This window comes from Miscanthus floridulus, chromosome 18, assembly GCF_019320115.1.
Source record: "Miscanthus floridulus cultivar M001 chromosome 18, ASM1932011v1, whole genome shotgun sequence".
NCBI lineage: Eukaryota > Viridiplantae > Streptophyta > Magnoliopsida > Poales > Poaceae > Miscanthus > Miscanthus floridulus.
In genome coordinates this window covers 94,055,794-94,127,882 of record NC_089597.1, presented here as the reverse complement: position 1 = coordinate 94,127,882, position 72,089 = coordinate 94,055,794, and the positions used below count along the sequence as shown (strand labels likewise).

The 72,089-nt window shown below is 44.9% G+C and overlaps 2 protein-coding genes across 2 annotated transcripts; one reads left to right on the top strand and one right to left on the bottom strand.

Moving 5' to 3' along the window:
* The first annotated feature begins 32,107 nt into the window (after positions 1 to 32,107).
* On the top strand, positions 32,108 to 33,523 carry LOC136519963 (exopolygalacturonase-like). Its single transcript, XM_066513363.1, has 3 exons — positions 32,108 to 32,560; positions 32,687 to 33,205; positions 33,287 to 33,523. The coding sequence occupies exons 1-3, from the start codon at positions 32,108 to 32,110 to the stop codon at positions 33,521 to 33,523; spliced, it is 1,209 nt and encodes a 402-aa protein (XP_066369460.1).
* Positions 33,524 to 33,700: 177 nt separating this feature from the next.
* Positions 33,701 to 38,808, bottom strand: LOC136521763 (lipid phosphate phosphatase 2-like). Its single transcript, XM_066515538.1, has 6 exons — positions 38,540 to 38,808; positions 38,255 to 38,452; positions 38,031 to 38,124; positions 37,751 to 37,939; positions 37,349 to 37,408; positions 33,701 to 33,981 (listed from the first exon to the last, which is right to left on the bottom strand). Exons 1-6 carry the CDS (start codon positions 38,774 to 38,776, stop codon positions 33,779 to 33,781), a joined length of 981 nt encoding a protein of 326 aa, XP_066371635.1. The 5' UTR covers positions 38,777 to 38,808; the 3' UTR covers positions 33,701 to 33,778.
* Positions 38,809 to 72,089: the final 33,281 nt, after the last annotated feature.

Sequence of the window (72,089 nt, the reverse complement as noted above, 5' to 3'; positions counted from 1 at the left end):
ATTCATCAGTCAAATTCTACAACTAGCATACCTCACACAAGAATGCATATTGAATTTAAGAACTTGTGCAATACAAGCAAGCATATGAATATGCACATATCAAATGCAATCAATCAAAGTTCATGAGATTGCTTCCCCTACTTGTGTGCTTCTCTTGTCCAAGAATTTTGATCCATCTCTTTTCTTCAATGTTGCTCCCTCTTTGTCTATGTCCATGTCCAACCTCTACTTCTTTGTTTCAATCTCTCCCAAAGCTTTCATATCTTATCTCTCCCCCTTGTACAATCTCAATCTCAAAGCTTTCATATCTTCGTACAATCTCTCCCTCTTTGTCATCAATTTCCATAAAAGGCGTGCTTCTCATTGATGCAAAGGTATGCATTTGGGGTAGATGGTTGATGCTTTGAATCTTGCATTTTTTATGGACATCTTCATGATTGTTGGCCATCTTCAAGATTGTTGGAATGACACCACTTGTAGATACCACTTGTAACTTGTAGGTACCATTTGTAGGGCTTCTTGAGATACCACACATAGGATCTTTGATCTTGATACCAATTTGTGGAACATCTCTCCCTATGTCATAGCATGGGTCATCCATTTGCTCAACTTGAACTCTTGGAAGTGAGGGATGCATTCTTCATTTGATGATCACTTAAAGTTGAGGATCACTTGTAGAACCATCGTCTTGCATGATTGATACCACGTATAAATGTGATATCACTAGAAAGAATTTTCTAGTATGGAACCACTTGTTAGATTTGTCAATTTTGACCATTTTTTGAACATTTGCTATCTTCATGAGTACCACTTATAGGATATCACTTGTGAGTTGATCTAGACATCACTTGTGAATTTGATGAAATACTTGAGTCTAGATACTCCTTGAAGCAAACAAACTAGATATCCATTTGCATTGTTGTCTTGTGCTTGTACTCTTATCATTATCATGAGCTTCTAATGTCGACTTGAACTAAATCGATTTGCCTAAGCTTTCAAGTCCGGTTTGAACCAATGACAAGCTTCTTCACACCTCTTACAAGGGTTATCTTGCCAATATTGTACTTGTCACTTGTTGGCAATCCAAATTAAATCAAGTACTTGGGTTTACTTAGCTCATGAACATATTCATATACTAACCACTAGATCAATTAATCATTCAAGCAATTGTGGTAGGCTATGAAATTAAACATTTTATTTGTTATGCATGATCCTATGAAGTATGTACTATATGTACTAACCGCATACTAGTAAGGGATGAAATGATCTTGCAAATTACAATGATACCTTTACTATATTGGAGTAGAGGACAGTCACATAGATTCTAATTCATTACTCCAATAGCAATGTGAAGTCCAATTATAAGCTTGGTGAAGACCAATAGATACCATTTTGATTTCCATTCTCCACCCAAATGAAATGAATACCACTTATGATCAAGTGCAATTTTGTCACAAAACTAACCAATTTGTAAGAGCACAAGTACAAAGGCAGCCCGCACGCGGTCGCACTGTCATACTTGAGCTCATATAAACCCGGTAGTCTATCGAGTACCACGACGGGTCTCGATAAACGATCCACATACAACCAAGATTGTACATGATTCAACATACATGTCACATATTACATAAAGTTCACAGATACATTTCCATCATTAGAGTATGAAACAAAGTTATTACAAACCAAGTTTGATAGATAATAGCGGAAGCAAATTAAGTTTGAAAGTAGCATTTGCCAACATAGTTTAATACAATGTCAACATACAATCATAGTCCACAAAAGCATGTAGAGGGATTAATAAAGAAGCCTGCCCAAGGCTTACTCCTCATCCATAGTGGGATAGAAGCAACTCTTGCAATAACCATGATATACTGTGCCATTTGCAACAATGGGAAAATAAACCCTAAGTACGAGAAGGTACTCAGCTAGACTTACCTATCATACACCAGAAATAAAATGACTCTAAGGATTATGCAAGGCTGTATAAGTGGATATAGCTTGACAACATTTTGCGTAAAAAGCGATTAACTCAGTTATATAATTATAATTATGTTATCAAGTTAATTATGACTATCTATCTCTAAATTAGCAACTATCCTGTGCCAAACATGTGGTATATCATTTTAAGAGCATACAATAGTAACCATAGCAGGTATAGTAATTCCATGTTCATCCGAACCATCATATTCCATAATACAATTACTACGATATTGGTACTAGCCAAGTTTCTCACTATCTAGGAGAGACGGTGATTCGAATCGATTTCAACTAGCTAGGAATTTATTCCTAACACAAACTCAGACATACCTATACCAAGGTAGTCTTAGGTCACCTTTGGTACAACTCAGGTACACATTTCATGGGTTCGCACAGCGCCGCACAATCAGGGACACCAAATGCCAGGATGTTCAAGCCCAGACTGCCCTTAGGCTCAATCTGGCTCCCCACACATCTGTACTACCATTCAGAGTGCGCACTCTTACAGAGCAGGGCCTGGCCTGAGTCGAGCTACTCGGCTTCACGGTCGAAATGAGTTATCTAGCCAGCTAAGTGATAGGCATGCGTTCAATCTTGTCAAACAGCGCCAACAACGGTACGGTCCTTAATCGGCACAGACAGAATCGCTTGAGTCAACCTACACATAGACTCTATCCGGCCTCGATTTACATCACCCCATGGTTCTTTTCCATGATAGCAAATATAGCCAACCGTGCTTTGGTATCCACCTATATCTCGCAGGTGACAGGAAATCACCCGACTTCTACCGGTCTAAGCATGGCTAAGCATATATTCGATCCTGGACCTATATAGGGTTAAAGGTATATTTCTGGACAAGGAAATTATATGCATTGAGTGGTCCTAATCAACTCTTATGACCTAATGCATCAATTATAAAGGACTCGAATAATATTTTGTAAAACATTGGGAGACTTAGAATGCTCCGAGGCTTGCCTTTCAGAAAGGAAGTGGGGCGGTGGTCAGGACACTCCGGAAGCTCTTATGGGGTCTGCTCCTCACCTTTGGGAGCTGTGGCTTGAGGAATCTCCTGCTGGTCCCCTTCCTCTCCTTCGTTGAACTCCAGCAATGTTATCTCCTCTGTCGATCCTATATGCATGGATATGGCATAAGATATTGTGAATGCATACATGCTGACAAATATAGTATGATGATATATGATGAATGCATTCTTGTAAGTATTCTTAATAGCATGGTGTTAAAGAAATAACAAGTGCATCACATTTTACTGAGTATGTGCATATCTCTTCTTGATTACTTAATCAAACACTTCAACAATTTATTTACTATACCACACAACAGCAGCTACTTGTTTTACTCATAACTGAAGTTCTACTTATCCAAATGTTGTGATCTTGGACTTTCTAGAAAGCTTATAAAATTGTCTACAACTCTTATTTAATCACCAAAAGCTCATTCGCAATCTATCTTAACCAAAATAGACAATCAATCCAGTGCTGTCCAGAAATTCCAGAGAGTGAGCATTTCGGAATACTAACTTTAAACAGCTATGACTCCTAAACCCTTTGGCCTATTGTCCAGACATTTTGACACAAGATATATGAAGTTACCTACAACTTTGTTATTAACCATTTTTGCAGCAAACATCATTCTTACTATGCAACATACCAAACCACAGAATCTGTCCAAAAACCCTTCTCACCCGAATTATAAAGCAACGATATTTCTATTGCATATAAACATTCCAAATTTGACCTCACCAATCATACCAACAGTACAACAACATCAAATACACTCAAGAAAACATAATGGCCATGCCCAAACTATTTATTTAAATGCCTTTATCAATTTACTAAGATACATAGGTTAAATAATAAATATATACCAAATGTACATCATAAATTCTCAGAATTTTACAGTGGCTTACTAGTGCTACCAATAGACTACTGTAAAAGTTTCATGCCATTTTACCAAGTAAAACATCCTATGCAAAAATGACAAGGCATAAAGGCTTAAAATAACATAAATAGGAAACCCTAGTGAAAAGTGTCAAGAAACAGATTTTATATTATTCTTAGCATCCATAAGGTACTAGGATAACCTCCAATAAATTTCATGAGCATTGGATTCATAGGTAATTTATAACAATTCACATAAGGATCACCTAATTATAAAAGGAAAATCTATAACTCAAAAACTATTCATGCACTGACCCTCAAATTTTTACCAGAGCTTATACTTATCAAGAAAATCTCACCATATAAATTTCATAATTTTTGGAGAACAGGAACTCTAGATATAAATTAAACAAGTTTGCATACATTTAAAAACACACTTTAAGTTTCAATTTAATTCTTCTAGAAACTCTACTACAAGTGCTAATATTATATTTTTCCTAAATACTACACTTCAACAAGATCCTAACAAAATTTGAACCACCAAATTTGGATCTACCAAACTCCAGGTATAGATTTTACAAAACAGCATGAAATCTAGAAATAATTGAGCTATCCTACAACTCTACAGTCACTGATAGGCGAGACCCGCTGGTCAGTTGACCCCACATGTCAGCGAGACAAAATAGGGCAGCGGCGCTGGATCGACGCGGCTCGGCCAAAGTTCACTGACGGCGAGCTTCACTGGCGACGGCACCTAGACTACCATGACCCCCTCGACCTTGCGCACACACCAAGGTATCTAGGTAGATGGATTATCGACGCGAAGGACGATAGCGGTGGCCATGGTGGCGCGGTGGTGCGGGTCGACGGCGCTACGTCGACATTGGCCATGAAAGTTCGGTCTAGGGTTACGCCGAGCATCTACACACGATGGCGAATCCAACGCACCCACTAACACGGCTAGAGGCGGTCGGAGACATCTCGGCCACGGTGACATGGCACGGTGGCGAAGCTCCAGCGATGCCGTGTGCGGTGCTGAGGCCTTACCGGTGCGGCTAGCGAGCAATGCAGGCGCGGTGCGACAGTAGGAGTACGGTGAAGCTTCTACGGTGGCGAAGGAACAACGCAGGCGAGCTTGGTGCTAGCAATGGTGACGGCGGCACTCACAGAGATGTTGCGGCTGCTGCGCTGCTGTGGGTGAGCGAAGGAGGCAGCCAGAAGTGAAATGAGGGCGTGGGGATGGAGCGGCGAGTGCTGGGATGATGAAGGTGTGCCTTGGCTCAACGTGGCCTGGCTGCTCGGAGCAACGGCAACACGCGGCCTCCACCGGCTCCACACGGCGGTTGAAGCCTAAAGCCGGTCGGTCACTGTAGCCACCATTAGAGCCCGCCATTCATGCCTAACCGAGAGATTTGGAGGCGATCAGACTCTTAATCCTTAGTTCCTAAGCGCAATCAATCTGAACAAGAGTGGTAGACCTACATCCCAGCTACGCTTCTTATTTAAGGATCAAGGTCTAATTCTAAATGGTTAGTGAGTAAAATCATCTCAAAGGTGAGCTTGTCAGCACTGTCAGTGGCAAACACTTATAAAATTTTCCTAAGTGCTAAAAATAGTGAATTATTGAATCTTGTGAGCCTCTTTTAAGCATGTTAGGAGCTAAAGTAGTCTATGACCCAAAAATAAAAGTTGTTCCCCTTATCAAATACTACAACTTTGCTTTAGTGACCACATCCATGCAAGGTTTCTATCATATAGTTCAAACTTGGTCAAACCCATTACATTCAAATGATGACTTGTACTTAAGCTATGACTTAGTGACCAATTTAGCCCTAGCCATGAATACCAAAGTTGTTCATAATGACACTCTAAACATGTTTAAGCTATTTATAAGGTCACACAATCATTTCATACATTGGTTACACATAAAGCTTTCTAGGTCAACATGCATAGCATCACTTAAGTACTTGATCATGCAAAGTGATATTCATGAATATTGTTCCACTAGTCACCCTAACTATAGCTATGATGTTTTAGTGACTCACATCCACCATCTACATGTATTCACTCATGGTCATATGCATATATACAAGGAAACATAAAGTAACAAGCATGTTTCATATGTTTCAATCACATGTTTCAATTGTAAAAGCTTATCTATGAATGCTCGATGCTCATGCTCATGCAATGCGAGTCAAATTATGCAAGCATAACACCTAGGGTGTTACAAATTTTTTATTGTGGTTGGCTTGCTTTATCTTTTGATCAATGCTTGCATGAGAACATCTAAGTGAGAATACCACTTGAGATATCATGATTAGCTCTCTTTTAGGTGTTGCTTGCTTCTCTTGATCAATCCTTTTGATTTCTTCAACTAAGCATCTCAAATGTTCCTCGGATCACCACTTCCATGTTAGCCTTCCAAGTACCACACTTGGTTTACCTACATATAGGCGGCAAGCCCCTACACTAGGGAGAAGTGACCTCTCTCCAAAGAACCATTCTTGATACTCACTTAAAATAGCTTGATTGATCGATCCAAGTGATGGACTTAACTTGATGAGTAACCTTGATTCCTTCTTTAAGTTCTTTTCTTTCTACTTGTTTAAGTTCTTTTCTTTCTACCAAATAATCTCCAATCATATCTAGAACTTAAACTTCATCTTCAACTTGAGTTTGATCTTGATCTTCATCTTGAGTACCAAAAGTGTGCAAAGTACACTCCACAATCAAATGTCCTTGTACTCTTTGCTTGTCATGCTTCTAGATCATCTCAAAAACAAACTTAGATACCTCAACCACTTATAAACATGTTTCTAACTTGAGGACCTTTCAATCAAAGTGACTCTAGATCAATCCAACATTTATCACTTTTCTGGCATATTTTATACCCTTTATTGAAAAATTTATATCTCCCAAAGTATAAATCCAAATACCATGAAATTTGGTGAAGATGTTCTTAACTAAGTGATCTAGCATCTAGAAAAATTTGAGCTTCATTTGACTTCATATAAACTGCCAGGAATCAGATCTTACACCACTGCTACAAGCTGAAAACTGCTGCACTATAGCTGATAAGATCTACTCCAAAACCGAAGCATTTCTTATTCAATTTTCATGAAATTTGTACAAAATATTATACCATAAGTCTAGAGCATGTGCATCAATTTTTATGCCAATCCAATAAGTTTTGTTTTCTCAAACATGGCTAAGATCACGGCTAGCTTAGATTTTGCAATATAGGACATATTTCATTCACTTGAGCTATACTTCATCAAATGTGAATCAATTTTGAAACTCACTTGTTTGAATACTTTCACAAGACATAAATCCATTCAATCCACTTACTAAATGTCATCTTATAAACTTATCCAACACTAATCAATCCAAACTTGATTATTAAGCTATTTATCTATTCAAACATCTCATATCAAGCAACATTGCATATTTATCCAATTCGATCAACTCATATGCACCCAAATGAAATGATCAATAAGAGATATACCTTGGTTAGCTCATGATCATCCAACTAGCAAGCTTCAACTCAATTATTTGCAAGCCATGAAATGTATCCAATAAATCACCACAACTTGAATATGACACATGTATGTTGTAGCACATTTGGACTTCACTTAATTTATCATGGCATTGGGTTTGGATGTGCACTAGTCTTCATAACTTGACTCAACATATGATGATCAATATGAAATCAATTGAATCAAGTCTCCAATGCCGATGGTACCTATAATCAATCATCCACTTTTTGATGGTACCCAAATAATTTTGGGTCCTCTCAAGTTAGGAGCAACATACTTAAGCAATGCCTTAGTATGAGTAGCGGGATGTTTTGCAATACCAACCATAGAGGTACCATTATCATCCTTCCAAAGCATAGAATCATCATCAATTGAAATAGGCTTAGGAGTGTTACCTAGGGAACATGAATGTGCGATGTGTCCCCTTTCCCGGCATAAGTAGCACTTTCTCTTTGCTTGAGCCTTTTCTTTGTTGCTCATGTTGTGCTTCTCATTTCCTTGCTTCTCCTTATTTGCTTGAGCCTTCTTCTCAAGCTTGTTTGGACAACCTGAAGCTAGGTGGCCCAATGTGTCACAACTATAGCATCTCAGTGAGCAATCTTCTCCATTTTCTCTTCTTTATTCTTGCTCACTTGCTTTGCATCTTGATTCATCCTTGGACGCATTGCTCTTTCTCTTGCTTTTCTACACCTTCTACTTTTCTTCTTCTTTATCATCAAATCACCACCATCATCATGGTTGATCTTGATTTGCTCTTGGGGTGTCTTCTCTTGCTCAACTTGTGGCTATAGGGGACCGTGACGCCTAAGAGGGGGGGTGAATTAGGCAACTTAAAATTCTACTTCTAAACTATGGCCTCTTTTTCTAACCCTAGCAAAACCTATGCAAAAGATAAACTATCTAAATGTGCAACTATGATTTTGCTAGTGTATTGCTATCTCTACCACAAAAGGAGTAATGTAATCAATGTAAATGCGGAAGCTAAAGAGTAAGGTAGAGATATGCAAACTCCCATCGACGACTCCGGTAATCAATGTAAATGCAGAAGATAAAGACTAAGGTATCGAGAAGTGCGCAAGCTTCCTCCTAGTCCTCATTGGAGACCCTCACAAGGAATCCCTCACAAGGGCCAAGCTCCTAGTCAGGTAACTCCGTGGATAGCCTTGGGCCTTCCCACGTGCAAGTGGGTCTCCGACGTGCCTTCCGGCAAGCCTCTCTCGGATGCTCTCCGCCGTCTTCACTATCAAGCTTCCGACTAAAACACCGTGGGCCTTGTTCCCTCTGGTACACGGTGGCAGCCACACCACAAACATGGTTGGTGTGATCTCGCAAGACTACAAGCCCCTCTGATGTACAACAATGGTGCGCACAAGCATCAAGTGGTAAGAGGTATGCAAACCTCACTAAACACTAGGCCTAAACCTAGAGCAAGCGCATAAGCGGTGGTCTAATCAACCTAAGCATTTTGCAAAGCACCTACTCTAATCACCTAATGAATCACTAAGAACTATGCAAGTGGAGATCACTAAAATGGTGTACCAATACCCTTGATATGTTTCCTCAGCTCCACACTCTTCAAATGGCCGATTGGGGGGTCTATTTATAAGTCCCACTGAGAAAGTAGCCATTGGGGACGAAATCCTGCTTTTCTGCTACTGACTGGACACAGATCACGTCCTGACCGAACGTGTCTGGTTGTCCCGACTATTAGAGCCACGATCAACTGATCGGACGTTGCCAGCGTCTAGAAAACATGCCACCAGACGCGTCTAGTCACAATTTCGTCGCTCTAGAACCTTTTTGTACTCGATCGGATGCTGCGGTCCTACGTTCGGTCGATTTGCCGCTAGCATTCGGTTGCTGCTGCTGACACCTTCTATTGTTGAGCCTCTTGATCGGAGCGTCCGGTCACTTTTCTCCAGCGTTTGGTCCAGCGTCCGGTCACTTCTATGAGCTTGTTTCTTCGCAATCTTACGTACGGCTTGGTTCCTATCTTCGTGCTTGGACTTTGCTTGATATCTTGGGTCTTCTCTTGTGCTCCTAGGGTCTTGCTTACGGTGTTGATCGTCGGATCATCACATTGCCTTCGTCCAAGTCACATCTTGCACCCTATTGAACTACAAAACAATCTCTTGTAAATTCATTAGTCCAACTTGGTTGTGTTGATCATCAAACACTAAAATCCAAAGTAAATGGGCCTAGGGTCCATTTTCCTTACAATCTCCCCCTTTTTGGGGATTGATGACAACACGACCAAAGCAAGCAAATAATAGAATTTTGAAATTTGAAAAACTACCTACTTGCTAGGATGCAATGCAAGGGGAAAGGTTATATGATGCTAAAAGATACTACTTGTAAAACTAAAGGATACCACATAAAAACTTATCTTGCCCTTGCAAATGTCCCCATGTGGCATTATGGATTTAAGCCTTGCTTCCTACAAATTTTCCCATTACATAGACTAATCCATAATTCAATATCCTTCCTTTCTCGGACCATTACCACTTGTAGACCATTACCACTTGTAAATTATTATGATCTAGCTTTTGGTCCTACAAATTATGCATGCTTTTGGTTCTCTAAATTCTCCACCTTTGGAATCAAACACCGAAAAGGAAGACATTAGTAGCACAAGGGAGGGTCAAACTTTGTGATCCTTTGTGTGTAGAGTGGAATAGGTCACAAAATTTGACTCTCACATTATATAGATTAAGCTCCCCCTAAATATATGCATACATATGGTAGAAGGCAAGGCATATGCATAATTGGCAAATTATTGCTCAAGGAAATTTAATCTATATAATGCATGGAGTAAGCATATAAATATCAAAATGAAATCAACATGATGATATCGGTTTAGAAATACCATATGTGGAAACCAATTTGATTTCTACCACTTGCAATATGTGGTGGATATTTGAAGTATGATGCTTAACTCCGGGGACTCCATTTTCCTTGCAATGAGACTACTACACACATGATAGGCTTGAAAAGGTGTTAGTCTCAAAGCATCCAACTTGTAGAGTAACCTCTCCCTAAATTTGTGCACACGAGTATGGAATACTTGTAGAAAACATGCACATTGATTTTAGAATAAAAAATACCACTTGAAAGATGACATCACATGAATGTGAGAGTCATTTTCGAAGGCGATATTCGGGAGAAATTATCTACAATTTGGACTTTGGCACATATTAGATGAACAATCGAAAGACAAGCTATGTGCCGTGCTCGTAAACAATTTTAAACCATGTAGGTTTGTTCCAAGGGTTAAGAATGAAACCGAGCAAACCTACCATAAGATATACCTAGTGTATGCATGACAAAAAATATAAGCAAGCAAATGCAAACTTAGGCATGAAGAGTAACTAGATGCTTAAATATGCCATTTGTAGGAAATTAAATCTAGTGCTACTTGAAGTAAATTGAATCTAGTTACCTAACATGTGAAGGGGAATTTTGGTCCATAGTATTCACTAACCCACTTGGCAATGATTTTGTCCATCATGATGCACCCCATGAAATGCACCCATACTTTGCCAAGTCTCCAAATTCCATGAAGTCCATTGGACTTCTCACTTCCCTTTTGAGATCCAAACCTTCCTGGTGCTCTTCATGTTGTAAATGATTTCCTTTGGCACCCAAAAGCATTTGACCCCATTGTTGGCTTGCTTGTTCACCTTGATGGCCACCACCTTGTCATTTTTCTTCTTCTTCAAGAGATAAGGTGTGGAGGCCTTCTTGTCCACCTTGTTGGTGTAGATGTTGGAGAGCTTGCTTGTTTGCTTCTTCTCTTTCTTCTTTGCTCCCTCCCCATTCTTCACCTTGCACTCATAGGACGTGTGACCTTCCTTGTGGCATACGTAGCAAACCATGGTTTGTCCTTCATCAAGCTTCTTCACTCCCTTGACGGTGTTATCTTGAAGAAGTTGGCTTGCTTCACCTTGCCTTTCACTTGAGTCAAGTCCTTGGTGAGGCGAGCTACTTCTTGCTTGAGTTGCTCATTCTCCTTTACAACCTCTTGTGTGCATGTATCTACAACAACTTTCTCAACAAAAACTTGGTTGCACAAAGATGAGTCTAAACATAAATCATTACAAGAAGTAGAGGCATCCTTTTTAGACATGTTAAAGATAGAACTCTTCTTTTTAGATGCCTTGGTGCGGGTTGTATTAACGGCTTTAAGATTAGCAACTTTATTAGTTAGCTCATCATAATTTTTGCACATGGTTTCCATTTTAGCAAGCAAACTTTTATAAGCATCTTGTGAGCTAGCCAACTTTTCTTTTAGTTTTTCATTTTTCTTTACAAGTTGCTCATCATTGATAGTGCATTCATTTGTTGTTGCACTAGCCTTAAGTTGCTTAATTTTGGTAGATAGTTCAACATTGAGATTAGCAAAGTTCTCATATTGTTCAAGCATAGTTTTGTATGCTTCTTGTGAGCTATCTAGCTTTTCTTTTAATTTTTCAAGCTTCTTTTGTTGACTAGTGCAAACTTTAGCATAATTAAGATTTTGTTGCACAATTTCATCATAAGAAGGCATTTCATCATCACTATCACTCTCACTAGAGGTTGAGCTTTCATTACCTCATGCCTTAAGGCACATATGAGAAGAGCTTGATGATGAGTGCTTGCGCCCTCGCCTCTTGTGATGATGTTCTTCTTCACTTGAATCATCCCATGACCTTATTGATGTGAGGGATTGGTTCTTGCATGCCTTCTTTGTCTTGGGTGTGGGCTTGTTTGGATAAACTTCCACAAAGTGCCCCAACTCGCCGTATCCATAGCATCCTCTCTTTCTTTGCTTATTTCTTTGATTGGTGAAAATGAGATCCTGGATTTGGATGGGCACACCCTTGACATTGAACCTTTGGATCATATTCTCCACCTTGTTGATTAGTTTGATTGATTTTTCATCAAGGTCGGAGGTGGAGGAGGAAGATTGATCATCTTCACTTGAATCTTCATCATCATCGTCATCGTCCTCATCTTCTTCTTTATCTTCACTTAAGGAGCTTGAGCTTGAGCTTGTCTCAACTTGCTTGCCCTTCGTCTTCTTTTTCTCGCTACATGCGAGAGCTTTGCCTTTGCTCAATGAAGAGGCTTCGTCTTGACCCATCTTACGTGACATTTCAAATGCCACTATCTTGCCAATGACTATGCCCAGGGTCATGGTGCTCAAGTTCTCCATGTTGTGAAGGATGGTGATGATGCTTGCATATTTCTTTTGTGGTAGCACGGAGATGATCTTCCTCACGATGTCTGCATCATCTAGCTTTGTTAATCCTATTGAATAGAGCTCATTGATAAATAGATTCAAACGAGAATACATATCATGAACAAGCTCATCATCATTCATTGTAAAGGAATCATAATTTTGTTTAAATAGACAATGTTTTTGCTTACGGACATTAGATGTGCCATCATGGAGCTCTTGATGTTTTAACCAAATTTCATGTGCCGTATTTAAAGTGAACACTTGGTTAAACACATCCATGCTAAATGATTCAAACAAGCAATTCTTGGCTCTAACATTGAAATGCATTTCCTTTTCTTCACTCTTTGTGGGTTTATCAGGATTCTTAATGGGTTTCATCCTATCATGAGTGACTCTCCAAACACCCAAATCCACCGCCTCAAGGTGGCAAGCCATTCTAGCTTTATAATAGGGGACGTTAGTACCATCAAAGTGCGGAGGCCTAGAGGTATCCATTCCAACCACTCTAAATAGCATCGGCTCAACAACGATTAAGCCAAAGGTCCAAATAGAGCCAACCGGCTCTGATACCACTTGTAGAGGACCATGACGCCTAAGATGGGGGTGAATTAGGCAACTTAAAATTCTACTTTGAAACTATGTCCTCTTTTTCTAACCCTAGCAAAACCTATGCAAAAGATAAACTATCTAAATGTGCAACTATGGTTTTGCTAGTGTATTGCTATGTCTACCGCAAAAGGAGTAATGTAATCAATGTAAATGCAGAAGCTAAAGAGTAAGGTAGATATATGCAAACACCATCGACAACTCTGATATTTTTACCAAGGTATCGAGAAGTGAGCAAGCTTCCCCCTAGTCCTCGTTGGAGCCACTTGCAAGGATTCCCTTGCAAGGGCCAAGCTCCCAGTCAGGTAACTCCGTGGATAGCCTTGGGCCTTCCCCACGCGCAAGTGGGTCTCCGACGTGCCTTCCGGCAAGCCTCTCTTGGACGCTCCCCGCCGTCTTCACTATCAAGCTTCCGACCGAAACGCCACGGGCCTTGTTCCCTCTGATACATGGTGGCGGCCACACCACATACACGGTTGGTGTGATCTCATAAGACTACAAGCCCCTCTGATGTACAACAATAGTGCGTGCAAGCATCGAGTGGTAAGAGGTATGCAAACCTCACTAAACACTAGGCCTGAACCTAGAGCAAGCGCATAAGCGGTGGTCTAATCAACCTAAGCATGTCACAAAGCACATACGCTAATCACCTAATGAATCACTAAGCACTATGCAAGTGGAGATCACTAAAATGGTGTACCAACACCCTTGATATGTTTCCTCGGCTCCACACTCTTCAAATGGCCAGTTGGGGGTCTATTTATAAGCCCCACTGAGAAAGTAGCCGTTGGGGATGAAATCCCACTTTTCTGCTACTGACCAAACGCTGACCATGTCCTAACCAGATGCGTCCGGTCATCCCGACCGTTAGAGCCCCGATCAACTGATCGGACGCTGCCAGCATCTGGTCACATGCCACCGGACGTGTCTAGTCACAATTTTCGCTGCTCTGGAACCTTCCTATACTCGATCGAACGCTACGGTCCTATGTCTAGTTGATTTGCCGCCAACATCTAGTCACTGTTGTTGATGCCTTCTATTGTCGAGCCTCTTGATCAGAGCGTCCGATCACTTTTCTCTAGCGTCCGGTCCAGCATCCGATCACTTCTATGAGCTTGTTTCTTCACAATCTTGCATAGGGCTTGGTTCCTATCTTCGTGCTTGGACTTTGCTTGATATCTTGGGTCTTCTCTTGTGCTCCTAGGGTCTTGCTTACGGTGTTGATCATCGGATCATCACGTTGCCTTCGTCCAAGTCACATCTTGCACCCAATTGAACTACAAAACAATCTCTTGCAAATTCATTATTCCAACTTGGTTGTGTTGATCATCAAACCCCAAAATCCAAAGTAAATGATCCTAGGGTCCATTTTCCTTACAGTGGCTTTGGTTGAGGCTCTTTTAGTTACTTCACCAATTGCTTTGTTGGGCATATTGAGGTAAGGTGACCCCAAGTGTGGCACTTGAAGCACTTCACATGCTTGAGCCTCTCTTCTTCTTTTATCTTCTTGAGTTTCTCAATGTTAGGGCAACCATTTGCAAGGTGTCCTGCTTCATGACATCGGTTGCACATGGTATGAGAGAGCTTTCTTTGTTGTATCTTCTTCATCTTTCTTTCTCTCTTTATTTCACCCTTTGTCATCTTCTTCTTGAAGCCAAGGCCACACTTGTTACCATAGTTTCTTTGAGTCTTCAACATGTGCTCAAAGGTGACTTTTGAGTTGTAGCACCTCTCTAGCTTGTTGCTCAATTTCTTCACTTGTTCATTGAGCTCATTGTTCTCCTTCAAAAGGTTAGTCTCACAAGACATAGAAGTAGAACAAGCATCTAATTGTGAATAACATGGCATTTCTAATAAATCATCACTAGAGGTGGATACATGCTTCTTGCCTATATCACAAGGGTTAGCAACAATATGTGATTGATCAATTGACCCATGTGATGAGCTCTCACTAGTTTTAGTTTTTCTATTGGAAAGCTCCTTAGTGACAAAAAGCATGGTCTTGTACTAGGTTATCATGAGCAACACTAAGTTCCTCATGAGCCAATTTTTAGCTCCTCATGTGAACAAGTAGTAACATAAAGTAGATGCTTTTGTTGTTCACATGTGTTCTTTAGAAAAGAGTTTTTATTTTTCAATTTCTCGATTTTAGCTTTCTCATTTTCTAAAGACAGGGTCATGCTAGCAAGTCTACTCACAAGCTCATCATATGAATCAACATGATCAACCACACTATCATTTGATACCTTAGAGTCACCTTGTGACATGAAGCAATGTGGAGATGGGCTTGTAGTGGCATCACAATCATCATCAAAGCATGAGCCATCATCATCACCATCAAGTGTGCATGAAGTAGTATCATCATGTGCATCACTTGAGGCATCATCATCAATCTTGTCAAGTGATCTTGTGGTAGAAAGATCATCATCATCACTTGACCATGAGGTGGAGCAATCTTCCACAATCACCAAATTGTGGTAAGGCTCGACACACTAATGTACCTCCTTCTTGGGCTCATCATCATCATCATTGGAGACACTCCCATATATTAAGTTGAGGTACAACCAAATATCATGGGCGGTCTTTATGTACATAATCTCCCCAAATATGTTATCTTTTATGGATTGATAGAAAATGTTAGTAGCTTGGCAATCGAGATGTAGGCATTTCTTTTGCGCTTTAGTTGCATTCTTTTCATCCAACGCATGAGAAAAGCCCACATCTATGATCCACCACATTTGGGGGGAAATGAACTTAAAATTGCATGTCATCCATTTTTTCCACCATGCAAAGTGTGTGCCATCAAAAGTGTATGGACACTCAACATCTAGCCCATAAGTCACCATCCTCTTAAGTCGGTGAAGACCACAAATAAGAGACCTAGCTTTGATACCACTTGTAAGGTCAAGATGGCGGATTAGAGGGGGTGAATAGTCCTTTCTAAAATTAATCGCGTCAGCTAACCGAAACAAGTGCGGAATTAAAACTATCGGTCTAGCCAAGACTATACCCCTCTATTATGTTCTCTAGCACCTTCCAAAGATACTAATTAAGCAACAAAGGTGCTGGACTAGCTAGAGCTCACCTAACCAATTCTAGAAGCAAGGTCACACAAACCTATGCCACTAGTATTTTTAAGCAACAAGGGAGCTCCTACACATGCTAGTAAGCAAAAGCACAAAGCCACCTAAGCTCACAAGCAATGCTCAATAACAAGGCAACCAATGCCAAATTAGAGAGCGCAAATACTTAGCTACACAAACTAAGCAATATGACTAACAAGGTTACACAAACCAAATTAGCCACGCAAGAGAGCTACTTCTATGCTACACAAGCAAGAAGGTAACTAGTGAGCTACACAAGCTAACTAAATACAAGAGCAACTACACAAGCACAATGTATATGAAAGTAATTACAAGCTTGTGTAACGAGGATGTAAACCAACGGGAAGAACAAGGTTGACACAGTGATTTTTCTTCTGAGGTTCATGTGCTTGCCAACACGCTAGTCCCCATTGTGTCGACCACTCACTTGGTGGTTCGGCGACTAATTTGCATCACCCATCAAGCCCGCACATCGGGCACCATAAGAACCTACCCTAAAAGTGAGGGTAGCTCAATGACACGCTCAACTAGAGTTTCTCTTCGTGGCTCCCACAGGGCAAGCACAATACCCCTCACAAAGCTCTTCTCTGGAGCACCGCACAAGCTTCTTGCAGGCTTTGACAGAGACCACCACCAAGCCATCTAGGAGGTGGCAATCTCCAAGAGTAACAAGCACCACCGGCTTGCAACATGACTACCTAGTGCTAGTCGATGCAACCTCATGTTGCAATCGCACTAGAATCGCTCACTCACTCGATCGGATGAACACTATCAAGCTAGAGTGAGTTAGAGGGCTCCCAAGCACTACCACATAAGCCACCAATGCTCTAGTGTGCACAGCAGCCAGCCCAAGGCTGAGATCCCTTCAATTTATAGCCCCCACGAAAATAGAGCCGTTGTATCCCTTCACTAGGCGTAGCTCGGGGTGACCAGACGCTCCGGTCATATCGAGTGGACACACCCTGCCAGCATTCGGTCAATGGATGGCTACCACATCATCCTTGGCTTCAAATACTAAGCACCTGATCTCAATAGTTAAGTTGCAACCGGACACAGCACAGTGTATGACCGGACATAGGACCCCAGCGTCCGGTCACTTCCAGTAGGCTTCCACTTGTGACCGGACGTGTTCGGTCACCCTCGGCCTGACTCGCCCAACGTTCGATCACTCACAATCTCCTCTGTGCGCTGTAACACTAGTGTGACTAGACGCACCTAGCCAATGTTCAGTCACTTTCAACGCTAGTGTCTGGTCGAAGACCGACGCCTGCGCATTCTCTGTTGCCACTGATCGGACGCAGGACCCCAGCGTCCGATCCCTGCATGACCAGCGTTTGGTGCACATAGTGAAACCCTATCTTTTCTATATAGGGCGCCAGTGGCACCGTCGAACTATCCACTGGTGGAGTTTTGAACCTTTCTCGCCTCTGTTCCATTGTCGAGTTGATCCACATCAACTCCAACTTCATCTCCTTTGTAAATGTGCCAACCCCACCATTGATGTAGACTAGGCCCGATCTTCCGAAAGGTATGATAGCGTCAATTGGTGGAGACTCGACGTTCATGATATAGGCTTTGAACCAAGACTGATTCGGACCCCCGCAACCATTACACCACTACTCCGTTGGTTATCAACCATGCGAACGCGATTGACCTCACCGAGAAGGCTTTCCTGCAAGCAAATTGAGAACACAAGCAAGAACAAGATGAACGCAATCTAAAATTGCAAATAGATATGAGGCTTATGAAAACAAGAAAGAGTTCAAGTCTTTATTCGAAAGGACTAATCACAATAGACGAACAAGATCAAGAACTGGGGCCCTAGTTCACAGCAAGCAGCCTTGGTGGCACAGTTGCAGCAAAACAATGTATGTTTCACAAGGAAATCAAGAACTAAACAAAACCCCTAAATCCTAAGGAGAGCGACGGCTTCTATTTATAGAGTCTTGGGCGTCACCCCCTGGACGCACCCCCTAATGGGCCCAAACATGATACATGGTCCAACGGACCAAAAGACGGTGTCGCAGCACCTTGGCAGATTCTAGATGCTGACTTGTTTCGATGATTCCCATTTATTCCAAAGGGCATTTGGTGTGAGACCACTTGCATTGGCTTCCTTATCAAATTATCTTTCCAACCATATGTGGACTGTCAAAAACGGAGTCCGGATGCGTCCTAGGTGACTAGTTTAAGGAAGACTAGTCCTAGAATCCGAGATGGGCTCCAACTTCAGTTGGACTGGGCCTCCACCATGAGAAAGATGAATTGTACAACCATGCTGGACCTCCTCCTCTCCTGCTTGTATGTGACGAAGAAGTGATGTCCTCATCAACCATGTGTATGTGTGTTAGCATTTTCATAATCATTTTCCAAAGGATTAGGCACTCAACTTGCCACGCCACTCAATCCTAGCGATGATGCAAAGTTAGATCACTCAAGTGGCACTAGGTGACCAATATGCAAATAAGTTTGCCCCTTTTTATAGTATGTCCATCTATCCTAAACCCGGTTATAAACTTCTCAACACACCTATGACCGATGAAATGAAATACCCTAGGTTATACCTTTGTCTTGTGCATTCCATTCCATCTCCTCCAATGTTGATGCAACACATGCACCAACCAATCAACAATGATATGATCCACTTCATATCATCATGTGATCATATTGGTTCATCGATCTTGACTTCACTTGCTTTTCACCGTTGCCCTCATCCATCGACGCCAAGTCTTGCTTAAGCTTCACTGCCACGCGGTCCATCGCTCCAAAGCCTCCAACTTGCCCTTCACGCTTGGAACCGGTCCATCAAGCCAAGTCTTGTCTTGATCGTCTCCACCTTGATCACATGACTTAATGTCATATCTCATGTGCAATGAGCTCCTTCATCATCACATGTGTGAGCTTTGCAACATCTCCGTGTCATTTTCTCCTTCATGGCATATGTTGCTCACACACATGTACCTGTGGACTAATCACCTATGTATCTCACATAAACATAATTAGTCCACCTAGGTTGTCACTCAATTACTAAAACCACACAAGGACCTTTCACTGGGTTGTGGTAGTGGTGGGCCCAACCCAAGCCACGTCCTATTTTAACCGAGCGACGTTTTATTAGGCGGGGCGCGTCCCATCAGTCAGGACGCATCCCTTCGCTTGCCTATCCATATTAAATAGGGGAAGGGAGAGGGTTTTCATTCCATTCCTTTGCCTTTCTTCACCTATCGCCTCTCCTCCTTCTTCTTCTTCCTTGCCAAGCTCGTTCATGCGTCGCGACGGTATCTAGGAGAGAGAGGTAAAGCGAGGGAGAGGAGAACTCATAGTTTCATTCATGAATCCAGAGTGCAATGTTGAACTAGAGGCCATCCAACATAGATGAGGTGGTGCTGGCTATCTTCGCTAAGAAGGGGCTGCTCCCATTGAAGGAGGTGGCGCATTGGAGGGCTCCCGCGCTTGGGGAAGCTATTCCGCGACCTCGGGCCGACGAGGTTGTCTCCTTCCTTACCTTCCATGAGCGTCGGCTAGGATATCCTTCGCATTGGTTCTTGTGCAGGCTCCTCAACGAGTGGATCCTAGAGCTGCAACACCTCAATCCGACTAGGGTGCTGCACGTTGCCAATTTTGTCACCATCTACGAGGCCTTCCTTGGGATGGAGCCGCACGTGGACCTCTTTTGGCGGATCTTCACTAGGCGAGCCTTGTCAGATGGGAAGCCACCTAGAACCACGGCGGTTGGGGGCTTTGCCTTGTAGAAGAAGCCGAGGCCATCGGGCTCCTATCCCGCGTACTCCCCCTATGACTCCAATTGGGGGTGGCATGGGGAGCGGTTCTACATCAGGAACCCAGCGAAGGTGTCATTCCTGTCATTCTCCGAAAGAAGACTGGAGAGGTGGGAGAGCTGGTCGTGGGGTCCCTCTAGTTGGTAGAACAAGCTAGAGGTCATCAAGGCAGAGCTTTACAAGCTAGTGCAGCATGGCCTCAATGGGCTATGGGTGTTCCACACCTTCTTCCACTATCGAGTCGCCTTGCTGGCAGAGAGGAGGCGGCCAATGTGGGCCTACTCTGGCCTAATGGATCCCTATCACGCATCGCCAGTGGAGTTGGCAAAGGACGAAGTCTAGAGTTGACTCGACCAGGTGCTGCAACTAAGGGATAAAGAGTCCCTTAAAGGAAAGCCTAGACCTCTTCATGTTGCAAAGCTGTCCAATTTGGTATGCTCCCCTCTTCTTATTTCATGTCCTTTTCCCTCTTGCTCTCCTATATTTTGATTTCGAGTCATCTATTTTGTAGGGACTCGTAGGTTACAAGTCCTGGCCACATCTTCTGAGGGGCTAGAGGGCGCAGCTCAGCAAGCCGCTCTGAAAGAGGCAGCGGTTGCCAAAAAGAAGAAGAGAGCTAAGAAGGCCTAGAGAAGATTCAAGAAGGAGAAGGAGATCAGTCGGTGGGTCTAGACGGGTGAAAATAGGAGCGATGTGACAGCGGAGCTCGAGTCAGAGGAGCCCATGGAGATGGGTGGCGATGCGAGCACCTTCAAGGATGAAGGAGATAGGGGCGTCGTCGTGACCTTAGTGGAGAGTCATGAGCCTACGGCTATATCCATCGGTGGTGGGCAGGATACGAAGAGGCATGGCGATGTTCCTACATCAAGGAAGCACGTTGCGAGCTCGTACACCGCCATCGAGCGAGAGGCGAAGCGGGCGTGGTCACCGCGCCCTTTGGAGGAGTCATTGGCTTCGCACCCCCTGCTCTGAGCATGGCAGGGCACGTTAGCCAGTCGAAGGAGCATGCTCGTACCCTCGTATCTTTAGGGTCGGCACATGCACATGACCCACAATGGGGAGACACCATCAGTTGCTCCGGTGGGTGCACCATGAGCCGGCGGTCACGGCCATTCATGGGCCTATCGGGAACCGGCTGGGTCGACTCCTCCCTCGGTTGATATGAGGGGGCACGGGTCACAACCCATGAGCGGTCCTCATCCAGCGGGCTCATCGCCAGCGGGTCAGGGCTTCAGGGCCCTGCCGCTTTCGTCCAGGTATGCATCTTTGTTCCTTTTCGATCTCACAGTTGAGTTCTTTGAGCGCAACTGACCTATACTTGTTTGATAGTGGCTAGGGACTAACAGGGCTGGGCATCACCCCGCCTCCCATGCGGGACAAGTGGAGACCTAGCCTATAGCGAGTTGCGATGAGCAGCGGGGAAAGCAGACTGGCAGTGGTGCGACCTTCTCTTCTGGGGGTTGCATCCTCCTGGTCGGTCGTGAGTATGATGGTGGCGGCAGCAGCGGTGATGGCGGCAATCCTCATGGCGACGGCAGAGGTTGGGTTAGAGATGACCCTTGCGATCCCTCCCCCAACAGCCACAGCAAAAGAGAGGAAGGAAACTGGGCTCCCTGCCTTGCCCGGTAAAGGAACACATGGCTCGCCCTCCTAGTCAGAGCTAGAGGGTTCAGGAGGAGATGTGGCTAGGCCAGAGGCAGAACATCCACTGGTGGGCCGCAGAGTTGAGATAGTGGAGATCCCTTGCTCTGGCAAGGCAGGCACTAGGGTGGAGCCGCCAGCCATCCCGCCATCGTAGGAGTTGGCGATGGTCCGGTCGTCGCATGATATTGCGATGGCTAGATCTTCCAATGGGTTGGGGGTCACCCATGAGCTAGTGTGGCCCTGCCCCGATGACCCAAGGAAGGCTCGGTTCATCCTTTGTGATGAGGAGGAGGTGGTGCTCTGGCACATGCTTGAGGAGAGAGGACTATCGATGGAGTCCGATCTCGCCAAACCAAGGCGACGCTCAAGGAGGCCTTGGAGCGGGTCGAGCTCATCCATCAGGTGGTCTTAGTTGACCTACCACACATCACAAAGGTAACCTTTCTGTGTTTTTAGCATTTGTCCTTAACTCCTTGGTCTTTCACTGGTTGTTTCAGCATGTTTGCTTTCTCGCTTTACAGGAGTTAGAGGTGACATCGATCCGCAAGTCCTGTTTCCTTCGAGAGGAACACGGTTGGATGGAGCAGGAAGCCACGATGTCATGGTGGGTTGATGAGCTTGAGCGCTAGCTAGAATCCACCCACTGTGAGTCCTAAGACCAAGCAGCCGAGGCAATGGGAGCGTGGGCAACGGAACTACTCGTGGTGAAATGGGTGACTGCTGCTGAGCAGGGACTTGACGCAGCGAAGGTCCACCTAGCAGAGACCGAGGCGGTGCTCCAGAAGTCCTTGGAGGCTCTAGAGAGGGAGCAGAAGGCTCGGTCAAAGGCTAATCAAGAAGTGCTCATGCTTTGGGGGTAGGTGCTTGGGGCAGAGGAGTCAAACGCTCGACTGCTCGAGAAGGTGACCCGGTAGGAGGAAGGACTCCATCCTCAAAAACACCCACCTCGATATGTACCTGTTCCACCTTTGGTTTATGTCTTGGTTTTTCCTTTCCTTTGCTTCTAAACTTGTTGTCCTTTTTCTAGAACTGGGCGGAAAAATTGGTTCTCTAGAGCGGGAGCTGGAGACAGCCAAGGCGGCGATCGGTTGGAGCGAGGAGGTGCTAGCTAAGTCCCTTGAAGAGTGATGAGATCTCAAGGGGGAGCTCGATCAGATCTGCAATGTCGCCTAGGTGGTTGTTTCCAAGGTGTTTGGGTCGACACCGAGCACCAGCACGCCCACCGTCCAGCTGGCGGAGGCCCCGAACAAAGTTTAGGCGCTTATCTCCGATGGCATGTTCTATGGGACATCGAGGGTGCTAACCTCGATGGTGACACACCACCCGAATCTAGACTTCACCGCCATCTGTAGAGGGTACGCCGATGGCTGGAGCGCGAATGCCATCCATGCGCTCGGGGAGAGCTTGGTGCCATATGCACAGATGGTTGCCGAGCAAGTCTTCGGCAGTGGGTGATGGAGGCTCGCCGTGCGAGCGTGGCTGAAGGCGTGCGTCAAGAAGTTGCCATTCGGCCTACGGATGAAGTGGAGATCAAGTCGGGAGCGAGAGTTGTCCTGCCTCTGCCCAAACAGCCCTTATCCTCATCGACCGAGCTGTCAGCCGATTCCGTCGGGCGGGCACAATAGAATTTAGAGTAAAAACAGTAAGTATATGTAAAGGATAAGTTCATGGGGGAGCCCCCGTGTGAACAACTTTTTGTATTCATGAATACTTCAGTTTCGTTTTTGTGATGTAATCACCCGTAAGGGAAAGCTTGTCCCATCCGTCTTTGTTTTCACCCTAGCATAGCTTTGTTTTTTATCCTTTCTTTTTTGCACCTACCCGTTTGACCCATAGGCTGCAACCTTAAGAACCTGGGCATGGCTCGCGAGGCTCAGCTACTCGTAACCATAGGTCATGGCAGGGTGTGATCGGTCGGGAGTTTAAAACATAAGTTACGTAGGGTAAATAAATGAACGGACTACCCTTTTGTTTGGGTGAAAAGTATTACTATATGATAGTAAAAAAGAGGGGTGGTATTGCACCCTTGTGGAGCCCTGAGTGACCCAGTCCAAGAGTGTTTGGAGTTGGCCTCGATACCACGTTCGGACATGATGTATCCAAATAGCTTTCCCTTCGGAACCCCTAAAACATATTTTTCGGGATTCAATTTGATATTGAATTTTCAGAGGTTCGCGAACGTTGCGGCCAAGTTTGTGATCAAGTCACAAGCTTGAGCCATTTTGACCACTATGTCATCAACATACACGATAATTATTGGTTTTGGCCGATCGACTTGGTCAGGCTAGTCGAGCGGGTCGATTTGGTCAGCAAAGCATTGCTGCATGCACCGTTGATAGGTGGTGCTAGTGTTCTTCAGACTGAAAGGCATGGTTACATAGCAGTATGAACCATATGGGGTGATGAATGAAGTTGCGAGTTGGTCAGACTCTTTCATCACAATCTGGTGATAGCCTGAGTAGGCATCTAGAAAGGAGAGGATTTCGTAGCCTGAGGTGGAGTCGACTATCTGGTCTATTCATGCCAAAGGAAAATGGTCCTTTGGACACGCTTTGTTGAGGCCAGTATAATCAACACACATTCTCCATTTCTCAGTCTTCTTTTTAACAAGAATAGGATTGACTAGCCAGTTGGAGTGGTATACCTCCTTGATGAATCTGGCTGCTAGGAGTTTGGCGACCTCCTCACCTATGGCCCTGCACCTCTCATTGTCAAAGCAACGCAGGCATTGCTTGGTAGGCTTTGAGCCTGGGATGAGGCATAATGCATGCTCAGCGACCTCCCATGGTATGCCTAGTATGTCAGAAGGTTTCCATGTGAAGACATCACGATTGGTGCATAGAAAGTCAGCGAGCTCGCATTCCTATTTGGCCATGAGCTGGGTCTTGATCCACACCATCTTGGTTGGGTCGGTGGGGTTGATCCCCACCATCTTAGTTTCCTCAATTGGGCGAAAGGCAGTCGAGGAGGTTGGCTTGTTGCAGACTAGGACTACCGGAGTCGACGAATTTCTAAGCTGAGGGAGCTCAGCTGAGTTGATGATGGTAGTGGCGAGCTTGTAATGCTCGTGGTCACACGTGTAGGTGTGCGAAAAGGTGCTACCCATAGTGATGGCACCATTCGGTCCTAGCATCTTCAACTTGAGGTAGGTGTAGTTGGGGATCGCCTTTAACTTGGCGTAGCATGGCTGCCCCAAGATGGCAATGTCGAACCCTAGGAAGTCCACCACCTAAAAGGTGAGGACCTTCGAGCAAAAGTTGGCTTGGTCACCAAACATGACGGGCAGGTCGATCTACCCGAGCGGGTATGCCTGTGTCCTCGAGATCACGCCGTGGAAGAGAGAGCTCACTAGGTGGAGTTCCGACCAGGGGATGCGCATGGCATCGAGGGTATCGACGTAGAGGATGTTGAGACCGCTGCCTCTATACATCAGCACCTTAGTGAGGCGCTTCTTGCGGACAATGGGGTCAATGATGAACGGGTAGGATGGTTCCTCTGATCAAAAGTGATCGAAGATTCTGACTAGCTGAGAAAAGAGGGGATGGCCATTTCGGCGACGCATGCCTCTCTGTAGCGCACTTTGTGCTGGCGCTTAGAGTAGATGGCATCGGGTCCCCCAAAGATCATGAGGCATTCCTCGGGATTAGGAAAGTCGTCCCCATCCTTGTCCGCCACACCTCCCTTCTTGCCCGCTGCCTCCTTACCCTTTCCTTCTTTCGGCCCGTCGGCCTGTCGTAGAAAGCGCTTGAAGAGTTCGCGGTCCTTATAGAGGTGCTTGATAGGGTAGGCATGGTTAGTGCATGGGCTCTCCATGAGCTTGTCAAAGTGGTCGAGCAGGCCCTGCTGGGGCTACTTGCCCACACAATCGGCCGCAGTGACCAAAGCGGAGTTGGCCGGTAGGCGCCGATCCTTCTTGTTCTTTTTGCCCCTTTGTGTGGAGGGACCCTCATCTTGGTCCTCACGCTTGGCCTTGCCCTTGTCCCAGCCTCCACTAAAGACTACTCCGACTGCCTCCTCGCCGAAGGCATGGTTCGTGGTGACGTCGAGCAGGTCACGGGTGGTATGGGGCTTTAGACAGCCGAGCTTGTGGATCAAGGACTCATAGGTTGTCCAAGAGAGGAACGCACTGATGACGTCTGCGTCGATGACATCAGGAAGGGAGTTGCATCATTTTGAGAGCCTACGGATGTAATCCCTCAGGGACTTGGGCTCCTACTGGCAGCTCTTGAGGTCCCAGGAATTCCTAGAACGGACATACGTCCCCTAGAAATTCCCGATGAAGATCCTGTTGAGATCCGCCCAGTCATGGATGCTGTTAGGTGGGAGGAATTCTAGCCATGCTCGAACAAGCTCCCCCACGCAGATGGGGAGGAATTGAATGATGAAGTGGTCATCATCCACCCCTCTAGCTTGGCAGGCGAGCCAGAAGTCTGTGAGCCATATACCGGGATTCATTTCCTCGGTGTATTTGGCGATGTTGGTAGGTGGTCGGAAGCGCTATGGGAACGACGCTTTCTGGATGCGATGGCCAAAGGCCCATGGTACCAGGCCATCCGGGCTAGGACTCCAGTCATCTGGTCAGCAACCATGCCTGGGGTGCATTTCCCAAATTCCCCTCGATGGTCGGGCCAGGGCCGGTGCCACCTGCTCTCACCACCCCGTGATGGACGTTATCATCATGCCGGGCTTGATGCTGATTGTTGATGACGCTACGTGCATCTCGGTTCGGCCTGAGTCGTTTGCGCACAGGTGGTGGTGTGGAGTGGGCGCTGGGTCAGGCCGTGGTGCAGCTGCGGCCTCATGTTCCACGCTTGGTGACTGTAGCGGTGAGCGGATGGAGCGGTTTGATTGGTGCGCCCCTATTCCCCAGGTAGGGAGAGAGGCCACGAGTCGATGTCGCGACATAGAGCTCTCCGCTTGTTGGATAGCAGCGGTTTCCACCAATGCCCGGAGGTTTCGGTGGATCGCCTACTCCTAGGGGTCGTCAGACTTGGGAAGGCCGCGTAGAAGCATCGCGGCAGCGGCGATGTTCTAGATAGCCCGAGCGAACTATGGGGGATCATTTCCTCTGTCCATGATGTTGCGCTGGACCTGGCGGGCTCGACCTCGGGTGCCGCTCACCAGGTTACGTGCGCGTGACGCAGCATGCTACGCTGAGTGCACCAGTGCAGGTGGCGGCTGGCTCTGCCACCTTTGTCGTAACTCCTCGTCGTGCTCCTGCGCGTGTGAGGGCCTCCACATGAGGGTCCGAAGGGGTGTGAGTCTGTAGGGAATCCGCTACCACCAATGACTGTCCTAGAGTGTCCACCATAGCACACTCCCAGGACAGAGGGTGGCTAGGTGCCATAATGTCACCGATGCTGGAGCCATCGCTTTCAACCTCATCATCCACGAGGTCATGGAAAGAGGCGGGAGTGTAGCCCGCCATCCCCACAAATTTGGATGTGAGAGGGGGCGGCGTCATCATCTTTTGGAGCCCCCACGTGTATGCGTACGCGTCCGCGGGGGACGCGAGGCCATAGGGGAATCGGTCATATGGCAGTCGCTGTGGGGACAAGGGGGTCCCTCCAAAGAGTCGAAGAAAGATATTAAATAGCGAGTAAAGAACAATATGTACGTTACTCATAGTGGGGTTTGAGCCCAGCGTGGGCTCGGAGCGAAGCGCAGGTGTCTCGTCGTTGAGGTCGTCGGGTGACCCAGAGCCGACGGAGGGTGCTCCTCCTCTGACGGGCGCCGAGACAAGTGTCTCCTCGTGAAGGCGAAGCACACCGAGCTGGTCGGCGATGAAGTCCAGGCTTCCGAAGAGGAAGGTCTAGGATGGCTCAAAGACGGGAGGAACCCACATCCCAATAGGTGGGAGCATGGGAAACTCAGTGAGACAAAGCAAACCATATCGCTTGAGCCCATCATGACGAAGATGGCGGAAAGGTGGGCCATCCGATGACCAAAGACATGAACGTGCGGCGTTCTCCCCACGGACGACGCCAACTGTCGGTGCGAAAAGTGACCAACAAGTAAATATTTGTAGTTTTGCCGTACGTTGTGATCGGATGTGGCCTAGCACTCAATGACACAGGGTTTATACTGGTTCAGGCAATGTGCCCTACGTCTAGTTTCAGTTGGTCGGTGACTTTATTCCTGAGCCTAGGTGCTCGAAGTTTGCAGTGGGGTTACAAACGAGTGGGAATGAGAAGGGGGCGTTAAAGGTCCGGTCGGACTCTGAACCGAAGGGCCAAGAGTGACGGAAGCTCCAACGTGCGCTAAGTATTGGAACGTATGCTCTGTGTAGCTTTAGAGTTCTAGAGCTGTGGAGTTGTTCGAGTGCTCAGAATGTCTAAAGCTTAGCAGAGAAAGAGAGTCAGAATCAACCTCCTTTTAGGAGAGAGCGCATCCCCTTTTATAGGTGAAGGGGACGGCCTTACAAGTTAGGAGAGAGAGAGAAAGAGTGTGTGTGTGTGTTTTCTAGTCTTGTTGCCCACGCTGTCCGGTACAAGACAATTTGTTGGCACCCATAATACTGTTGATGTCCAGATGCATGTGGCAGGCTCCATCATGTTCTCCTGGTATGGCAAATGTCAGCGTCTACCATACTGTAGGGCAAATGTCGATGCCCATAACACTGTTCATGTTCTAACATGTATGAAAGGTTGCAAAGCATCCTTCTGGCACGGCCTGGTAGCACTGTCCTGTAGGTGTGCAGGGTACAGTCATCGGTATTACGGTAGACTTAAGCGCCTTGCCTTATCTGCTCTGCCTGTTTCTTGGGTCCTTACCGAGCGGGCATCCTCGATCGGTCGTTCCCTTGGCTCCGACCGCGCCGGTCGAAGAAGGGCTGTAAGCAGAGGTTCGGTGTGTTCCCGGTCGAAAAAGCGGGTCGAAGTCGGAAGCGAGCATCGTCCCCTCCTTGGCCAGGCCTTCCGATCGGAAAAAGCGGGTCGGAAGCGAGTGTCGTTCCCTCCTTGGCCAGGCCTTTAGGTCGGAGACTGGATCACTCTTTCGGCCTTTCGTGAGGTATCTGGGCCGGCCCAGGAGTCGCGCGTTTGTTGTAAAATGCTGTCTGCTGGGCCGAGCTTTTGCTGAGAAGCGGACCCATCGGGGACACTGGGGTTATGAACCCAACACATAGCATCTCCAATAGTTCCCGAAAGAGCAATTGATAAATCAATAAGTTTTCCAAGTGGCTAACAAAACTTGGGAGCATATTTGTTTGGTTTCTCCAACAGTTTTCAATATCTCGGTCCTAAAATATAAAAAAACAATTTTATATTAGTAATCCCGAACTATTTCTAAATCATCCTAACAACTTTTATATTTTCTTTCTCTCTTGTATATTAAATATTTGCATCAGGAACAATGTTCTACTCTTTATTTTTGCCCATGTCCTTCCACCTTAAGATTAGTCAATGAATATGCATACGTGCGCGTATTTATCCGCACGATTAGGTTGAGCTTCTCAAGTGCAGAAAGATTAAAAGTTGTTGGAGAGCAGTTTTTTTCAATCTTGCTAAAAAAACCTAAGATCCCTTCTTATTAACTCGCTAAAACTACTTTTTAGCAGGAAATAGCGAAATGAAATTCCATTCTTAATACAAGGACACAGGTCAAGGATAAGGGAATCTGATTTAAGAATATGCCTAGAGCCATTGTGATACAACCCAGATTACTTTTGTTTATTTACTAATGAGTGTTCGTCAATGGTGAGAGAAAGATCCTACTCGAACCTAGCTACTCGATCAGTACAGATTTAGGGATGCAAACACACTGGCACAGTACGGGGATTTGTTGTGGTGTTCTAGGAAAATAAAATCCATGATCATGAAGTGAAAAGCATGTGGTAACAAAATCAAATCAAAAGTACAAAACTATCTCGATTAACTGATCGAAATCTAGAGCATGATGTTTTCAAGTCATTGATGTATACAGATGGGCTGGCTTTTCACAGAAATGGTTATTCAAGTGTACCGGTATGAGTTTATGCGGGTCCTTCTACTCCATGGACTTTTGAAGTGGCTCTTTTTGAAAAGTAGAGAGGATATGTAGGCGTAACCGATTCCTTTCTTTGCTCATCCTGGGCCTGCTCTTCTGGCTTACCAGCTTACATATGCTTCCTACTCTTGGCTCAACAGTCCAGCCTACAACAGCCAAAAGTCTACCCTTATATGTTAGGGCTTGTTGTTGAGTATTTTATGTACTCAACCCACACTATGCTGGGATTTTAGGAATGAAGTTGTTGGAGTATATACACGGATAAAGCTGACGGAGTGTATGCAAGGGTGGAACCGCATGAGCATAGACGAGGATGAAACCATAGTAGCGCGCACAAGAAGGATAGAGGGCAAAGGCTGGGGTACCCTCCGGCTTCAAGGAAGCTTAATTAGGGGACCATCTGGCTGGTGACGTCCACTCCTAGCGAGAGCGCCACCCAAGGCTCGAACTCGAGACCTTCCTCTCAAGAGTTTGGTCACTTGACCGTCCCGGCTGAGCATCCTCCCCGCGCACAAGAAGGATGATGCAAGAGTGCCTACAAAGATGAAGATACATGAACGATCATAATGATGAGGATTACATTTGCACTCAAGTTTGTCTACATGAACATTTTTAAAAAAAAAAAAGTTTGTCTATATGAACGGAATCACAACGGTACGACGTAGGACCGCTGTAGTTGAACTCCGATGTTCGATATATGTAAGGCCTATGACCCAAGCTATGTAAAGAAGAACCCTTGTAATATCAATAACGAGTATGGTATTTTATATTAATCTGTATATTCAGAAGTGATACATGCTCCCTCTGTCCCGTAATATTTGCACATATCTGATTCAATTTTTTTTCCAAAATAGATAGCTGGACGCAAATCATAGTTTGATACAATGTCTGACAGACGGCACAGTTGTCGAGCTAATAGAATAAAATAAAAATGAGAAGCAGACCATTCCAGCGCTTCCTGGCCACTAGTTCCTCTACCTATTCATCGATTTATATTATAAAAAAGAAAACGGACTTTCAACTTTATCTGTTCCTTCCGTTTCTCGATGGTTTCGTTCCGTCGCCGCTGTTCTGTTCGTATTTGATTTACAGGGGCAGAAACATCACTTTTCACCTATCTTGGTTTGCATGTCCAAACCTAGAAATGAAAATATTTTGGAATAGAGGGAGTAATGGACCTCCTAGAGTAGTAGGGCCCAACACACAACCACTGGTTCATACAGTACTCCCTCCGTATATCTTTTAGAGGTCGTTTTGGACAGGTTTACGCATACCAAGGTGTGTTTAATTTGGGTCTAATCTTCCATGTTTGCCCTTATTAAATAGGGTGTTGAGTAAGATCCTAACAGAAATCTCTCTCCGATGGATTGGTTAGTGTAGTTTGTGTTAATGCTGCGGTCCTGAGTTCGATTCCCTAGGCTGCATGTTTTTTTGCTTCGCTGCCTTTTTTGCATGGTTTTGCATGGCGCTGCAGCTTTTTTCCGTTTCGCGCGTTGCTGGCTGCCGCGGATGGAGGGCGTGGGTAGCTTTTCCCTTTCGCGCTGTACTGGACCAGCGCGAGCTCCATGTCCGAGACCGGCGCCAGCTCCATCTCTGAGGACTCTGACGTGAGCTCCATCTCCATGTCCGAGCAGGCGTGGCAGCGAGGCGAGCGGGCACAGTGGCGAGGTGAGGCGAGCGCGGCGGCGAGGTGAGCGAGCCCGGCGGGGAGGCGAGCAGGCGCGGCTGCGAGGCAAGCGAGCGAGATGCCGAGGGCCGCAGCGCTAACGAGGGTCAAAACGGATTTGGAAACCGAGGGTCGCGGCGTGAACCGAGGGTCGCGGCGTGCATTAACTCGAAACGGATTTGGAAACCGATGAGTCAGGGGCAAAGCCGTCTCCTTTGGCCAGCGCGGGGACGAACGACTTGTATTGTGCAACTCGAACGAACCCTCAGAACGACCTCTAAAACATATACGGAGGGAGTACCTACTTGGATCAATAGTTCATACAGTACCTACTTGGATCAATAGTTATTCGGTCTGTTCGTTTATTGGTTTCAGTGTTTTTCTCTTATAACGAACCAACACTAGTTAGGCTTCCAGAAAACAATAGAAGAACCGGCTCATTAGGTTGTGACGCGAGACAATTCAGCCAGGAAACAAGGTAAACGTTGGTGCTCACGGCAAGAGCAGCTTCCCCGCCTTATAACAAACAAGCAATATACAATTGCGCGGTCCCAAGAACGACAGGCCGTAAAAACATGCTCGGAGCAATGCGTGATTATGCCAATTGCGTGCATGCACGCTGCGTGTGTTGGCTAGCTTTAATTCGACCAGTTCTTCCAGATCGAGCTGACGACGTACCTACCCACAGCCATGCCACTGCGCTTAGCCGCCGCTCTGCTTCTCCTGGCCACGGCGACGACGTCGTGGTTCGCGGAGGTCGCCACTGCCGGCCGCGTCTTCAACGTCTCGGATTTCGGCGCGGTCGCCGACGGGCGCACGGACGATTCCGAGGCTTTCCTTCGGGCGTGGACGAAGGCGTGCGCGACGCCAGGGAGAGCCGCGGTCGTCGTCCCCAGGGGCGACTACCTGCTGCACCCGCTGGTGTTCCGGGGTCCCTGCAAGGGCTACATGGAGGTCCACGTCCGCGGCGTCCTCCGCGCGCCGCCGGGACTCGGCGCCTTCCGTGGCTGCCGCGAGTGGGTCCACTTCTCCAGCATCGACGGGCTGCTCGTCACCGGCGGCGGCACGTTCGATGGCCGCGGCGCCACGGCGTGGCCGCTCAATGAGTGCCCGCAGAAACGCGACTGCAAGCTTCTGCCCACCGTAAGTTCAGGGTCATAACAAGCATGCTGACATGCTGCGTGTTCTTCCACGTAGGCCGTCCGATAGAAAATCCAACGATCTTGCGTTCTGATGATTTTTTTTTTCCTGATTCATCATCATCATCAGTCCATCAAGCTCGGGCTGGTGAGGAACGCGACCATCACGGGCGTGACGTCGCTGGACAGCAAGTTCTTCCACGTCACGGTGGTGGGCAGCCACGACGTGCGCATCCACCGCGTGAGCATCCGCGCGCCGCGCAGCAGCCCCAACACGGACGGCGTGCACATCCAGGGCTCCTCCAACGTGCACGTCACGGACTGCGCCGTGGCCACCGGCGACGACTGCGTCTCCGTCGGACCGGGCGCCTCGGACGTGGTGGTGTCCGGGGTGTCGTGCGGGCCGGGCCACGGCATCAGCGTGGGCAGCCTCGGCAGGTACCCCGGCGAGGAGGACGTGCGGCGGCTGCGCGTGGCCAACTGCACCCTCGCCGGCACGTCCAACGGCGTGCGGATCAAGACGTGGCGCGGCGAGACCTGGCCCACCGCTGTGTCCGGGCTCGTCTTCGAGGACATCGTCATGAGGAAGGTCCGCAACCCCATCATCATCGACCAGGAGTACTGCCCCTACGCCTCCTGCCGCGAATCGGTCCGTCGGTCGATGCAAACTTCTGGATTCATGCATCACAAAACGCTCATCTCTATCACGTTTTTCATAGTCGGCTTGCAGGAGCAGCGGCCGTCGGCGGTGAGGATAAGCGACGTCAAGTTCAGGAACATCCGGGGCGAGTCGGCGACCAAGGTCGCCGTGAAGCTGTCGTGCAGCGAGGCGAGCCCGTGCCGGGAGCTGGAGCTCAGGGACATCGACCTGCGCTACGTCAAGCGCGGCGTCGCCACGCAGTCGCGGTGCGCGCACGTCGCCGGCGGTGTGGTCGGCGGCACTCTAGTCCCTCCCTCGTGCATATGAAGGCCGCTGCATGTCAGAGATGGAACAACTGAAGAGGAACTACGTTTTGCTTGCTTAGCTGTGAATTGAAATGGGTCGTAAACTCGTAATCACTGGTCAAAGAACATAGGCACACAACAGTGCTGTACGTGTAGGTTCTAATCGAGTTTTGTAAATTTTCTGGTGTACAGTAGTAATGCCTTGAAATTGAAAATTAGCATACGGTATTGTTGAGAACAAGAAGAAAAAAGAAAAAAACATAACAAACTGCAGCTTTCAATCATTGAGATGAGATCTGTGGCCTGACTCCATGGAATCTGCTGCTTGGCTAGTGGTTCTCATCTCCACTGCAACACGACCTGGCGACGAGTCAAGTGTTAGTGACGGGTGTTGAGGACTCGAGTCGTCAGCTGTTGACTGCACTTGGATCTCACCCTCCAGGCTGAGGATGTGCTCAAAGTAGGAATGAGGCCAAAATCCTGAAATTTGTCAGGTAGTAGAACTTATTACCAACGATCCTGTAATGTATCCGCTCAAAAGAGTACTATGATAGATGCAAGATCTATGGAAAAAGTCTACTTGACCCCTCCAACTATTATACTTGGTCTACTTCACCCCTCAACTATGAAACCGTCTGTTTTACCCCCGGGGCGGTTTTCAGCGGCGGTTTGCTACAGTAACAACGGGTTGCTACAGTGACTATGGGTTGCTACAGTGTCCGTGGTTTTGAATTTTTTTTATTTATTTTCGGTGACTTTTTGATAAATCATAAAATGAAAAATCTAATTTTATTGGACTCCACATGAGTAGATCTACACAGTGAATATATAATACGGTATGCTTTAGTACAAATTTTTTTTGTAGCTTTAGATTAATTGGAAAATCCAATTTTGTCTGTAATTAATTAGAATTTATGTATAACTAAGTTATACATAGTCCAATGAGTACAAAATTTTTACTATAGTTCAAGCATACAATAATTAGCGTACCATTAAAATTTCACCACAATTGGACCATAGAAGCTGCAGCTATGAATTATTCCAATTAATTACAGACAAAATTAGATTTTCCAATTAATTTAATGCTACAGTAAAAATTTTGTACTAGAGTATACCGTATTATATATTCACTATGTAGATCTACTCATGTGGAGTCCAATAAAATTAGATTTTTCATTTTATGATTTTCTATGATTTACTATGATTTTTCAAAAATTCACCGAAAATAAACAAAAAAAAAGAAAATTCAAACCGCGGGTACTGTAGCAAAACCGCCGACACTGTAGCAAACCGCTGTTACTGTAGCAGATCCGCCGCTGAAAATCGCTCCATGGGGTAAAACAGACGGTTTTAGATAGTTCAGGGGGTAAAACAGACGGTTTCATAATTGAGGGGGTGAAGTAGACCAAGTATGATAGGTGGGGGTTAAGTAGACTTTTTCCCAAGATCTATCTAACATTGTACTACTAGTGATCAATGATGACTTCTATAATTTATGTGATGCTTTTTATTCTGAACAAATTTGCCTGCAAAATATAAATGGTTCCTATATCACTCTGATCCCTAAAAAGAATGGTGCCATGAGAGTCTCTGATTATAGGCCCATTTCTTTGTTAAACACCTCAGTTAAAATCATCACAAAAATACTAGCAAATAGGCTTCAGATGGTTCTACCTTCTCTGGTACATAAAAATCAATATGGTTTCATTAAATATAGGACAATACAAGATTGTCTAGCCGGGCCGTAGAATATTTGCATATGTGCCATCAATCAAAAAAAGAGCTGATTATTTTGAAATTAGACTTTGAAAAAGCCTTTGACAAAGTAGAGCATAGTTTAATGCTACAAATTATGGAACATAAAGGTTTTCGCAGAAAATGGTTGAATTGGATGAGGCTTATTTTTGAATCGGGTACTTCTGTTGTTCTCTTGAATGGAGTTCCTGAAAAAGTCTTTCATTGCAGGAGGGGAGTTAGACAGGGTGATCCACTGTCACCATTACCTTTTGTTTTAGCTGCCGATCTGGTACAGACAGTTCTTAACAATGTTAGGGGGAATCAACTTTTGGATCTTCCAATACCTTTGCTTGGTGATGATGATTTCTCTATTCTACAGTATGTAGATGATACACTCATTTTTATGCAAAGGGATGTCACCCAGTTAAATCATCTGAAGGATTTGTTATCCGAATTTGCAGAATCCACAGGTTTGAAGGTAAACTTTGATAAATCCTTTATGGTTCCTATTAATGTGACTGAAGAGAAGTTTGATATTTTAGCTAATACTCTGGGTTGCTCTAAAGGATCTCTACCCTTCACCTATCTAGGCCTTCTTTAAGTTTAGCCAGACCTTCAGTGGCAGATTTCTGGCCTTTGGTTTCAAAATGTGAGAGAAGATTGGTGGCTTTTTCATCCTTTCTAAGTGATGCAGGCAGGTTACAACTCACTAATGCAGTTCTTACAGCTCTTCCAACCTTTGCAATGTGCAGCTTTCTTCTACCAAAAAGAGTGATCAACAAATTGATAAATTTATAAAGCATTGTTTATGACGTGGTTCTAACTTGAGCAGCAAAAAACCATCAAAAGCAGCTTGGCCCTTGGTCTGTGTACTGAAGCCGGATGGTGGCTTGGGAGTTATTAATTTGACAGTACAAAATGAAAGCTTGCTCCTTAAGCATCTACATAAGTTTTACAATAAGGTGGACATTCCATGGGTCCAATTAGTATAGGGACATTATTACTCTCAAGGCAAGTTACCGTATCAAGGTAGAAGGATTAGAGGTTCTTTCTGGTGGCGAGATATTCTCAAACTACAAGATGACTACAAAGGTATGGCAATGGTTTCTGTGAAAGATGGATCAACATGCTTCCTCTGGCCTGATCTTTGGGGAGGATCTGTTTGCTCTCAAACCTATCCCGATTTTTTTTCTTATGCTAAGAATCAGCAGATTTCTCTGAAGGTGGCAGCATCCACACCTCTCATTCGGAATTTGTTCCATTTGCCGCTCTCTGGGGAAGCATATGCTCAGTTTCAGGAACTTTCACAAACTATTCACAGCTTGCACTTGCAACAATCTACTGATAACTTGTCTTATATTTGAGGGTCCTCTACTTATTCATCTAAGAAGGCTTATAAACATCTTTTGGGTCATCATCATGTACCTAAAGTTTACAGTTGGCTATGGAGATCTGCTTGTCAGGACAAAAGGAAATTCATTTTTTTTTTTTGGCTTGTATTGAAGAATCGGCTGAGCACTAGATCCTTATTACGTCGACGTAATATGCTTCTCCAGGATTATACTTGTGTTTTCTGTTTGCTCAATGTTGAGGAAGATCTACTTCATCTTTTCTTTCATTGCCCGTTCTCTCAGGCTTGCTGGTTCAGTTTAAATGTTTTTCTACCAAACAGTGATGATATTCTGGACATCGTAGACAGTATTAAACATCAGCTAAACCAGTCGTTCTTCATGGAGATCAGACTAACAATGTGTTGGGCTATTTGGATCATGAGAAATGACGTCATTTTCAGAAATTTGGCGCATTCAGTTCAAAGATGTCGCTCTGTCTTCAAGAAAGAATTTGCTCTGATTATTCTTAGAGCAAAGACTTCTCTTCACCCACGCATAGATTCATGGCTAGAAGCCTTTGTGTAATCTTGGCTATCTTCTTTTTTACTTTGTTTGTTTCTTGAACCTGTTGTGTAATACTTTGTATGTTTCAAGTTTTTAATAAAATTTCAGTAGGGGCTCTAAGCCCCTCCTGTTTCCTAAAAAAAAACAGAAAAAATACGGTGTTTTTAAGGAAAAAAAGAAGAGGTACGGTGTTGTACTGTGGTAATTTCAGATACCTTGTTCACCAGATGGTGGTGGGAAGAACTGCAGATAGCAGAAGGAAGCAACCACCAATCCTGCAGATGCAGAGTCGTTACTACCAGCCCTCCGTCGCATAATAGAAGTTGTTATGGAATACGTACAGGTCAAATTTTATAAACTTTGACTAGATTTGTAAAAAATACGTGTAATATTTATATCTCCATATAAATTTATTATTAAAGTATATTAAACTAAATATCTAACGATACTAATTATGTATTATAAATATTAATATTTTTTATATGTAATCGATCAAAATTTAAAAAAAGATGACTTAGAACTACTCCTATTTTAAGAGGGGGAGTACTTTATCATCTCGAGAACGCAGAAGAGCTGCCGACACAAGAAACGACAGCCCGGGATGCGATTCGACATACCGAGAACTCCGGCGGTGAACACGTCCTGCCAGTGGTGCCAGTAGTCGTCGACCCTCGACACGGCGACCATCGAGGCGAGCAGCAGCGGCAGGGCGACGATGCAGAGCTTGGCGACGTGCCCTCGCCGGTCGAACGCCTTGATCTTGCCGGCCAGGTACCAGGACAAGAAGCCCAGCCCGGCGAACGACCCTGCGAGGCGCAAGGAGTCCAGTGCTCAGTGGCGGCGGCGGCATGCAAGCAGATGGAAATGGCTTCCATAACTGTGGAGTAGCTAAGCTACATGAGGTGTGGCCGCTTGGGAAGCTCTTGTACCCTTCTTTGACCACCGCCGGGTCGCCGTGGCAGATGGCAGCTCGAGTCACGTTGTCGTACTCCTGGATGGAGAAGAGAATCCATCACGTTTACATACTGATGAGCCGGCTTTGCTGGATCTGAAGCAGCAGCAACAGAGTACATATAGTTTCTGAGCGACTGATCAGTAATCGAACAGACAGGTGAACTCACCGGCAGACCGTCGGGAAAGCAGCGCCAGAAGAAGTTGGGGCGCGGCCGGCCGACGCCGTCCTTGATCGCGTCGGTCAGGACGGCGGTTATAAGCACGGAGAACAGAAGGCCGAGAATGGCGTGGTGCAGGTCGTACACGTTCCTCCTCCTCACGTATATGCCCACGATGATGGCCACCGGCCCGACGACGGCGACCACCTGCGTGTCGACGAATGGAAAGGTTCAGTCCTGTCCAGGGTCCAGGGCTATAGGTACTCGTAGAGAGGAGCAACCGCGTGCACGCACCGGGACGGCCCAGACGGGCACGGTGTTTTCCTTGAGGGGGTACCGGAGGCCCGGCATCATGTCTGCTCCGACGAACCGGTGGAAGGGCTCGATGAAGTTGAGCGCCCCGTCGAGGGCGACGAGGAAGACCAGCACGGCCCAGTCGAGGAGGTGCGGCCTCGCCACTCTGGTTCCGTGGCTCTTGAGGTAGACCTGCGCAGGTCCCGGGCGAGCGGTGGCCGGCGCCGGCGGTGTCATCTTCGTTGTCCTCTCCTGGCGGGTTGGGTACCCAGGCGCGGCAGCGGCGGCGGCACCGGGCACCGCAGCTGCTATACAATGCGTGCTCGTGGGCAGGGGAAGACAAGGTCATCACACGAGAATCTTTCTTTGCATGTGCCATCAACCTCGGAGTCACCAAACTAAAGTGGTGCTCTCTGACAAATGCGCGTGATGCATGCTGCTAGTGTTCTGTGCTGTTTTGTTTTCTTTTCTTTTTGTTTGTTCCCATGCACGACCTTTTTCTTTTTGAAAAAAAAATTCGGTGCGCACCTGCTTCAGAGTTCAAACCACAAGCATTGCAAGCCTGCTCCCGGTTGACAACACGTGGACGGCCCTAGGATAGTGTGTGTTTGTTGAGGAGCGGGGTAGCCAAATTCCAGTTTGACTGTCATTCACGCATTTTCGAACAAGCGGTCGATCTCAGTCACTGGAAAAGTCACGGGTCCAATGAGTTCGGTTTACTTTCGTGATGCTTTTATTTTTGAACTTACCTATTCGACGTGAAAAACTATCTAGTTACTTACGTGGTCCTTTCATTAGTTTGGAACCTAACGGTGTTAAGTCAAACAATGTTTAATTTCAGGGAATATTTTGCATGGTTTAAGGTTATCATAACTACATAAAATATTTCTCAAAATCGCATGTGCTTAAACCATGCGAAATATTCTCTGAAATTAAACATAGACAGACTAAACTTTGCACCGATTCATTTTTCACTCCGGGGCAAAATCGACATTTCACTCTTGACTTGACACCATTAACTCCCAAAACTAATGGAAGAGTCATATAAGTAACTAAAGATAGCTTTCAGGCTAAATAAGTAAGTCCAAAATAAAATGACGAAAAAAGTAAGCTGAACTTTTTTTCAGGGCTAACAAAATAATTTTTTCTTACGTATTTTCCAAAAATAGTGTTTGGATTATTTTCAAGTTTAAAATGTTTTAAGTCTAATTTATCCTCTCCTGACGCCATGTAGGATGGCTAACTGGGTGCCACCCTTGACAAAAAGAACTGTCAAAATCAGCTGAATGAAGGAGAATAAAATTCTGTAAATAATTTTTTTGAGCAAAAATTCTGCAAATAAATGAGGGGAAGAACCAGACGATCGTGGACGTTCCTAGCCCATAGCCTATGGCCAGCCAGAGAGCCACGCCCTTGAGGCCCGAGTAGTAGGTCCACGGGCCAGCCACCTACACGGAAGCAGATTTTGGGTTTAAGGCGGCCCACAGAACTGCAGCCCAACTCAGCACCAGAACAGGTGTGGAGTTTTGGGTTTAATACTATGGTGCATGAATTTTTGGCCGTAGCTGCTTTTGCACGGCAGGAAAACTGGTTCAGCTTGTTTCTGGCTTGGCACCGTCGTGGCACATTATATTATTATCCTCCAACAACTGCACTATATCTTTTCTTTTCTTTTTTTTTTCCGACAACAACTCCTCTATATCTTGTGTGTAATTTAGAGTGCCAATCCTACTCTCTATAGTACGTTGTTAGCGAGAAATCAGTGATAAATTACAACGATATTTCAAGATCTAATTAGAGAAGTTGTTGATGACCTTTTTCTTAACCAGAGTCTCTATTAGCATACAAAATATCTCTTGAGTTGCTCTAATTGAGAAGGCCGATTTCGTTAGCGACAAGAGAACATGAGAGCTGCGTGGCAGGCGCCGGTGCTCTTCTCGCTCATACCTGATGCCCCCTGATCAGGAAGCGCGCGGCAGGCGGACCGGGCCCCGTCGCGAATATTTGCACGTTGCCGGCCGGCCTGCCCCGGCCCCGGTTGGCCTCGCCCGTATCTAGGCTACGTCATCATCTTTTGGCTGCTGCCTCCGACTCGATCTGTCCCAGCGGGGGGACACCACCGTGTGTACGTACTTTTTTTTTTTTTGCAGGGAAAAAGGAAAAGGGCGCCACATGTTTTCCAAATTCCCACCACCTGAATACCTGATGGAGGCACAATCACGAGTTCACGACGCAGCTAGCGTTGATGCAAGCACAGCGAGGACAGGGGGGGCCTTTTCTGCAAGATCTGCTGCTCTGACAAACTCATCGGGCACCTCACACCACACCCAAGAATTTTGGACCATTTTCTTTTTCGTTTTATGCATTGGGTCCTTTGCACAACCCCATCAATCACCACGTGAAAAACTGTTTGTAACGGAATAACTTTTTTTATAGGAACGGCCGGTGATGGAGCCGCACCTATAGTGGCGTGCTCGAGAGCCCAGAAACCAGCCGCACCTACAAAATAGTACAGCAGGGGCGGCTGGTGATACAAGCCGCCCCTACAAATGGGTCTGACTTATAGGGGTGGCTTACTCACCAGCCGTCTCCAGTATTATGATTTGTAGAGATGGCTTAATCACCAGCCGCCTCTACGAATGCTGCACGTACAAAAGGCCGTAGACTCCTTTCTCCTCCTCGGGTCCCTCACTCGCACGGTGGCACCCCGCCTCCACGTGCTCGCTCCCTCCCTCCCTCCCACGCCGCGACGCCCTCCTCGCCTCTGCCACCCTCCTCCTCGCCTTCCCCGCGCAGATTCGGCCTCCTCCTCACCTCCCCCGCCCTCCTCCTTGCCTCCACTGTGGCGGCGTGGAGCCCTGGCCGAGGCAGCGCACGGGTGGTGGTTGGTGGCCGACGGCAGATCTGGCCTCCTCCTCACCTCCACCGCCCTCCTCCTCGCAAATCCGGCCTCCTCGTCACCTCCCCTGCCTTCCTCCTTGCCTCCACTGCGGTGGCGCGGAGCCTCGGCCGAGGCAGCGCACGGGTGCTGGCTGGTGGCCGGCGGCAGATCCGGCCTCCTCCTCACTTCCCCCGCCCTCCTCGCCTTCCTCGCGCAGATCTGGCCTCCTCCTCACCTCCCCTGCCCTCCTCCTTGCCTCCACTGTGGTGGCATGGAGCCCCCGCCGAGGCAGCGCACGGGTGGTGGCTGGTGGCCGGCGGCAGATCCGGTCATGGCGGGCCTAGATCCGGTCCCCACCCCCACGCAGCAAGTGGAGGCTCGGAGAGGGGCCCGCCTGGAGCGACGGGATGCAGCCGAGACCGGAGGACGCCATGGAGGAGGTGGAGGCCCAGGCGGCGCCCAAGGTGGCGGCGGGGCCGGAGCTAGGGTTCTAGCTTACGGCGCGGCGGCGGCTAACACCCGACGGCCCCTTCTACGCCGCCGCTTGCCGCCTCCACTCGAGCCGGCACCAACTCCATGCCTCGACATCGTCGCCCGCCATCTCGACGAAGAGAAGTTCTCCACTCGAGCCGGCTCCAATATCTTCTTGCCTCTGTTGCTTTGTTATTTATCTGCTGTAATTGGGTCATTAGACATTGACCCTTGATTCACTGCTTTTACCTAACATGAACTTTGGCACCTGTGCTTTTTTGGATAAGTTTTTCTCCTTGTGTTTAGGTTTAGTGGCATTCCTCTAATAGTGTTTAGTCAGGCTAACTTACTTCAACATGAAGATTACAATCTCTGGGGAATATCACAGCCATCTTGTTAGAATGGTAATAAACTAGGCATTACTTCTAAAGCAAATGAAACAATTGTACTCCTCAATGTCTACTTTCCTTTTGATTTAAAAATGGGACTGCTCATTGATTTCTATTTGAATACTCATCTTGCAGACTAAGTTATTTGTGGAGTCCTTGATTACTGTGCGTAGGCTTCTGCAAGAGCGATATGAAGTGAGTTTTTTTATTCCTGCTGGCATCAATTTAAGATAAAGCTGATACATGCTTTCTATTTCGTCCACCCATGGACTTGAAGGAAGATTTCCTTTGGGAGGTTGAACAAAGTAAGCTGAAAGGCCAGGATTTAAAATCTAAGGAGGTACGGATAATGTGCTGATTTGTCAATCTTTCGTACGCGTTAAGAGTATACTTATTCTTTTTTTCAATCACTTTCACCTCCTTACCTTCCCCCCATTATCATGTTCCTCGAGTGATTTACTTTTGTGATGCTTATTAAAGTTTAGCGGTTTCTTACCCTACCCATCAGTGTGTGTGGATCATTTAGGTGACACTCCTTTGTCAAGTTGGTTCAGATCTGGCTTGCCAAAATTCTTCTTCGATTATGACCAGCATTATAAAGGTTGTCTACATGCCTTAATTCCCTCTGTGCTATATTTTTAGCTTTTTCCCCAGTACTGTGTAATAACAAATTGTTTATTTTGTGGCAGTCATTGATTGGCCATTTTGATCTGGACCCAAATCGTGTATTTGATATTGTGAGTCCTCGTTTGCTATGCTACTGTTATTAAATGTCGGAGAGTGTGGTGTTGAATTTGTGTAATTATGTTATTCTTGTCTGCCAGGTGTTGGAATGCTTTGAACTCTATCATGATAGTAACATCTTTCATCAGCTCATACCTCTTTTTCCAAAGGTATTTGTTCTATTAGAACCAATATTCAATAATAGCAGTCTCATAATTTATGCAGATTTACAGTTTTTTACCACATCTTACATGATTTTATTAATGCAGTGTTTTTTCAATATCTTACGATTTCCTCTATACAGTCCCATGCTGCTCAAATTTTGGGTTCAAATTCCAGTACTATCAACGATTGGATGTCAACAACCCTGTTCCATCTGCCCTTTTCAGAACAGCAGCTTTATTGATCAAATCAGGATTCATTGACCTAGATAATGTGTATGTTTCCTAATTGCCCACTCATCCATGGAAAATTCATGATGGCTAACATTCATCTTGAAGATCATTATAAACCTGTAATTTAAACAATTGTCGGATCTTTTGTTTTTATTTTATGCTGTGAGGTTTTCTGACTCTGGTTTTCTCAAGGTGTAACCAACAAAAAACAATTGCCAAACTGATGCTGCGGTCGCTGGTTGCATCTGGTCTGGATGCTTCGAGGCCAAACTACACCACCTCTGTTAATTGTGATTTGCACACGCTCTCAGAACATCGTCAAATGATACCAGTTGTAATTCTTGGCATGGATGTTTCACATGGTTCTCCAGGTCGAGCAGATATACCATCAATTGCTGCGGTGTGTCTTGTTCTCTCTTGTGTTACTTGCATCGAGCGAAGATTGATTTTCACATTACTTTTCATATACCTATGTGCAATCTCATAGTTTAAATGAACAGCGAGCACAATAATTTGCACCGTGTATTGTCATGGAATATTTGTTATAATCTGGTATAAATAAATGTATACTGTCATTGAGTTTGAGTACACTCGCAGAAGATGTCATGATGGAGTTGTGCATGAAAAATATATGTTCTGGTCGAATTTGAATTGTAAATTTAAATTTTGTTTGACGAAAAAATGTACTGTAGGGGCGTTGGTATTGTAGCCGCCCCTACAAATCGATTTGTAGGGGCGACTGGTAACACCGGCCGCCTCTACAAATCGATTTATAAGGACGGTCTGGGAACCGCCCCTACAAATGCATGATTTGTAGAGATGGTATGGTAGGGACGGCTGGCTGAGCCGCCTCTACAAACGATCTCCAGCCGTCCCATGTTTATTGTAGTAGTGAATTCAACTCAATACCACTCAAACACACGTGGATTAAAATAGATATATAGATATTGGTGCGACCAAACAAATCCTAACTTAGTCTAATACTACAAAACCATGCCAAATTTAGGCTCAATTTCAGGCTTTAGTGAGTAATTCATTTTCGTCTTAAAAACATACTATAATAACGTTTGATTTTTCCGTTCGCAGGTGGTGAGTGTGTGTCCATGAGCACCCTTCTACGTACCTACAATATTCTGACAAAGAAAAATTGAGAGTTGGGTCTTGTTTGGGCTGCAGCTTTTCCTTTCCTAGATAGCTCGAAAAGCTACAAGCTCCACCAAACAGAGTTGCTTCTTCAAACAGACAAAAATTCCAAAAAAAGTTGTATTTTGTACTAAAAGCAGAGAAACTCCCTTAGAGCATCTTCTTGAGCTTTTTCAAGAAATTTCTCTACGAGGTGCTTTTGCAAAGCTATAGCTTCTCTAAACAAAGCCTTAAAATCTAGCCCATTTGTTGCCGCTTCTTCGTAGAGTTATTTTTTTTACCAAACGGGTTAAAATAGAACATCTCCTCAAGTAAAGCTATGTAAATTAAAACCCGGTCTCACAAGGATTGGGTGCTAGATGGACTAAAAATAACAACTCTTCTCAGCTCCCACTCTCCTATCTGCCATGAGAAGTTATTTTACCAAAAGTTTTTTTTGAAGCAGTTTCAGCTCTATGCTTATGGAGGTAAAGCTAAAACACTAGTACAGTTATTCCAAACGGGGCCTAAAAATAAATGAAGTGGAAACATGAATGGAAAATGCAATGTGCGTTTCTTATTAGCTTGCCGCCTGATTATGATGCACTGTTCCTCACATGACAAACTGTTTGTGTGCGGTTCTCACTATACCGATAGATCTTCTCTTTTCTTCCTAAAAAAAGTATGAATTGTCTGAACCGGCATGACGCCTATTTCTTCCAGAGCCAGGCAGCCAGCAACAACTCGTTTTCTTCAGCTTTTTCCATGCAGGCATACCCGATCGATCGGGTACATATATACATTATAGCCCATCATCCAGCTTGTTCGTTTGTCGTAAACGATCATAAATTTCTAACCAAAACAGTATTTTTCTCTCACACAAACCAGTCAGCAGTACTTATTCACGAACAGCCAACCGAACATGCTGGATCAGGTCATGCATGCAATGAATGATCAGATCTATCGCAGCCTGCAGATGGGCCGGTCGATCGATGCGTTCCATCCGTGCATGCATGCATGCAATGAATGATCAGATCTATCGAAGCGGTCGTGGCAGACTCGATCGCAGAATGCACATTCAGGCAGGCAGCCAGGCATGCATGCATGCAAGCAACGATTCATCAGCGACGATCGATGGATAGAGCAGACTGTACTTCGGTTCCTCGCGTACACGCACGCACACGCGACGTACGTACGCCCGCTGCCAGCATTTGCATGTTCGCTCTGATGACCACACACACATGACACATGGGTGTGGATCCGGCCGGGCCTAGCTAGGCCATGCTGCCCAAGCATGCATGATGGCGATCTGCTGGTTCAGGTCAGACGAAGCTCCTTGGTGTAAATGTGGCAACGGTGTTCACGCCGACCCGGCAACAAATATGCATGGTCACCACGCTCATGTTCATCCACAGTGCCTACCGTCCGGCACGTAGTTCTTCCTGCATGCCATGTCATAACTGCAAACAACGAGACGACTGACTGCTCTGTTGCTTGGCTAGTGCAGAGAATTGATCGAACACGGCCATCGATAATCCAGCAAGCAACAGTCTCGGCCGACTGGCCGAGCTAGCTAGCTGCCGAGATCCAATGCATGCAAGGCGGGGCCGGGCCGGGCAAAAGGTCATCAGGCCGGCCGTCCACACGGTCAGCCGCATGGCATGATCATTGTGCCTCGGATCGTCGTCGTCGACCATGCGCGCCCTAGCTTAACTAGCTTACCTAGCTAGCTCCCTGACGAGGGGAGTAATTGTGCTGTCTCGCCATGCCGGGGCAGACGCGCCTGTGCGCTAACAGTGGCCGCTGCGTGCCCAATTGAAACCCCTCCCTGGCTGACTGTCTCAGCGCGCTGTTGCTTCCGTGCGCGCGCGCATGGTGCCGCCACCCGCCTGGCCGCCAGTGACCACTGCCCAGTGTGCACCACCGGCTGCTGGCCGGCCGGCCGGCCCCAGCAGCGGCCCAGCCTATATATCATCTCTGGCTCTCTCCCTATCTCTCTCTCTGGCTTTTCATTTTCTCCCGGACCGTTCTGCGTCCAAGTGACAACGAACCGATTGTCGATGGGATGGCGATGGAGTCGCCGAGAGACGGCGACCGGACGGACGGACGCGAGGTGGCCGTTCCTGCATCAAGCATGCATGGGGTACACGGGATACCGGTGGTGATGGAAAGATCAAAGATGGCCCGGAATCGGACAAGCAGGAATCGGACAGCCACTAAAAGCTAGCGGCGGTGACCGTGCTGCACTGCATGATCTGCTGTCGATAAACCTGCAGATGCATCATGCATGTCTGCACTCGTGGCATGTGCATGAGTTGCACTGCATGGTTTGCACTCTCTGCCTCCGACTACGATCCTTGTATACTCCATACTAGATAGAGCGTGGAAGGCGGGGGCGGCCAATTATTGGTCAAGATGACGATCGGCCCTTTTCACTTAAACTTATCAGCCGTACCGTTTTAACAAAACAATAGTGTTTTTCTCTCATAATAAATCAGCATCGGCTATTTTTCCAGCCAGCCGAACAGGACCGATAGCTCTGCCGACTTAGCCGGAAGCGAGGCGATGGATGAATTGGTAACGACAATTTCAGCCTGTTCGGTTGGCTGGTTCGTATCGTTGCTGGTTCGTGAAGAAGTACTGCTGATTGGTTTGTGTGAAGGAAAAATACTGTTCCTGCTGAAAATTTATAATCTTTTACGACAAGCCACAGCCAGACGAACAGGCTGAATCAACCAATCTGACACGGTATGCCGACACTGTGATGCGCATATAGGGTGAGTCAGGGTGAGTCTAACTGTCTAAGTCGATGAGCGTGCTTGGTCATGCCGTGGTGCAATGTCGTGCTGGGAATAAGATTAGGCGCGCTGGTTAAATCAGACACTTAACTGTGTAGGTTGGTTGTCTGGTGATCAGCGGAGCGATCAGAGAGGCCATGCACGAGCAATAATTCCGACTGGACCTAAAGAGAGAAAAAAAAAACAATTTCACTGTAGCATATGCACTCTCAAAGAGAAAGAGGGGCATAGATGGGGATTTTTTATTTTTAATCCTTTTATTCAATATTTTAATAATAATTGCTCCTAATTTTTTTCGGATCTAACCCTTGGCGTGACCAAATAACGTTGTCTCGCCACATGCAATGGCGCGGCAATATCTGCCACGTTAGACGGTGTTTTTGACATGAAAAATGCTGCCACGCCACTCCTGTTGGCGTGACAGTATTGTTCTGTCGTGCCACCGGGAGTGGCGTGACAAGACCAAGGCCCTGTTCCCTTGCCTTATGTGCCGCACTTTTTCAGCGAACGAACAATGTTTTTCTCTCACAATAAATCAACAAACAATACTTTTAGCCATGACTTTTCAGCGAAGCGAACATGGTCTAAATCTTTGAAAAATCATAACTCTTTGATACGACGTCGGATGAAGATAAAATTTATATGAAAATTGTAGCTCTCGATGAGATCTACAACTTTATAGTTTTGAGTTTTTTAATTTAAGGTGGTTAAGATACTCTAAAAATAATATAAAATTTCAGAAGCATAATAACCGCGTACTAGTACTTATGGTATTAGAAAAATAACATCGTTTCTGTATGTTGTCAAATGAAGATAATTTTTACATGAAAGTTATAACTCTCAATGAGATCTACAACTTTATAGTTTTGAGTTTTAACATTTGGAATCCTTAAGATGCCCAAAAAAATAATATAAAATTTTACAAACATAATAACCGCGTACTAGTACTTATCACATTAGAAAAATAATATTGTTTCTGTATGTTGTCTAATGAAGATACTTTTTACATGAAAGTTGTAGTTCTCAATGAGATCTATAACTTTGTAGTTTTGAGTTTTAACATTTGAAATCGTTAAGATGCTAAAAAAATAATATAAAATATAAAAACTCAAAACTATAAACTTATAGATCTCGTTAAGGGCTACAACTTTAATATAAAATGTATCTTCGTTTTGACACCATGTAAAAAAGATATTATTTTTTAAATGCGGCAAGCACTGGTACGCGATTATTATAATGTTAAAATTTTATATTATTTATTTGAGCATCTTAACGTTCTTAAACGAAGAAACTCAAAACTAGAAAGTTATAGATCTCGTCGAGATGTACAATTTTCATATAAAAATCATCTTCATCCGCCACTGTATTGAAGAATTATGATTTTTCAAAAATTTAGTCTTGTCACGTCAGTCCTGGTGGCACGACAAGACCGTACTGTTACGCCAGGAGTGGCGCGACAAGCTTTTCCACGTCGGAAACGGTATCCAACATGGCAGATGTTACCGCGCCACATGCGTTGGCGCGACAGCGTTGTTAGGTCTAGCGCGACTAAAAGGGTCCGATTTGAAAATATTTTTTCGAGCAGTTATTATTAAAATATTGATTAAAAAATAAAAATTCTCCCATGGATGGAGATGCATACAGCTGATTGATCAGGGGAAGCCAAATGGAACCGAGACAGCTTGGGTGCTGCTCGCTTAGCAAGCCCGGGCTACACTGCACTGCTGCACGATAGATGTACGAGCTGAGCCGGGCGGCAACAGTGGCCTCGATCATAAGATTCCTTTTTTATGGGAGGACCACGCCCCCGCACCGTCGTTTTCTTCCATCATTCGGAGCCCAACTTGAAAGCATCACATCGCTGTACGGCCGGCGCCTCGCGATCTGTTTAGTTCCCTCCAAAATGCCAAATTTTTTAAGATTTTTCGTCACATTGAATCTTTAGACGTATGCATGAAGTATTAAATATAAATAAAAAATAAAATTAATTACACAGTTTAGACGAAATTCACGAGACGAATCTTTTAAGCCTAATTAGACTATAATTAGACACTAATTATCAAATAATAACAAAAACTGCTACAGTGTTATTTTGCAAAAAAAAAACGGATCTAAACCGGCCCCTAGCTATTCTCTCCGGTGCAGCCGTGTGCAGTGTGTGTGTCCATCGATGCTACAGCTACATTACTCAGCATTCACACAACGCTGCGTGCTGCTGCAAGTCATGCATGCCATGCCACATATTCATGCATATGCGGCACGCTTTGCTGTTGGGCGATCGAGCTCCGGACCAACTGCATGCGCAAGCATCTTAGGTAAGGAGGAAATATTTGCCATGGTTCTCTCTGTATCTCCATGACCAACAGAACGTAGCAACTACCGGCGGTAGGAGCAAGATCCAGGTCTCTGCTCTGAACATGGATGGCCTGTAGTTCTCTGAAATTGTTGCGCCCAATGCAACATACCCAAAATTCAGTGGTGTTGTGTGGGCTCTAGGGATTCCTGTTGCCCCTTCGTCATACGGAAAAACGACGAGTCATGAATGTATGTATTGCATTGCATGCGCTGCAGACGTCCATGTTCATGCGGCGTGCCAGTAGTAGCCATGCAAAGCATGTAGATTCCAAGGTCAGGTACGATCGACATGGTGTGGCTCTGTTTTCTGCGCTATGGCATCATCAAACAACTACGTACTGATGGGGAGAAACTGATGCAAGCCATAAGGTCGTTACTACTACCAAACACACAATAAAAAGGGAGCTCTTCTCCAAAATGTTGTTTGGCATTTTCGATATTCGATCTTTTCTTTGACATTGCCTGGTACAGAGAGTGCGATTCGAATAACAGTAGGTGTCAGCTTTTCTTTGGTCAATACGAAGGACGCCGAGGGCCTGTGTGTTGCAGTGAATATGACGCTGATCACGACTGCCGCTAGCTGCAGGCACGCCGGCTGTCCCGGGCTTGGTGGTGCTAGCTGCAAGGGTTCTTCTCTGAATTTATTGTATACGGAGTACTCAATTATCCATCGCCATCGACATGCACGTCTGCCATTGCCGATCGAGCAGCTCGGAGAACAGTATCGTCATTGAATTCGGGCTACATATAAAAGGTGAAAGGGATAAGAACGGGAGGGCCATGGCGATCCGTACTTGATTGAGAGAGATGGCGGAAAAAGACACGACTCCTTTTCCTCCCATTGACGCATTGATGAGTTGCAAGAAGATCAACGGGGCACAGCACGTAGTAGCAAGCATTTTACAGCATCTAGCATGCATGCGACGCTTTGTCATGTGTTATTCCCAGCTGAGTCTCTATGGAGACACCATCGATCGCCGCATCGACTCCAGATAGACTCGTGTCGAAAGTGCCACCAAATTAGGTCTCGTTTGGATACGTATGTATTTATCTCAATCCATATGTGTTGAAGTGAATTGAAATAGAATTGAATTAAATTTCATTCCATTCCACTCCAACACACGTGGATTGAGATGGATACGCATCCATCCAAACAAGACCTTAAAAGGCTACCGCGGACACATGCGGCTGGGTATCTTGTGCATGTGCACAGCAAGGCTCAAAAGGAAAGGAGAAAAGCACAAAGCCATCCAAATGCATCAGAAAGCACAATGGTCGCCGCTTTTGATCGACATACAAATCCTGGAGAGGTCACTAGCATGTAATTGCATTTGCATTACTAGCTCCAAGTAGTTTCATCTAGCATGGGGGACGGATCTACCTGCAGCCGAGCAAAATAGACCAAGCCCCCCCCCCCCCCACCCCCCACCCCAAAAAAAAAACCGTCTAGAGAAAGATACAATATTGGAGGTCCAAGAAATTTACACAGCAGAATTTGTGTGTCATAGATGAAAGCATCTAGACCCCTAGTTGAGTTTCGGTGATTAATGACAATATGAGATTACTATAACTAACGTGTGTTTTACAGAGGCAATTTAAGTTAGGTCATGGTAATGGAAATTGATTGGGCAATCATGGTTGTCATGCCCCTATGATGGAAATCATTTCGGTTTTCAAAGGATGGACGACAAGGTTAAGGATGGACTAGTTCTAAGTGTCGTTTGGTGTTGAAGAGACGCTTAGAGTAGTTTACGACTTTCTTTTTTTCTTTGGCCGTACTATTAAGGGGGGTATGGACTAGTAGCTTGACCTAGGTGAGTCTAGTGGGTTAGGTTTGGTGTACACTTGTCAAATCTAGCACTAGATAGCTCTGGAGAAGCCCTAAGATCAATTAGAGCAAACTTCATTCACATATGATTTTGAGTTGGAAGTAAATGGAGGGTCAAATGACTGACCGGACGCTGGCCTGGTTATGACCGGACGCTGAACGGCGAGTTCAGTCAATTCATTTGATCAACTGAAGCCGTCTGGTTGCGACCGGACGCTGAGTGAAAAGTGACCGGACGCTGGGTGCCAGAGTCCGGTCAACTGCAGAGAGGTTCCAGAGAGGGAGATTCCTGACTGGACGCGTTCGGTCAGTGCTGACCGGACGCTGAACAGCGAACTGACCGGACTCTGGGTGCCAGCGTCCGGTCAACATCAGTAAGGTTCCAGAGGGCAATTTTCGTGATCGGACGCGTCTGGTCAGTGCTGACCGGACGTAGCTCAGAGTCCGGTCAGAACTTAACGGTTCTTTCTTACACAGTGGCGGGGATAACTGACCGGAGCGTCTGGTCACCCCGTACAGTGATGACTCAGCCTCCAAACGTTATGTTTTGAATGAGGGGGTATAAATACTTACTCCACTCGTCCAAAGGAGGACTCTTGTCTATTTGTTCAGCTGAGAAACGGTCTTGAGAGTGCAAAGAAGAGCAAAAGCCTAGTGAGGTGATTGAGATTTGAGAATCCAATATTAAGGCCTCATTAGTGTAAGAAGAGTAGCAAGTGTGCATCCACCATTCTCATTAAGCTTGTTGTGGTCAAGTGAGAGTTCGTGCTTTTTACTCTTGTTGAACTTCATCACCTAGACGACTTGGTGGTGATCGGGAGTTTGGTGATCATCTGACGGAGCTTATGGATGACCCAACTCAAGTTGTGAGCGGTTGTGGGCGACTCACCGCGACGGAGTGTCAAAGAATCAGCCCATAGAGAGCACTTGATCCTTGCGTGGATTAAGGGAGAGCTACACCCTTGCGCGGGTGCTCCAACGAGGACTAGTGGGGAGTGACGACCCTCCGATACCTCGACAAAACATCATCGCGTTCCTTCTCCTCTCTTTATTTTAAGCATTTATATTTGAGCAATTCATTTATTGTCTTTACATTCTTAGAATTACCATGCTAGAGTAGGATTGGAACCTAGGGTGCAAAACTTTTGTGCGGTAGAACAATAGGAACATATTTTAGGCACAAGGGGTGAAGTGGGCTAAGTGTGGAGTTTAACTTTTGCAAAGAATTTTAGAATTAGCCTAATTCATCCTCCCTCTTGGGCATCTTGATCATTTCAATTGGTATCAGAGCCTCATGCTCACTAAATTAGGCTTAACCGCCTAGAGAAAATGTCCCACGGGGATGGACCTCCTGCTATCTTTGAGAGAGATGATTTTCCTTATTAGAAATTCTGCATGGAGGCTTACTTAGAAGCTCTAGATGTTGGAATTCTTAGAGCCGCCTCTTAAGGTTTCCCAAAACCTAAGGATCCCACACACCTTCAAGACGATAAGGTCAATTATGAGAAATGGAATATAAAGGCTAGAAACATCATCTTTAGAGGCCTTTGCAAAGATATGTTTAACCGTGTGCGGAACCATAAGGACGCCCATGCACTATGGTCGGACATTTATGCACTCCATGAGGGAACAAAGAGTGAGCATGAGGAACGCTATCATCTATTTATGAAAAAGCTTAATTCATTTGAGATGCTTCCAAAAGAAAATGCTAATTAAATGTACTCATGCTTGAATGTCCTTGTAGAGAAAGTCAATGGGCTTGGACTCACACAAATGCAACCATCCGATGTTGTAAGAAAGATCTTAAGTGTCATCCCCATTGACAAATATAGGCATATTATGACCGTGCTTCATCAAGGTGATCTTTCCACCGCTACACCAACTCAAATATTGGGAAAGATCAACACACATGAGATATATATGCACATCACACCACAAGATGACTCTTCTTCCACCAAGAAGAAAAACTTGGCATTCAAGGCTAGCCAAGAGAAGGGCAAAGCAAGAATTGAATATGAGAGCTCAAGTGATGATAAATTGATGATGCAAGTCTTGCTCTCATGGTGAGAAAAACTACCAAGATGCTTAAGAAGCTCAACAAGAACGGTGTCAAGTTTGACGGCAAAAAGAAGAAGTTCTTCACTAGCAATAGAAGGAAGCCAATCTCAAAGATGTATTGCTATAATTATGAAGAACTTGGTCATCTAGCACATCAATGCCCCAAGCCAAAGAAGACAAATATAAAAAGAAGTACAAGGGCAAGAAAGATGACTCAAGTAATGAAGATGATGATGAGAAAAAGAAAAACAAGCCATACAAGAAGGATGGCAAGAAGAAGAAAAATAGCAAGGCATACATCATCGGGGATTGGCTCATGGATATTGATTCATCATGTTGCTCATCCGATGATGATAGTGAGAAGAAGAAGGTGGCCGCTATTGTGATTGATTCTTCACTATCTTCACCGACACCACCACCATCATCGTCTACACACCTATGCCTTATGGCCAAGGGTGAATGAAAGGTATCAAATGATGATGATAGTAGTGGTGATGATCATGCTAGCAATGATGATAGTGATAGTGATGATGAATTTGAATCACCTTCCTATGATGATCTTGTCAAGTTGCTTAACCAATATACTAAAATTATTAGAAAGACAAGAGCTAAAAATAAAAAGCTAAGAGTTAAGAATGATTCACTTTTAGCTAAATGTGACATAGTGGAAAAAGCTAGTGTTGAGCTTAGAGAAGAAAATGAAGCTATGTCATCCAAACTCAAGGAGCTCAAATCTTCTAAGAAGGAGCTTAAAGAAAAACATAATAAACTTAAGGGGATACATAATGAGCTCATCACTAGCTACAATATGCTAAAAGAAAAGTATACCAACCTCAAGGTTAATCATGATAATCTTGTTGTCTCTCATGAGTTTTTATCCAATGAGCCACATAATACTACTAACCATGTTATTAAGATTGATATAGCTACATCATGTGATGATTTGATTATTGAGAGCATTGAGCAAGGTTCTAGTAGCAAAGACAAGCAAGTGGTTGAGTCCAACAACTATGATGAGTATGTTAAGATCAAGAATGAGAATGAGAAGCTCAAGAAAGATCTTGAAAAGCTATCAACCACCAACACCATTGTGATAGAGAACCTTGACCATGATAGTGATCTAGCTATTGAGAATGAGATGCTCAAAGAAGAGAACAAGAGACTAAATAAGGAGAAAAATCATGATGAACTCAAAGAAGAGAACAAGAAGCTCAAGTTAGAAAAAGAACATCTTAAGACCGGCTTGAGTAAGTTTACAAGAGGTCAACATCTTCAAAGTGAGCTACTCATGAACACCGTCATGAAGATGGATAGAAGTGGAATTGTGTATTTGGCACATAAAGAGAAGAAGGCTCAAGCTCAACACCAACAACAACACAAGTCAAAGCCAAAGCCAAAGAGGTGTTTTGAGTGTGGATAAGAAGGTCACTTTGTCCATGAGTGTCAAACTCCACCACCACAACCCTTGCCCAATCATGCTAGACCTTTTGTTTTCAATGCTCATTACATGCTTAGAAAGGACTCTAGTGGTAAAATGAAAGTCATGTTCTTAGGACCTCCCAACAAGAATAGGTCTAAGAAAATTTGAGTTGTAAAGTCACTTATTGAGAAAGTCAAGGTCCCTCAACAAATTTGGGTCCCTAAACAAGCTTGATCTCTTGTGTGTAGGTGAACTATAAGACCGGTGGAAGTCATTGGGTAATTGATAGTGGTTGCACTCAACGTATGACCGGTGATCCTCTTATGTTCACCTCACTAGATGAAGAAGTTGATGGTCAAGGAAGAATTACATTTGATGATAATTCAAAGGGCAAAGTCAAAGGATTGGGCAAAGTCAAAGGATTGGGTAAAGTGGCAATATCAAATGATCATTCAATCTCAAATATACTATATATTGCTTCATTGAGCTTCAACTTGCTATCCATTGGTCAATTGTGTGATCTTGGCTTCCAATGCTTGTTTACCGAGAAGGAAGTGGTTGTATCTAAGAAAGATGATGATCAAGTTATATTCAAGGTATTTAGATACAACAACCTATATCTAGTTGATTTCACCTCCGAAGATGCCAACTTGAAGACATGGCTATTCACCAAAACATCACTTGGGTGGCTATGGCATAGAAGACTTGCTCATGTTGGGATGAGCTCACTCAAGAAGCTTATGAAGAATGAATTGGTGAGAGGGTTGAAGGATGTAAAATTTGAGAAGGACAAGCTTTGTAGTGCATGTCAAGCCAGCAAGCAAGTTGCAAACACTCTCCTATAAAAGCTTTCATGTCAACAATAAGAGTGCTAGAGCTCCTTCATATGGACTTATTTGGACCAACAACTTATAGGAGTTTTGGAGAAAATCTCTATTGTCTTGTGATTGTTGATGACTACTCTAGCTATACATGGGTATTCTTCCTTCATGACAAGACCGAAGTTGCATCATGTTTCTAGAAGTTTGCCAAGAGAGCACAAAATGAGTTTGAAGTGAAGCTCAAGAAGATAAGAAGTGATGATGGGAAAGAGTTTGACAACACAAACATTGAAGCTTATTGTGATGAAGTTAGAATCAAGCATGAGGTCTCCGCAACATATACTCCTCAACAAAATGGTGTAGTAGAGAGAAAGAACCGGACACTTATCACACTTGCAAGAACAATGCTTGATCAGTACAATACACCCAAAGATCTATGGGCGAAAGCTATCAATACCGCATGTTATGCATCTAACCTCCTATTTCTTCAAAAGTTTCTTGGCAAGACACCTTATGAGTTGCTCAATGGGAAGAAGCCGAATGTCTCATTCTTCTAGGTGTTTGGTTGCAAATGCTACATCTACAAGAAGCGACAACACCTAGGGAAGTTTTAAAGACATTGTGATATTGGCTTTTTTGTTGGTTACTCATCAAAGTCCAAAGCATATAGAGTATTTAATTATGCCACCGGTTTGGTTGAAGAAACATATGATGTGGAATTTGATGAATCTAATGGCTCCCAAGGAGCACATGAGAATCTTGATGATGTAGGTGATGAACCATTGAGTGTGGCTATGAAGAACATTATAGTTGGAGATATCATGCCTAAAAATGATGAAGATGATGAACAAGTGATTGATCCACCTTCTTCATCAAATGTGCCACAAGATGGTGATAAAGATGGGAGAGTAGAAAATAAAGATACTCATGTCTCTTATGATCAAATGGTGGCACAAGCTCAAGATGTTGATGCTCCACAACCTCCCCCTCAAGTGGTTGATAGAAGAAATTCACCTCTACTACAAGCTCATCCACAAGATCTTATCATAGGGAGTCCTTCAAAGGGTGTAATGACTTACTCTCAAAAACTTGCTTCATTTATTGAACATCGCTCTTTTATCTCTTGTGTTGAAGCTAAGAATGTAGAAGAAGCTCTTTAAGATTCGGATTGGATAAATGCCATGCATGAAGAGTTGAACAACTTCACTCGCAATAAAGTTTGGACTCTTGAAGAGCGACCATAAGGTGCAAGAGTCATTGGAACAAAGTGGGTGTTCTGCAACAAGCAAGATGATCATGGAGTTGTAGTGAGGAATAAGGCAAGACTAGTTGCAAAGGGGTTCTCTCAAGTTGAAGGGTTGGATTTTAGAGAGACCTTTGCACCGGTTGCAAGACTTAAAGCCATTCGTATCCTCCTTGCATATGCATCACATCATGAAATGAAATTATATCAAATGGATGTTAAAAGTGCATTTTTAAATGGCTTCATAAATGAACTAGTCTATGTTGATCAACCTTCTGGGTTTGAAGACCCTAGATATCCTAATCATGATTATAGGTTGTCCAAGGTGCTATATGGGCTTAAGCAAGCCCCAAGAGCTTGGTATGAACGCCTTCGGGATTTCCTAATTGAGAAGGGCTTCACCATTGGAAAGGTCGACACCACACTATTCATTAAGAAACTTGATGGAGAAATCTTCATTTGTTAAGTATATATTGATGATATCATCTTTGGATCATTAAATGAAGATTATTGCAAAGAGTTTGGTGAATTGATGTCGAAGGAGTTCGAGATGTCAATTATTGGAGAGCTTACATTCTTTCTTGATTTTCAAGTCAAGCAAATGAGAGAAGGGATTTTTATCTCCTAAGAGAAATATACCAATGATCTTCTCAAGAGGTTCAATATGGATGAATGTAAGCCAATCAAGACACCAATGCCATCTAATGGACATCTCGACCTAGATGAGGCAGGTAAAACGGTTGATCATACTCTCTACCGCTCTATGATTGGTAGCTTGTTATATTTGACCGCATCTAGGCCCGACATCATGTTTAGTGTGTGTATGTGTGCTAGATTTCAAGCTAATCCTAAGGAAGCTCATTTAGTTGCCATTAAAAGAATCTTTAGGTACCTTAAGCATACACCAAGCATTGGTCTTTGGTATCCCAAAGGAGCTAGATTTTAACTAGTTGGCTATTCCGATTCGGATTATCCTGGTTGCAAAATTGATAGAAAAAGCACATCTGGAGGGTGCCATTTGCTTGGTAGATCACTAGTGTCTTGGTCCTCCAAGAAGCAAAATAGTGTGGATTTGTCCACCGCCGAAATAGAATACATTGCCGTAGGTGCTTGTTGTGCACAAATACTTTACATGAAGTAAACTTTGCTAGACTATGGTGTAGTTCTAGAAAAGGTCCTCTTTTGTGTGACAATGAGAGTATGGTAAAGCTTGCTAATAATCTGGTTCAACACTCTCGCACCAAGCACATAGATATCCACCATCACTTTCTTAGAGATCATGTTGCCAAAAATGATATTTCACTAGAAGGTGTAAGGACCGATGATCAATTGGTGGATATCTTCACTAAACCACTAGATGAGGCGACATTTTGTCGGTTGAGGAATGAGTTCAATGTGCTTGATTTTTGTAACTTCACTAGAAAATGAGCTTGTGTTGTCCCTTGCATTGCATTGTAATATACAACAACAACAACAACAACAACAACAACAACAACAACAAAGCCTTTAAGTCCCAAACAAGTTGGGGTAGGCTAGAGTTGAAACCCAACAGAAGCAATCAAGGTTCAGGCACGTGAATAGCTGTCTTCCAAGCACTCCTATCTAAGGCTAAGTCTTTGGGTATATTCCATCCTTTCAAGTCTCCTTTTATTGCCTCTACCCAAGTCAACTTCGGTCTTCCTCTGCCTCTCTTCACGTTACTATCCTGACTTAGGATTCCACTACGCACCGGTGCATCTGGAGGTCTCCGTTGCACATGTCCAAACCATCTCAACCGGTGTTGGACAAGCTTTTCTTCAATTGGTGCTACCCCTAATCTCTCACGTATATCATCGTTCCGAACTCGATCCCTTCTTGTATGACCGCAAATCCAACGCAACATACGCATTTCCACGACACTTAGCTGTTGAATATGTCATCTTTTCGTAGGCCAACATTCTACACCATACAACATAGCAGGTCTAATCGCCGTCCTATAAAACTTGCCTTTTAGCTTCTGTGGTACCCTTTTGTCACATAGGACACCAGACGCTTGCCGCCACTTCATCCACCCTGCTTTGATTCTATGGCTAACATCTTCATCAATATCCCCGTCCCTCTGTAGCATTGATCCTAAATATCAAAAGGTATCCTTCCTAGGCACTACTTGACCTTCCAAACTAACATCTTCCTCTTCCCGAGTAGTAGTGCCGAAGTCACATCTCATATACTCAGTTTTAGTTCTACTAAGTCTAAAACCTTTGGACTCCAAAGTCTCCCGCCATAACTCCAATTTCTGATTCACTCCTGTCCGGCTTTCATCAACTAGCACTACATCGTCCGCGAAAAGCATACACCAAGGGATGTCCCCTTGTATGTCCCTTGTGACCTCATCCATCACTAAAGCAAACAAATAAGGGCTCAAAGCTAACCCTTGATGTAGTCCTATCCTAATCGGGAAGTCATCCGTGTCTCCATCGCTTGTTCGAACTCTAGTCACAACATTGCTGTACATGTCCTTAATGAGACCGACGTACTTCGTTGGGACTTTATGTTTGTCCAAAGCCCACCACATAACATTCCTTGGTATTTTATCATAAGCCTTCTCCAAGTCAATAAAAACCATATGTAGGTCCTTCTTCTTCTCCCTATACCGCTCCATAACTTGTCTTATTAAGAAAATGGCTTCCATGGTTGACCTTCCGGGCATGAAACCAAATTGGTTCATAGAGACCCGCGTTATTGCTCTTAAGCGATGCTCGATAACTCTCTCCCATAGCTTCATAGTATGGCTCATCAACTTAATTCCCCGGTAATTTGTACAACTTTGAATATCCCCTTTATTCTTGTAGATCGGTACCAATATACTTCTCCTCCACTCATCAGGCATCTTGTTCGATCGAAAAATATGGTTGAACAGCTTGGTTAACCATACTACAGCTATGTCCCCGAGGCATCTCCACACCTCGATTGAGATACCATCCGGTCCCATCGCCTTACCTCCTTTCATCCTTTTCAACGCCTCTCTGACCTCAGATTCTTGGATTCTCCGCACAAAGCGCCTATTGGTGTCATCAAAAGAGTCATCCAACTGAAAGGTTGTGTCCATATTCTCACCATTGAACAATTTGTCAAAATACTCTTGCCATCGATGTCGGATCTCATCCTCCTTTACCAAGAGATGCTCCCTTTCATCCTTAATGCACTTAACTTGGTTGAAGTCCCATGTCTTTCTCTCACAAACCCTAGTCATCCTATAAATGTCCTTCTCTCCTTCCTTCGTACTCAAATGTTGGTAAAGATCCTCGTACGCTCTACCCTTTGCCACACTTACAGCTCGCTTTGCAGTCTTCTTTGCCACCTTGTACTTCTCTATGTTGTCCACACTCCTGTCATGGTACAAGCGTCTATAGCATTCTTTCTTCTCCTTAATAGCCCTTTGGACTTCCTCGTTCCACCACCAAGTATCTTTAGCCTTGCGTCCCCTTCCTTTGGTTACTCCACACACCTTTGAGGCTACCTTCCAAATGTTGGTTGCCATCTTATCCCACATATTGTTTATGTCGTCTTCTTCCTTCCAAGAGCCCTCTTTGATAACCCTTTCCCTAAATACCTCTGACGTCTCCCCTTTCAGTTTCCACCACTTTGTTCTTTCAATCTTAGCTTGTTTATCCCTACGGGCACACACCTGAAAACAAAAATCTGCCACCAAAAGCTTATGTTGAGAAACAACACACTCCCCTGGTATCAGCTTGCAATCCAAGCATGCTCGTTTGTCCTTTCTTCTTGCGAGGACAAAGTCAATCTGGCTATAGTGTTGTCCGCTACTGAAGGTCACTAGATGAGATTCTCTCTTTCTAAAGAAAGTGTTGGCTATCATCAGGTCAAAAGCTACCGCGAAGTCCAGAACTTCCTCCCCCTCCTGATTCCTACTACCATACCCAAAACCTCCATGAACTGCCTCGAAACCTGCGCTTGTAGTACCTACATGCCCATTAAGATCTCCTCCTATAAAAAGCTTCTCACTACTAGGTATAGCTCTAACTAGACCATCTAAGTCTTCCCAGAACTGTCTCTTAGCACTCTCGTCGAGGCCTACTTGGGGGGCATATGCACTAATTACGTTCAAGACCATATCACCAACGACAAGCTTGACTAAGATAATCCTATCTCCTTGCCTTCTCACTCCCACCACACCATTCTTGAGGCTCTTATCAATCAAAACTCCTACTCCATTTCTATTCGCAACTGTCCCTGTGTACCAAAGCTTGAAACCTGTATTGTCCACCTCCTTCGCCTTCTGACCCTTCCATTTAGTCTCTTGAACGCATAATATATTTACACGCCTCCTAGTTGTGGTATCAACTAATTCTCTTAACTTACCTATAAGTGACCCTACATTCCAACTACCTAAACAGATCCTAGTTGGTTCGACTAACTTCCTTACCCTTCGCACCCGTTGACTCTGATGCAAAGACCCTTGCTCATTTTTCACTACACTCGGGCGCCGATGTAGCGCGCCACTAAGGAAGTGACGACCTGATCCTTGGTTACTTGACACCATGCCCAGATCATGACATGGCGCATCACGGGGGTGACGATCCGGCCCTTGCCCATTTAACACCATACCCAGGTTCTGATATGGCGCGTCGCTAAGAGGGTTACGCCCCAACGATATTCTTTCGGGTTTCATCTCCATTTAAGTGGCTAGGTTTTTACATTGGCTTGCCACGCCTAACACAACCCTCCTCCTTTACCAGGGCTTGGGACCTGCTATGCTAGGACACCAAAGGCGCCCCACCATAGGCGGAGTTTATTGTAATATACAACATGTTTAATTTTTTGGTAATGCATTTAGGGCTTGTCTAACATGGTTAAGATAACCACTGAAAAGCATGTGAAGAAGCTTAACCTTGGATCAAACTTGACAAGCCACTAGAATTAATTTCAAGTATTGCATTGCATATGCATGTGTGTTGTTTTGTCATTTCCTTACGATTACCCTTTTATTGCCTATTTTCTTAAAAAGAAGTATAGCCTAAGGCAAAATATTTTGAAAATTTTGAGGGTTTGAGAGAGGTCACTCACATCAGTCACAATTGGTGCTTATTTGGGTCTTATTGAAGTTGGGACTTGATTGGGAACAGGCAGTTCAAAGGAACATTGAAGATTTGCTGAAAAAGGGCGACCAGACGCTGGACTGGACTCTACTTCCAGTGTCTGGTTAGTTCATAGGAGGTGAACCGTTGCTGCACAAGGGTGACCGGATGTTGAAACAATGATCTTCCTACGTCCGGCCAGATGGTGTCCCTACGTCCGATCAAGCGAAGAAGATGAATACAGGATCGACCAGACTCTGGCTACGTCCGGTCAAGGGTAACCAAACACGTCCGATCACGAGTTGAGGGGATTTGGACCTCTCTGTAATCGATCAAACTCCGGGTGGCAGCGTCCGGTCATTGCCATTGAAGCGTCCGGTCAGTAGAAAACGTGTGGATCCAGAACTCTAATCCATTTCCTTTCTTAATCCAACACGGGGGCCAGCTCATATCAACTCCGTACACCACATCGGTCATTTAACCTAATCCCACAGTCGCAGCACCTCCGTCACCTCGACCGCGCCCTTGCCCTAATCCCACCGCACCATCTCCTCCACCACCACACTCCGCTTCACACTACCACACTTTGCACCTGCCTCGCGCCGCCTGACCACACCCAAGCCGCCTACGCACGCTGCCTGCTAGTGCCACCTGACCACGTCACCTTCCCACAACACACCAGCATCATCGCCTATGCCTTCCTCACCGCAACAGCACACCAACACCGCTGCATCCATGCTGGAGCCCTAGCTACCATCCACCACACCCACTGCATTGCTCGGCCGCCGCACCACATCGTGCTAAAATCCTAACCCTAGGTGTTTTCCGGTGGTGCCCCCTGATCCGTTCCTTTGCTCTTCGGTTCACCGGTTCATCAGGTAGCAAGCCATGGCCCATAATTTCGTATCTTCTGCTTGCTTCTTAGGGTTTCATATCTCTAGATGCATATTGTAATTATTTATATATCTGATCTATTCTATTGTGCAATGAGTCGGTGCTTTTGTGGTTCTCTTTGCAGTTGTCAGTTAACTCAGGGCCAAGTCCATGAGTATGGATCGAGGCCAAGCCTCGCGAGTGTTAGTTGGTAGTTAATTCCCATCCATGGCAGTAGTTCTTTTTAGCTCCAGAATGGCACATGTCAAGAATGTTGGAGGTGGTCCAGGTGATGAGGATCTGAGGCCTCTGCCTCGCTTGACTGCTTAGGAGAAAGGCAAGGCCAAGAAGACTACATCAAAGAAGCAGAAGCTTATTGATGTGGAGGCTGAGAGAGCAGCAGTAGCTGAGAGAGCAGAGAGAGGTGGAGTTTGGAGTGGTGTCCGTATTGCAAACTAGCTATCACTAGCTTAGAGGCCCACCATCGAGAGGGTTGAGAGTCTTCATGGTAGTCCAGCTGGGACTGTCATGCTTGGAGGATGACGTGTGGCTATAGAGGAGAGTCAGCCTCAGGGGGAGACACTATAGCAGACACAGCCACCAGTGCAATCAGAGGATACTCAGCAGACTAAGTAGGCAGAGCAGATCAAGGAGATATAGCAGGCACCTTAGCCATAGCTAAGACGCTCTGGTCATACTCATGCTCAGGTGACGCCAAGGCCTAAGACATAGAGGAGGGGCTCTCATCCACCTCCCAGACCATAGGGTCCGCCTACCGTGACTTACCTTGACTTGAGGGCAGCCATAGCCAAGCAAGTGCAATAGCTCCATTTTGTACAGTTTGAGGACTGGTTTCCGCAGAGGCGGGATGAGCGTGCGTTAGAGCACTTCTATACACCATAGTAGGAGGACTTCTACAATGCTTATCTAAATAGTGGAGTAGCTTTTAGATCATAGAGAGTTTGCTCTATCGAGTCACTTGTAGCAGCAGTAGGCGAGTAGATCTGCCCTCACCTCTCATATCTACCAGGGTTGATAGACCTACTTGGACGGACTGGCCGATATGTTCCATCGTGGGTCCATGAGTTCTACTCTTCACTTTGGATTGACCCGAGGCACATATTCACCCACTTTGCATTTAGAGGTCGTGACTACAGGCTGTAGAGCTCGAGGGTCAGAGAGATTCTTAGGATTCCAGAGTCACCCATTCGTCTTCATGAGGTTTGCTATGGTCAGATAGAGCCTCCTGGACGCCCTCACGGCAGGCTTGTGTCACCCACAGATCTGGGACAACCATGCTTCACAGAGCCATTTGGCGAGGGGTCGAGCAGGACACTACAGGACCTCACTCCTATAGCTTAGCTTCTTGATGCTATCATGAGGAGGACCCTGCTCCCGAGGATGAGTTATCATGAGGGATTGACTCGCATTCAGTTATGGTTAGTGAACTCTCTGGTGCAGCAGATAGTTTTTGATATTTGGGATGTCATTCTTTCAGAGATAGAGGACACTCTTGTAGAGGGGTTCAGAGGTCATAGACAACTACCTTATGCTCACTGGATTACCTTCTTGATTAGAAAGGTAGTTACACAGAAGTCCCCAAAGACGATGGCTGAGTACATAGGTGCTACTACTAAGTTTCCTCCTTATAACATGACTCAGATGCTCTGCCACAGTACTGCGAGGACACCTAGCCAGCCTAGTCATCGCCCAGAGGTCCTAGAGACAGTAGCCCAGTAGGATGAGATCATTAGGGGCATTGTAGGGACAGAGGAGGAGCAGCTAGATGCTTAGCAGGAGGGTGTGGTTGAGAGCAACCCTAGTGATAGTTTTGATGATGATTATCAGGCTATTCCTCAGATGCCTCATCAACCACATGATAGAGAGGCCAGTGGCTCCAGCTCAGCTCCATAGCCACCATAGACAGACCCCGCTCTTCTAGCTATTCTTGAGAGAATGAGGTAGGATCTGGCACGCTAGGCCCAGGAGACAGCAGCTGCACTAGCACAAGTTTAGGCTAGATAGGACGAGTTCTAGAGACAGCAGTAGGCCATACAGCAGCAGCTGTAGGCCATGCAGCAGCAGCAGCTCCTGATCTAGTAGCAGTTACTTGGTTTTATGCATCATGTCATCACTATTATTGGGGCCGCTCCTCCACATACTATAGCTTAGATAGGCTAGCCTACCACCACTTTAGTGACTCCAGCTGTACAACCCAATGGGCTTCAGAGTCAGGGACAACCAGCCACTCAGTTTGCTTCACCTATAGAGTAGGTGTCCAAGTGGTTTGCTTCACCAGTGATAGCCTAGGGTCCTTAGTTCACACCTATTATTATGGGCTTCACTCTGCCTCAGAGTTCTTTGGTGCTTGTGACTGACACCCCAGTTTCCAGGAGCCTCGGTGCGACTTTCAGCGAGCTTATAGGGTAGCCTACACTGCTAGAGTTGTGAGTCCCTTTACCTACCATAGTTGCTCTAGTTACTAGGACTACAGAGATGCTCCCATCGTCTGTTACATCATTAGAGCCACCACCTATAGTGATACCTCCAGACTCACAGGCCGCGCCAGTCCTAGAGTAGACCCAGACCGCTTTAGCTTCACTTTCAGCGATAGAGGGTCAAACCGCTCAGAGCTCCGGGTCAGAGGATGATGCTGCATAGTTCCAGATTTCTCACCGCACCTTAGTGCCTGACTCATCTGCTCCTGCCCTGCCATTTGACCCTTAGGTTTTGGTGCTTGACGCCAAAGAGGGACAGGGATCGAGTATGTTAGATCTAGGGGAGCGTTTGGTTTATTTCTTTTATCTCTTTATGGGTGATACATTATGCATTTACATTTACTTTCATGCATTAAACTACATACGTGTGATTATGATATTTATGTGTGATTGTGACACTTATGTGACATATGTGCTCTCTACTTTGATTTATATATATGTCATGTCACTAGGTTATGCTCATTTGCCTTGCTTCCGTGTTTTACTCTGATTTAAATGAGCTTTATTTCTTGTACTCATGCTTATTTCATATCTATTGAGTACACCAAGGTGGCTTAGGTCATATAAGAATGACTAACTCCTTTGCTCTTATTGTTAAAAGCTTATATAAACCAAGCATGTTGAAAACCTCATCTCTTTTACATACTCAAAGTTGTATTGTCATTAATCACCAAAAAGGGGGAGATTGAAAGCATCTAGGCCCCTAGTTGGGTTTTAGTGATTAATGACAATATGAGATTGTCGGCATGATATTTTGTCCCGTGCCGAGGGCACACAAGCAAGCCGAAAGGGTCCGCTCGATGGAGCTAGAGATCCGCCTAGCTTTAGCGTAGGGATGGTCGATTCTGCGCACTCCTCCCAAGACATGCTAGTCAATTTGACCCTACAATTAATAAGGAGAGAAAGCTAATCAATAATTTAAGGCAGAACATGCCGATGTTGCCAGACAGTCCCGAATATGCGGCTCTAAGAGCTGATATGGAAGGAAATCGACTAAATAATCGATTCCAGCATACTCATAAGATTAAATCAATTAAAGCTCATGGAATTATGGAAGGTAAATCGGTTATCGCTTAGGATAGATCTTGTTATTTAGACAAACATTAATTAATGGCAAAACGATGTCAACAATAATTAATTTATGTTAAGCCAATGACTGCAAGTAACCGAATCCCTTTTTATATAGAATAAGCAGCTCATCATCATTTAACCATTTAATAAAGATAAATCTAATGAACATATTAGATCTCGTCTATCGTTATGACCAGTGGGGCATGAGGCAGAATCATGCAGGCCCTAGAAACAACAATTGATTTGACGACCCTAACTCATTACTAATATTAGTGGGGCATGAGGTAGAATTATGTAGACCATAATATAATAATAAGATCATGGGGATAACACATCTTTCAACCTATCTTTACTTCAACGGTCTCGTAACGTGAACTGCATATGTGAAAGCCCTCGATATCGGCTAAAACAGCCGATTCAGGCATAGCACACAGTTAAGGTCATGCCCTATCAGGAACACATCTACCAAGTAACGATACCCACTCCACGGTGCTAACAGTGGGGTGTGAGGCAGAATCACATAGGCCGTGATAACGGGCCATGAAACGGTTTTTATTAGCCAACAGATCTATTCAAGACAAAACATACCTTAACCGCACACTATGCACGATCAAGATTGACATAAAACGGCCGATAAAACATAACTCGTCGTTTAAGATACAGATTAGATCAGTTTAGATTAACAAACGATAGGTTAGATAGGATATAAGGCCGATCTAGATCAATCCTAATCGGGCGAAGTGATATTGCTATAATTAAATAAATAATGGAAGCAATAAGCAATATCGGTAACTTAATGAATCTATCCAAAAGAACGCCACCCTTAGATAGAACCGATAACTTGACCTTAATCTAGTTCGAGTAGTGAAGGTCGACCGGATCGATGCAGTCTTACTTGAACTAGACAAGAGTCGATAACTAGCTTATACCAGAGTCGCAGTGGAGGTCGACCAGATCGATGTAGCCATATGAACAGAAGTATAAGCCATGACGGTACTTATAGACAAGTAGTGGAGGTCAACCGGATTGATGCAACCCTACTTGCTGAAGAACTCACCGAGATCTACTCTACTCCTACTCCTAAGGGGTGGCCGGAGCCAAAAAAATTAAGTAACTTGTATTTGATTGATTGTGTGTCTTTTTACAATGGTCGGGGGTTTATATTTATACCCCTAGGCTAATGACTCCTAGCTATTCATAACGTACAAGTCTTGTCGCAAAAGAAATATCTAAATAAAAGGAAATATTAAGATACATGGACTCTAGCTTTCCCTTGTGTAGAATCCTTGCCAATAAAGCCTCTTTGACTGACACATCCTTTCTTGTTCGGCTCAACCGGCAAAGCCCTGTAGGTACATTACCTTGCTAATGAATATACGTATATTCGTAATAGCCGAACAAGCAAGCCTTGTGATCACGTATATGCATATATATCTCCTTTGCTTTAATCAGCATCCACGTCAAGCCCCACATGCATGTATGTGACTCTTTTATTTGCTTGCCTCTTCCTTGTATGTCATTTAAATTTCCTTGTGCAACCCGCTCGGATAATATAAAAATACCATCTTTCTCAAATATCTAAGCCAAACTCCTTTCTTTCCCATCTCCTTGCATCATCTGCTTTCTCTCGTCTGGTCGAGCCTAGATACGACAATTGTGGCAAGGTATATATGGTATGCATCTTGCCTGTATATGTATCTTAATTCAGACACGTATCTTAATTTAACCATCTTGTCTAGACACATATCCAAATTCGGCCATTGTGCTTGCTTGTACCCAGCTATAAGTATGCCAATGATAATTAAACTAGTTTGCCGATTCATATTGGAGATCTAGCTGGCATGCATTCCTCGAATCGACCTTTTGAACTCAATACTCATCAAATTATTAGCTTTCTTCTGTAGTCTTTCATTGGCAATAATATTACCAAATTTTGGTGTCAACACAGGCCCCCCTAGTTCAAAGTATGAATTTTCATGCTTTGAACTATTTTGATCCAATGGTCTTCTTTTCCCCAGACGATGACATTTGATCGCAATCACTAAAAGCTGCATAGGCTCCATCTTCTTTTTGATCTTGATAACTTCAAAATTGATCTTTCTCTGCATATCCGTTCATCTGCTTTAGCCGATTAGGAGCTGCCCCCCGAGTTCGATCATAGCAATACAAGTTAACCGACAGTATAGACATATATGTGGCATGTATGTGATCTAGATCTTGGAAACATGATAAATATCTCAACAAGGGTCAACAAGACTTGACAAAACTCAACACAGAGCAAGCAGCTTGTGTGGAAGGTTTTTAATGAGACTAATATATGGCTCTGGTAGGAAATTCAACATCATTGAGGAGACAAGCTATTGATTTTGAATTTTTGTAAAAAATTTCCCAAGTACTTTGCAAAAAGAAGCAAAATTTCTTTCATCATACCATGTCTCATTCATCAACTACTTAGATAGCATACTTTCCCTATGACAGTTTGTTCACAAGTAGTAGAAAAAGCGAGGAATAAAGAATATACGAACCAACCATAGAAAGGCATGTACCTTATATATGCATGTATGCTCCTTCACTCTGAGTTGATAAGTGCCTCTGCTCAGGATCCATAATGATGCTTTCACCAGGGCACTTATCGGCTGCTGCCTTTGGAATCCCTGTATGCTGCTGAAAATAATATTCTTAATCCTTCTTGACTTATGGCTGGTGGATGCAAATACGTATAGACATCATCAGCTTAATTGAAGTCCCATCAAAGTATGACTTTATTTGTCCAGTGTTGACCCTGATATATATATCCATCGGCTGACGAACTTTCTCATGAATCGATGAGAACTTGGACAGTGCAGAGCCGATCATGTGATTAGAACCATCTTCTTGCACATACAAGATCGGCTTGTTTTCAAATTCCATAATTATTGACTCCAGTCTCATATAAAGGCCACCTGATCGGGAACGTTCTTGGCTCTAGCTCCATGTTTTCTTGGTATTGGCAACATGCATGCACACACGGCCGACAACATACCTCGATCATCCTGGCTTGAGACTTAGAACCAAGATGATGGCCCCACAATCCACATCAGGAAAGCACATAGCTGATTCTAGAAATCTTTTTCTCCGTCTTGCAAGCGGCATCGAAACAGTTAGAATCAGGCGATCAGATGTTCTATGACTACGACGCCGACACATATAGGTTCCAACTTTTGTTTGTTTCCTTCATATAGTATTCATCAAGCCGGATTCTTTCCTTCTAGTTTGATCGTTGCTAGCTTCAAATGATTTCACCCTAAAGATTGACAAACTTTTTCTATCATCTGACGAGACATAATCACATAAAAGGCCCAATCGGCTATCAGCTTGATACCTTGGATCCTAGTCACCATATCAATGCTGTTTGAGTATATTCTGAGCACTTTTCGAATGCCAGGAGCTGATATCTTTGATGACTCGGGCTATAATTATAATCGGCTATATCTAGAGCTGGAGGTAATAAGCACGAATATTGGCTTTTCCTTGCTATCGGCTATTTGCTACCCGCATGTGACTAGCCGATGCCAAACCAATGTGTAAATACCCATCAGCCTCGATGCAGATAATAAAATATTTTGGCCACCATACTAAATGCTATGCCTCCAAGCCGATGAGACGTAATATCGTCGGCTTGGCTTGCTTCTGTGAGGGGCGATGTGGTAATATTGCTGATGACTGTCATCAATTCCATCGGCTCATCATTAATTTCATTGGCCATCTCCTGCTGCTAACCTTCATCAATGCTTCCTCAACTTTCCTGGCTGATCTCTATATATATGGTCTTAGAGCCAATGGCAGAGTAGCAGATAGCCGATGGAAGAACTCTGATCAATTCCAGCTTCCAAAGAATTGTCTTGCCATGATCAACATGAAGCAGATCTCTGCTTTGATTGATTGTCAAGCACTAACCAAGGCAAATTGACCACGTACTCCTTTGATTTCCAAGCAGTTCAGGAAAACAAGATGCTTCCAGCCGAATAATTAATTGGTGAAAATCCCTCTCATGAAGCACAAAGTGAATCCAAAAACGCATATGGCTGCTACTTCCTTGCTTGATCAACTAGCTGCTACTTCTGATGAGTCAGTGACCAAATCTCAAAATCATTTGAAAGAAACTGGAGACGTGGAACAACACGTGTCACCGAATACGCTGTCGGTGGTGGCATGACAACACTCGATACATGTGTACCATCAAGAGAAAAGGCTAACCCAAACTTGTCCATAGGCAAAGCAGATGGTAAATATTTGAGAACCCAAAACATGGTCAGCTCCTTTTCTGCTCATTGATCGGCTATGCCCCATGTGTTGAGAGAAAAACCGAGAGCCGATGAAAGAGCCCAACGCTTATTTTCTCCAGGTTTACCACTGCTTTCTAAACGTTTGTATCTCTGTCATATGTTCTGGCACACCTATCAGGATTGTAGTCGATGTTACCAGGTGGTGCGCCTATCCATCGTTAGCACACGCACCACGTCCTGGTGACACAAGTGACGTGGATCTTGTGTTGTGATGTACTCCGGCTGAAGCCCATGGATGCGCCATAGGTGATGAGCATGTGGTCACTCCAGGTGATGTGCTTAGTCCTGCTGTGCCTGACCGGTCACCAGGTGTATGTGTTGCATCAGCTATTCCTAGATCAGGACCAATCTCATGGTTAGCAATTGTGTCATCTTCTGCATTCTTTATCAACTGCTTCTAATAAAATAACTCCATCAGGCCAAATATCCTTGTTTTTAATTTAAGTGCCGATGTCCCTTTAGCTCCCTGGATGTAATGAGTATGGCCATCGACATCCTCCTCTGATATTTTTTGTGCCTCCTAAAATTGGTTATTACAGGCCAAAACCTCCTGCATCATGTATGTAAGGCCTTGAATTTCAAAATTAGTGGCCGATTCTACCCTCCATTTGTTGACGATCATTGTGACACCGGTAGGTTGGCCAACAAGTAGTCTCCATCAGGTAGAGAGTGATGAGGCAAGCGAATAAAGTCTGATACCTGCAGTCAGATGTTGAATATGAAATGCATCGGCTCTTATTTTGTCTTGTTATAATTTGACCTTGAAGTAGCCGATGAATTCATCCAGCTTGTGTTCTGGACCAATTAGCTTAGACTCAGACCACAGCTTCTGTCCCATTGATCAATCTCTAATGACAATTGCTTAGACTCCACTGCCTTTTGAGCAGTCATTGCCAATTGGCTTCTGTTTGGCGTCATCGATTCAAACACTTAATTCTGGTAAGGTAGCTAGTTCCTGGTTCCTTGATAGGGCCTTGAGAAATTGGCTCAGTGGCAACAGCAACAGGAAGATTAGGGCCCATGGAGATGCTTTTGCCAAGTCCAGATATACTATTGTTAATCTTAGCGCACAAGATTTTTTTTCCATCAGTACGAAGGCAATTTCCTTTTTTCCTTGGTCGAGCCAATTAAATAATTAAACCTTTCCTCTTTCTCAAACGTTGCATCTCCATGACCAAGTCAAGCAAATAATCCTATTTGT

What these genes read in the sequence shown, in the direction of transcription:
- LOC136519963 (XM_066513363.1), top strand. Translation starts at nt 32,108, where the DNA reads ATGCCACTGCGCTTAGCCGCCGCTCTGCTTCTCCTGGCCACGGCGACG. An exon ending in ACTGCAAGCTTCTGCCCACC is followed by an intron (nt 32,561 to 32,686) that starts GTAAGTTCAGGG and finishes CATCATCATCAG; the next exon opens with TCCATCAAGCTCGGGCTGGT. An exon ending in ACGCCTCCTGCCGCGAATCG is followed by an intron (nt 33,206 to 33,286) that starts GTCCGTCGGTCG and finishes GTCGGCTTGCAG; the next exon opens with GAGCAGCGGCCGTCGGCGGT.
- LOC136521763 (XM_066515538.1), bottom strand. Translation starts at nt 38,776, where the DNA reads ATGACACCGCCGGCGCCGGCCACCGCTCGCCCGGGACCTGCGCAGGTC. An exon ending in CCCAAGCGGCCACACCTCAT is followed by an intron (nt 37,940 to 38,030) that starts GTAGCTTAGCTA and finishes TGCGCCTCGCAG; the next exon opens with GGTCGTTCGCCGGGCTGGGC. An exon ending in ACCACCATCTGGTGAACAAG is followed by an intron (nt 33,982 to 37,348) that starts GTATCTGAAATT and finishes GACAAATTTCAG; the next exon opens with GATTTTGGCCTCATTCCTAC.